The following is a 72,089-nucleotide window of genomic DNA, read 5'->3' on the forward strand; positions in this document are numbered from 1 at the left end:
AGATAATTTTCCTGACAAAAAGAGTTTTAAAAAATCCTTTTGTATAACTTTACTAGGCATCCACATTCCAGCAATTTCTGAATTGGTTTCCTCTGCTGTGAGTAACTGATGACGTGTGATTTATGGACTTGGAATAATTGCACTTTTTGGCTGTCATATACTTTGAGTAAGAAATATTACATATGTTTCCAGAAAAATGATTTAAGGGAGAAAAGAGTGAAGTGATGCCAAGTTCTGAAACTTTACTTGGAAACGGTGTTCTAACCAAATGGTACTTAAGATGCTCTCTCTGTGTTTCTGAAATGTATTTGCTAAATAATTTTTGAAAATGTAGTTCTAAACATGCCACTTTCAAGCTAAGTCAATGAAAAAAGTAGAGGGCAGCATACTGTTCTCACCTTCTCAAGCCCAAGAAATGCAGAATTTTCCATTGACACATGGTGATAAGCTGAATAAATTTCTTCGAAAATAGGAGTTATACATCTCACTTTATCTGTCAAACATAAAATATTTAATAATTTAGTGGAATCTTTGCATGAACAGATTTTGTTTTTAAACATGAAATCTCTAATGCAACTTAATTTTACTACGTGTCTGACCTACACTGTATTTTTGCTAGTTTCGTTCAGTCCTTGGATTTAACTGGTTCATCAACTTCAAATTCCATGGAGTGTTTACCAACTCTTTTCACACATTCTGTTCTAATGATAATTGGCTGACTGTGGAAGAAGTTTTATAAGTACTGAGGGTGACGAACCATTCCCTTCGATGTGCTTTTGACTAGCATTGTCCAATAGGACTTTCTGAGATGATGAAAAATATTCTATACCTGTTGCCCACATGTGGCTGTTCAGCACTTGGACCGTGACTAGCTCAACTGAGAAACTGAATATTTGATTTTGTTTTAATTAATTTCTGTTTAAATTTAAATAATCACATGTGGATAGGATTGTGACGACTGTATCAGATAATATAGTTAGACCTTAGAACAGTGAACTTATGACCCTGAGCAATTCACATTTACACTTGTGGGCAGCCCTAACATTGGTTGCTCTGGATCATGTTCAAGGGTTTTCCTCAGTGGTTCTAAATTCGGGGGCAAAACTTCCCTACCAAAGATCTAGGTGCAAATTTGTTGGATAGTTTTTTATTGTCACAACTGAAATGTCCTCCTGGCATTTAGTGGGTGGGGGCCAGAGATGCTTAATGGCCTGAAATGCATAGTACAGTCTGCACAATGAATTACTGTCCACCCTAAATGCCAGTAGCAACCAATCTGACAAATCCAAATAGGTCAGCAGAGTTCTCTAAATATTTCAAGTAAAGATTTCATTTGTGAGATCTCCTATCTCTAGTTAATTCTGTCTCCTATGATCTCTAACCTATTTCCTCCTGCCTCTTTAGGGATCTCACCTTCTTTTATCATGCTCATTTTATCCTGTATCTTCAACCACTTCCTGTCTACATTAGAGCGTACTTTAATTTTTCCCATTTGCTCAAACAGGAAAGAGTAAATGCCCTTTCTTAATCCCATGTCCTCTCCTCATTCACAGCATCCTGTCCCCTGCCAATCTCAGAACTGCACATCTATTCATCAAGTTATTGGGGAAATTATTTTTTGTATCGTGATGGAAAGAAAGCTCACACCATATGTAGTTTCAAAACACCATTTATTATATAGACATATCAATAGAGTCATCATACTATGTCCCACTTCTAAGCAGTTCATATTATATATATGTATGTGTAGAGACACACACACATATGAAAATTTTTCAGGCAGAGTCCACTTTTATTGTTTTATGCTTATAATTACTGCACCTTCCTGTAGCTAGTCTCTACAGCACACCACCACATTAGTTTCACATATTTTTTTCTAATTTAGTATCACATTACTTTCTCCCAAGTGTGGACTCATGCTAAAACTGTAATGTGGTCACTTAAAATATTCTAGTTCATAGTTCAATGTTTTATGAAAATTAAATTTTTAAGTACTTGAACAATGTCTTCCTAACTTCCCCTACGTATCTCAAAAAGAATCACTACATATCCCAAATAAATCACTCTAAATAACTGAGTCCTGAAACTACTGAGTTAAAATAATTACATTAAAGATACATCTATACTTGGTTAAATACACTGTAGACTACTGGAATAACTGTGATGATGGCATCTCTTCTTAACTCTATGTCTAAGCAGTGATATGCCTACTTTTGTCCTTTAATGGGTGATTTTATATATCGTTTCAAAAGAAATTAAAACATCTTACCGATGTATTATAACTCTGTATTGCACAAACATGTCTACAAAGAAATGCCACCTAAAATTAGAGTCAGTGGTTATTCTTTCAGTACAAAACTACATCCTTGCATAAAATCAGGAGAACCATATACACACAAAATACCTGCATTATATAGTATAGATTTTCAGTGACAAAGATCATGCCTATTTATGGCATCAAATAAACAGAAGTGAAGTTGATTTATTATTTGAGGCTGCATTTGTGGGCCACTTCTGTAAATCTGCTGGCTAGTGAAGTTATTCATACGAGTTGGGAGACTTAAAAAACACTACCAGACAACCACAGTCCCGTCATTTCTTTTGAACATATACAACCAGATTTTTTATAAGCTGATTTAAATAGGGTAGGTGATGATCAAGTTGTTATAAAAGACCTTCAGATTTCCATTAACTGGCATTATTTTTATTTTGTTAGCAAAACTAAAACCTATATTTTGCTTCTAAATTATAACATGTTCTCATACTGGATATTAAAGGTGCTAATTTACCTATCGTTCAGTAAGTAACTCATAAAAAATGACCTGAAAACTGATTAGCTTTGCGGAATAATAAAAGTTCACAATACAATGAGTTACATATTTTAAAATATATACTTTCTTTATCTGTTGCCACAAGTTATATTCTCACAAATATTTTCAAAGACCAAGCTATTTTCTCGCCTGTATGTAGTGTCATAGATTACTATTTTAACATTCTGTTATGGAAGAGAGGGTTGAATTTAGCTGTGTAAATATAAGCCTATCTTTTAATTTCCTTCTACAGAGAACTCTTTCAGGTTCTTTGGATATAGGCATTCTTAAAAAATGGTCTGTATTTTTCCATGTGAATTGTAAAACAAAACCAAAAAACCTAAATTAAATTCTAACAAAGCTAATTGTACCTGCATCTTTTGGGAATACATCATCTGTCCTTTTATATAATTTAATTGAGCTGTAAAGTGTTTGAAATATAAATAACATGAATAATTGCAAGTCATTCTGTCTATATTTATAAATGTGAAAGTATTTGAATTAAAGTTGTTATGCTTATAAATCAATATTAATAATTGTTCTTACATAAATATCATAATAATAGTAAAATGGCCAAATAATTAAGCAATCTATCTTGATACTCCACTATTCAGATCACTTAACTCCATAATATCAGCCACAATGATATTTACATACAGCAGACATAATAAAGAAATAAAATTGAAAAAATTTAGTAGAAATTAAATGTGACTTTGTGGGCATAGAAAAGCCTTGAACAATTGCTCTCCCATTTCTGTGGGAATAGAATCTTGACAATATCCCCACAACACCACAATTTCCTTTCTACTACTTATTTACATTCATGAATGCTATAAATATGTCCTATATATATTTTCTATATTTACAGTATATATACACACACATACACACACACATACTTTATTTTATTCTTAGGCTCATTCATGAACATGCCCATCAATTTACACAGTATAATCAAAACATATTCATTTATAACTTTTCACTCTGTGGAAAAATGCAAAAATATCATACAGATTAATATTGTCTCTCTTAAAAAACCTCTTTTTTATGTTTTAGGGTGTTTTTTTTTTGTAATTTACAAATAAATTATGAAATATAGTTCATTCACAAATTGAAAATAATTACAATGATTTTATAACAAGGCATTGCTGAGGTTTTAAATTGTGGCATTCTTTGAAGCCATCGTCTTTCAGAACAAAGACATCAATAAATTATTATTTCTTGATATTTGCACTTTTTAATTACTTATATGAAATATGTCATTACAAATCTAACACTCATGCTAGTCAAATAGTGTTTGTGTAGAATATGAATCTTTCTATTCTATCTATTCCTTCTTTTTTTCTTCCTGAAAAGTCTTTTTTAGAACAATCTGGAAAGTTGGTTGAAATTACTGTACTAGAACATTTCTGGAAAGTTTTTCACCAGTAAAAAAAAGCTGAAGAAGTAAAGTGAGGCAAAACTGAGGAAGAATAGTTTTAGTAAGTACTCAGGAGAGATAACAGCAAATGCAAGAACTGTTTTAACTTATCTCCTAGTCCTTTGGTATTTCTTTGCCTCGTGAAAATCTTAAAAAGTGTTCAGTTCTTTAAAATATTGATTATACTCTTCCATTAAATATCAGCTGTGGTCCTCCATTGCTCATGTTGTCTGTCATTTCCTGTTAGGAAAATAACATGAATTAATTAAAATTCACTTTCAGAGTAAGGCATTAATTTGATTAATGGGTTTACAAAACAGAAATTTCAAGTCATTGAAAAACTTGCTGACTTTTGGGGAAGGACAAGGATTAGTGCTGTTGCTGAATTTGAGGAAATGAAATTTCATGGAATCTTGGAACCCATGAAACACTGAAGTGACAGTCTGTTAGACCAAAGTCTTCTACCCACAGCAACAGTTCAATCTCTCCCCAGCCCCCTTAGTCTCCCCTCTCGGCCCTCAACTCTGTTTTGGAAAGACCTGACCTAGAAAGAAGATGGTTAAATACTTAACTTTTTCAATGTATAGGTTCCTCTGTTGAGCATGTCAACAAAATGCCAACAGATTCTAGGGGTTACCTTTGCTCTATAGAAAAATGTGTGGGCTTTTCGTGAAGAACTGAAAAATGTCCACCAGGGGATTGCCTATCTGTAACTGAAGATCACTAATAATTCATAGTAGGACAGATTGCTTTTCACGACACTTCACTCATACAGTAAAAAACAAACTGTAAAAGCTGAAACTAACACACCATTGTAAAGCAATTATACTCCAATAAAGATGTTAAAAAAAAACCACACACAAAATAAATTTAAAAAATAAAAATTAGAAAAAAAGCTCTTAACATGTTTTTTAAGAGATCAATTACTAAGTAGTTAATAAGGAAAACTACATGGGAAGGCAACAGAAATTTCGATATCAAGAATGAACTTACATAAAAAGTTTCACTTGCAATTTTAGAAAATATGTTAATTTAAGAAAAATTCAGATGCTTTGAATTCATATTATTTGTTAAACGTTAAACTCTTCCCTACACAATAAAAGGTAATGAGGACATGTGAGGCCCATTCACATTTATAATGGTTAGTGCACCATATTATAAATAATATTTAGGCAAAACTATCTAAAAATAGATGAAAACATCTTTCCCCACTTGAACAAGCCTATTTGCAAAAGAGCTATAAAGAGGACTCCAATTGAAATAAATTATTTTCTCAATGATCTTAAGCCTATCAGGTATATCTACTTTCTGTTTGGGTGAATTAAAAGTAATGTGTTTGCTTCTGTAAACTTTAGAAATTCTTCCAAATCTTTATTTCAGAAATGAAAAGATATCACATGCCTCATTTTTAGTATCTTCTCTTTGAAAACTCAATATAGGAGATGGAGTAAAATACAGATGCTTACTTCTTGGATTTGGTGGTTTTGAAAGTTGCTTAGGAGAATCAGTGAGGGACTGGAAGGTAGGAATTGGTCTGATTTTGGAACTTTGCTTTTGAAAAATTTGGTGTCTTTTAGAACACGGGGTAGAGCTACCGTCAAGAAAATGCTGAGGAAGAAGACAATATGCAAAGAAGACTCTTCCTCTTCTCACATCAAGACCCATCTCTCCATGCAAAGTGCCTTGCCCCTTCCACGCCGTAAGGGTAGTGTTGTATGTGGGTATCCACTATACCTACCCTAATAAGGTGCTGAGGAATCACCTAAGGCCTAAAATCTCATACCAGTTTAGGGTAAAAGCTCTGACAAAAAGTGGAGAAGTTCTTTGGGCGCCAATAGCCAGCCTCTACGGTCTGGCAATGGTTCACTATAACTGAGAGGCTGTCTCTGCTAGATATATACTGTGAAATTAGGTCCGATAATACATTGGGGTTATTCGGCTGAGGGTAAGTTTATTGATAAGATACCTGATTTGAGGTTCATTTAAAAACTCACTACTGGTGGCAAGAAAAATAGAAATGATCTCTCCAAAATGATCTTTAATAAAATTTACTCATCCATCTATTTCTATTCCTTCTAGTAGGACAAAAACAATTTTCTAAGGAATTTATAGAAGATTCATAGATGCCTTTACTTCTCCTAAAATAACTCTGCATTCAAAAAGTAGCTTAAAAATAATCATAAAAAATTAAGGTATAAACTTTTATTGTGGGATTAAGAAAAAAATCCAGTTTTTAAAAACCTTACCAAAAGAAAGAATTTTCTTAACTAAAGTCACCCTAATATGGACACAGAAAAATCACTGGTAGGAAAAAACAGTGAAAATTAGTTTTTAAGTGGTCAAGTATCTTCAGTTTATTTGCAGATAGGCATGTCCAATTTAGCCAAAGATTATACTTTAAATTTGGGCAGGACCAACTGTGACTGTTTGCAAGTGGATATACTTTCTGCAATTGGGCCATAATATCTGTGTGACTCCCTGTATTTCTTATTATATTTTTTAACCAAAGCAAGAATGGTGACTATTTATTTTCAGAAGTATAAAATATGGGAAATAAATTTGAAATGTATCATATCAGATAGGTTTATAAGAAGAAAGCTTTTATACAGAATTTTTACTGTATTAGTGTCAAACTTAAGTTATCTACTCATGCAGCTTTAGCATGAGAGCAATACAAAGTTTGCCTTTATCAGACACATGTATTATTAAAAACAAAACTCTGGTCTGTGAATGATGATATCGAGTCAGAATCATGATGTAGCAGAGAATAAAGGAGTCACAAATCATCCAAGCAGAAATGTGTTTGGATGCTCACAGGCAGGCTGAATATTTTAAATACTCAACCAACTTTCAAGCTGCAAGACTTCGCCATGTTGGTTTATATCAGGTCCTCAAAGTAGTTCTCACAAAAGCAATACTTTGAGGAACAATATCACAGCATCAGTCCAGACTGATCTGCTGACATCATGGCTTCCTAGAAGAGGCAGTGCTTCCTGCAGTGACATTACAACATGGTAACTCCCTAGAAATCAGCGTACCTTGTAGGTAACTCTGGTGTCGGGTGCACCACCGGGCAGCTGGGCAAGTCGGTTATTTCAATAGCCCTCAATCTCTAATATAAATATAACAATCATACAATAAATATTGCACAAGCATAGACACAGAAACCTAAATCACACTAATATAAAAATAGAGCACAAAAGAGCCATTATCCAAATATATAATGATAACCTATTTTTAACAATCCATTTCTTTAAATTACCAGTCCTGCTATTTGGACTATTAATTCTTTTTTGAAGGATACATGTAGATCTGTTTAAAATTGCTTTCTGGGAACAATTTAAGAGCATCTACTCTCCTTATTTGAGTGTATAAATTGTATATGAAAGGGAAACACATAAACTACAGAATATTTTTTCTCAAAATCACATTATAAAGAAGTATGCAATTGTAACTCGTGCTATTCTTTCTTCTATTCTGTTGTTATGCAATTTTATTTCCATGATATCAAGTAAAATGTGATGTGGCCATTATCTTAGTGAGTTTATTTTACAAATGTTTTATCTTTCCCTTAACGGATCCAGTAGCAGGAGCTGAATTAAGAAATATGGGCAAAATGTAGAAGAAACACAGACAGCTCACTATATCATTTGTCCTTTGATGCAATAAATGTAACTTCTTGTTTGAATGGGTATCATGAAACAATTATGCAAGGAACATTATTTAAAATACAGGCAAAGCTACCCAAATATGCATGAAGCTTAGATGAGAATTAAATGAAGCTTTATGTGTATTGTAATATCTGCACTGACAGGCAGGGCTTTTTGTTGCCTTATTAAAAGGCCCCTTTATGCGTGAAAATCTAATTTACATAATCAAATGCATCTACTTACAAGCACAAGGGGTGAGTTAGAAAGGAGAAGCCATCGGATTTCTAAAACTGATATTATTGAGTTGAGAGTGTTTTTAGTTTATGTTTTTCCTCAGTACAATACGTTAAAAATCCATATTTATAAGACATTCAATATTTTATTAGTTCTATTTTAGGAGCTGTGTTTTTATATAGATAGAGAAAATTATGTCAAAAATAGGTGTGCCCAGAATTACAGGGAAAAAATAATTTAAAATTCCTATTCTTAGTCCAATAGGGCCAAATTTTTATAAAATCCAATTCCTTAAATTCTCATCTAAAGCTGCAAGTTGATTCACCTAGATTTGACTGCAGTCTTCATGTGATAGCAATGAGAGGCAGAGGTACAAAACTCACTTTCTCAGCCATTTCATGAGAGTGATGCAGAGAATGCTCCCTCTCTGAGAACATCCTCCTCTGTTCATAGCTGGCTAGTCGACAAGTGAGCCACGAAGAGAGGGTGCAGCCCCCGATCCCAATGCACGCAAGAGACATGGACGCGAGATGCAGGGGATAGAGGGAAGAGGTCTTCTTTGTCACTGCCCGAAGGAACTGAAAATTCAAGATGCCCCCAATGAGTCCACAGATGCAGCAGGCAGAAAAGAGGATCATCTGATACGAAAAAGAGAGGGGGAGTTAAAGCTGACTGGAACACACTGCACCGACCTGCTGCACGTCAAGGATGGCTGAGTTACAATAAAGAGAAGGTGCTTTTGGTGCTTCTTAGAGGACAGGGGCTCTCTTTTCACCAAGATTCCCTGCACTCTGACTCAATGGAGAGGGAGTAGACCACAGTGTTTCAGGAATTAATAGTTGACTATATAAAGGCCAGGGATACATCTTATGAAAACTCTGAAGTAAGCAAAATTTATCTTCTAGGTAGATTCAGATTTAAATAATATTTAATATCTATTGCGTGCTACTATGCATTTCAATTAACCCACCAAGCTATCCTCTGAGAGGTGATATACATTTGGAAAATGAATGATGAGCAGTTAACACTCAAATTTAAGAATTGAATCCAGAATTTTTGACTCAAATTACGGTTTCTCTGTTAATTCCCACCCCCGCCCCCCAATATTTAAATGTCTTCTCCCTGAAATGTCATTAGTTCCAATGAGCTTCAAACCTCCCCGTACTTCTCTAGCTGTGTGAGCTTAGGGAATTTAGTTAACTCCTTTTTTTTTTTCATTTATAAGAATTTTATTGTTTTAGTATCTATTTTCCCAAGAGATAGTTTAGGGACCCTCTATGAACTGGTGCTTTATGTTACAAATCTTTTGTTACTCTGTGACACCACACAATAGATAGTCCAAAACCACTGTTTGGTTGACTGCTATGGAGAAACGCAGGATGTAGCTTTGCTTTTGATCCTACTCTTCCCTTGATCTGAGTCTCTGTTAATAGAGCTAGGGTTTTTTTTTTTTTTTTTTTTGAGCTAGGGGTTTTTATTCAACCTAAATATCTAGGATCTCTGGCAGAACCAAGCACAACACAATGCCTTTTGTGCAGTAAATGTTTAATACATTTAATTTAATATTCCAATAGCTTTAATAATTTTATTCTGTATTTGTATCTAGTCTAAATTCTCCCATGAGCTTTGATGATACTTTATAGTGTGATACTAATTTAATTATTCAACCCTATTTCCATTTTTCTCTGGAACACTGTCTCCACTCTATTCACCTCCCTTGTCCCTCAGTATAGCTTGTTCATTCCCATTTCAATAATATTTTCATTTCCTGGAAATTATTTTGCTTCTTTCTTGGTTCCCTAGATGGAAGACTGACACAAATCTAGTCCTAACTTCCTCAGAAAGCATTCCTGGACTTGACTGATCTCCTTTGGCATAAGTCCACAGGGCAAAACAGCTATATAACTTACTTTAGCATTTAATTTTACTTTATTAGGTATTATTTTCTGTTGACAGTTAGTTGACTTTAGCAAACACTTAATGAGCACCTAGCATCTGTTAGGCCATGAGTGAGGCAGCAGTTGTCATTACAAAAAAAAGAACAGCTCATAGTTATTCCCCTTGAGAACACTGCAGCCTTGTGTGAGAGAAGATCCAACGTTCCAACATATTATGGCAAATATTAAGAAAGAAGGATGAAAGGTAGCCCTTGGAGTACGGAGCAGGGGAATGTAGCCCAACCAGGGGTTTCAGATAAGGCCTCCTTGACAACAGTTCATCTAGGCTAAGTGCATGTAGTTCCCAGCAAAGGGTAAGGCCATGGATGTATGAAATAGAACAATGGGCAGAATGAACTACAGGTAGTTTGTTTTCTTTCTCTAACTTAATTCAGCATTCCTGATTGTGTCTGTCTTTCTGTACTTATCACCAAAACTGAAAACCCAGTGATGGATGAGTATAATCTTCTAATGGTTGATGAAATATAGCATTGAATGTCAATTACCAAATCAACGAATCACCCCAAGTGGGAAATTGTAGCTCCCAATGTCAAATAGAATCAATCAGTTATATTTCCTTCTAAAGTATATTCAAATGACATGCTGTTTCTTGGAAATATATTTTGGTGTTTACTCATTCCCAGAAAATATGGAAAGATATTACATTCTAGCCTTCAAATAATGAATTACTGTTAATTAATAAAATAAATAACAAATTTAATAGACTATTACAGGAAAACACTATCTCTCCTGATGTTATTGCCATTAATTCCTTAAAGGCATGACACTTCATTAACATGTGCAGACAGAACATTCTCACTCAGGAATTAAAACGTTAAAATCTGTACCAAGTTTATAACCATATACTATTGTTAAATCTTACCAGACTAGAGATTCTAGGCTTTAGAGTTATTTGGAGTGGAGAAATTTTCACATAATTTTATTAAAGGGTAGAGAATCTTAGACAGTTAATGTCATCTATGGGAACCTCAGATGGTACAGGAGGATAAAGTGGATGGTAGTTTCTAAAAAGCTTAGATCTTATATATTTTTTTTTTTATAACTTATAAGACAATTAGGAAAACAGAAAAGACGCTAGTGGCCTTTAAAAAAATCCCTTCCCTTCCCTTCTTCTATGAACTGAATGTTTGTGTCCCTCCAAAATTCATATTTGAAGCCTAATCCCCAACATTATAGTATCTGGAGGCAGAACCTTTGGGAGATAATTAGGTCATGAGAATGGAGCCCTCATGAACGGGGTCCCTGTTTTTATAAGGGATTCTAGAGAGCCCGCTTCCCTCTTTTGCCACGTGAGAACACAGCCAGAAATTTGCAACCCAGAAGAGAGTCTTATTAGAATCCAACTATGCTGGCACCCTGATCTGGGACTTCCAGCCTCCAGAACTGTGAGAAATAAATTTCTGTTGTTTGTAAGCCACCCAGTCTATGGTACCTTGTTACAGCAGCCCAGACTGACTTAGATGTCTCCCCTCCCCGGCCCACCCCTCGCCCTTCCTCCTTTCTCCCTCTCCTCTCCCTCCCTTTTCATTACTTCCCCTCCCTCCCTCCCCCTTTCTTTCCTTCTTTCCTTCTTTTGTTCCTTCTCTCCTTTATTCCTTTCCTTTTCTTTCATCCATGTTCCAAGAAATTGTTACTATATAGCCATGAAGAGTTTTGCTAGAGGAAAAGCGTAGAAAGAAAGCAAACCATAGTAAAGAGTGATGGGAGAATCACAAATGCAAATTACAAGCCTCCAAAAAAATTTTTATCCAAAGGTTTCCCTTAATGTAATTTTTTAAAATTACATCTCACATATCTAAAGCAATGGGGGCTTCACCCTTTTTGTCTCAATAGGTATTCTCACAAAGAAAACTGTGATTAGAAAAAGGAGTTGAACAAATGACTGCAATACTTCCCCTTCCCTGGTATCCTGGTCCCCTTCTCCTTTTTTCAGTCTCAAAGACCACTTTCTAGGGTCCATGTACAATATATTTTGCCAACTTATAAAGGTCTGTGATATTTCCTATTGTCCTCAAAAAAATAAACACGCTTTTTCCTACTTTCTAACTCTCAAAAAATGTCATGAAAGACAGTAGGGAATCCACACTGCAGCACACAGAAATCCTCCTCCAGCCAATATCAGAGTGAACTGGGAGTGTATTCCACAACCCCCAAAACCCACAGCAGTACCATAAAACTTCTGAGAACGCTTACATTTGCATTCACAGTCATAAAATAAAATAAAATAAAAAAAACTTTGGGAATTAACTACAACTATAACAACACAGCTGTTTTGCTGCTTTGCAAAATTAACTTCACAGTCAAGGCTAGTAATCTTTAGGCCCAGTTCCATATCTAAACAGTTAAATTTCCCATGAACTCAAGCTCTGTCTTTTTCAGCTCAATGAAGGATTCTTGTGAGTGTCTGGGAATCTATAAACGAAAAGTGGAGACTGCCATCACAGCGGTCATTAAGGGTTGCAGATTCATGTATTTAAAGAGTATATCAAAGCTTCTCCTTTCTTTTGTCATAGTCTATAATAATCTTGATGGTTTTCTTTGAAAAGAAAAAAGCCAGGATTTATTTGTCAGTCTTCTTTTTATCCTAAATGAGTAACATTCAGGATATGAAAGTTGGCTAGTCATCATTTCCCTTTTTGAATTCTTACATTTCAAACACTTCAATGCACAATACAAACAAGGCAAAAACTTACGACAAGTCCAGATTTTTTTTTGGCGCACAATATTCCACATATGCCACAAAGAAGAAACTGAAAAGGAAAAGAATAACAATTATTTCATATCCAAAGATAAGAGAACTCCTAGTTTTTAGTTTACAGTTCACTCATGACACTTTCTCCAGGGAAACTTGAAAATTTTACATTCCCATCAAAAGCTGAAAAGGAAAATACCTGATTTTAGAATAGTAAGGGATAAAAATGCAAACTCTAATGAAAGTTTTGTGCAAAGTTGATATAGGTGATTGTGGAACTTAAGCACAACTTGAACCTGTTTTACCGCCAGGCAAAAGGATGAAGTAGATGAATTTAGAGTTTTGTTCCTCCTGTCTACTTTCACTGTCTTCTTATCCCTTCCTATTTTCTCGGGAGAAAACCGGTATGATACATTCTTTAGTATGGCTGTATGGTACATTCCTTCATACTAAGTAATTAGAAATCAGTGGGCTCTGCTAGAGGAAGAGAAGGCATCAGACAGGGAGGTGTTTTTTGTGTAGAGATATTCTTTGTACCTCTCAAACTGTGTCAGGTAAAATAGCTGCCTCCTCATTCTACCAGAAATGTCAGAAGAACACAACAGGATGAAGCTATCAGTGGTATGTAATTGCTTGTAAATAAGTACATTGGTGACATAATTGCTTTGCAAAAGCAGCTGCATGAAATCGTCTACCAGTTCCACACTATTACACATTTTGGTTATCAGAAAGGGGTAAATTGTTTAATTTGGAGAGAAACGTTTAGGGCCATTTGTGCATATTTTTGCTGGAAGTAAACCATATAAGTAAAATAATAAACTCATTAATAAGGGCTTTCAGATTAGCAAAGAAAACTGAATATGGTTAAGCTTGTTTTCATTTGATTTTTCTTTTAAACGTTGCTATCTCAAGTCAGAACTAATAATATAAGTGGTTTTAACTGAGTATTTTACACATGAATAGATTTTAAAATATACACATCAAAATACTCTAAGGATTATCTGAAATAAGTAATATGCTTGTGGGAAGCACCAACAAAATTTGATTAAAAATAATAGGTAATAAAAATTTACCTTCACAGGGAACTTTCCATACAGGGGAACAAAATGATTATAAAGCAAGCAATGATGCAGCAAGACAGATAAGGGACCACAAAGATATATAAGAATTTGGTATATAATATAGATGACCTTTCAAATTTATGGGGAAAAGATCAGAACTATTTATTTAATAAACGTAATTGGGACAATTTGTTAATCTTCATCATCTAACATCATACACCAAATGCCTACAAAGCAGTTTGAACATTTAAATGTATAAAAAAAAATGTGGTAGGAGATGATAAAGTAAAAGATTTATATGATTTTAGAGAAGTGGGAAGGATTTTCTAAACATAGCAGCAAAGTCACAGACCAAAACGGAAAATACTTACAAATACTAACACATACAATTATAATTTTGTTAGTAAAAAATACCATAACTCTCAAAGGCAAAAAATAAAATTGGGATTATATTCAGAAAGTATATAACAGACAAAGTGTTGACATACTATATAAATAGATCTAACAGAATAATTTTCATACCATAAAACTATGAGCAGATAGAAACTCAGAACTTTATAAAATGTAAATACATGCAGAATTTTCAGAAGCCTTAAAAAGCAACTTCTGAGTGACTACTTCTCACCCCTCTCTGTGTTCTAAGTCTAGATGATCTTGTCCTCATATGGACTCTTTCTTACTGATCCCATCTCAGACCTTTCAAAGTTATGCTCAAGTCATTCCAGTTTGGACCAGTTCCGTGCCTCTCAGTGCTTCCAAGCTCCAAATCAAAGATTCAGCATGTCTTACTCCTGCTTCCCTGACTAACCCATTATTCACCCTGAAAGTCCATTCACCCAGAACTCATTCTTGAAATAATTTGAAAGCAGTGCAGTTTTGTGTTCCTTGGATCTTTTTGAAATCTATAAACATTGCCATTATTTATTCACAACAAAGCCCAAGGGGACCTCAGGACCATAAGCAGAGCTCTCCAAGCTAACTGTCCAGTCACTTGGTTGGAAAAACTAAGTGCAATAAAATTGCTTCTTCCTATTGTACCTCTAAGAAATTTGGGGAGGGGGAAGGTAGAGTAGGAAGGGAATCCAACAATGTTTTTCCACTCTCAAGCAGGCCTGCAGTGTAAATACTTCTGCTGGGTATCCAAAATCCACACTCCTTAGAGAAAACTAACATGAGAAAAAACAGACCCATGTAATGGGAAGTATACAAAATTATGCAATTCTGAGGAGGCCTTAAGGGATCCCGGCTTGAGTTTAGTCATCACAGTTTACAGAAAAGAGTAAAAGAAGCACAAAAAAGCAGTAAATAAGCTCTTATTTTATTGGCTAACTTTACCCCAAGTCATAGCACCACAAAGGATCTTAAAAGATGGGAAACAAGCGGTCCAGACAGGTTTAGTGACTTACTCAAGGTCACACATCAAGGTCACAGATCATACATAAAATCTCAGGCTTAAGTGTCTAAGTTAATTTATTTCTAATAATGTAATGGGAATGCTTTTCAAAAGGATTTTTCAGTGTTAGTGCAGACTGCATTATGCTAGCAGATCCGGCCATAAGCATTCAATGACACTTCATCATCTACAATTGCACTCTTTACCCTTGCCATTTGTTAATTTTTGTTGTAATAAAAGTAATTATAAGATTAGTTGATTGCATCACAGTCTAAAATTAAGTGTACCTTACTATATAAGGAGTCTGTTATAGTATTTCAAGATACTATTTTTGTTCAACATAACTTTATCCAGGATGCAGAACGATGACCCACATTACAGAAATTATGAAACAAGTGAAAAACAAATTAGTTAAAAAAAAAAAGTAAAACTGATAGCTGGATATCTATATCTCTGTCTCTATCCTGAATTAGGTATACAATTTTACATGAGAAAATATAATTTTATATTATACCTGAGAAGGTGGGGAGAATTATTTGCTTAATTTTAATTTTAATCCAGGGAGAATTATTTGCTTTGCTCTTACTAGGAAGTTATATAAATGAAGCAATCTAATGATAGGGCATCAAGGGCAACCATGCAATAAAACTAGTTAAGTCCTCCAAGTGGAATTTGTTTGAGTTCAATTTAGATTAAATTCAATAGATAACTAAGGCTGTGCCTCATTGTAGAATGAAACGGAGCTGTTATGGACATAGCATTCTAGGCTGTGCCTCATTGTAGAATGAAATGGAGCTGTTATGGACATAGCATTCTAAATTTTGAGTGGATTTTCTTAATGAAAGGTCTATGGAGCCTTCTGCTGTTGCTTAGGACGTAGAAAGGCTAAAGCAATACCACCTTAACAGTAAGAAAAAGTGAATAAACTACAGACTGATAACTTTTCTAGAAGTGAGCAGGGACAACGGAAAGCTGAGGGTGAGGCACTGACACTGAAAAAGTTCAGGTAACCACAGCCCTCCATTAATGGAATTTGAAGACTTGATGCACCAAAGATAATCACTGTTAACAGTAAAATCAATTCCTCAACAGGATGACTCCACCTTTCACACTAACAGCCTAAAAGAAGATATTAAGATAAAATACAAGATTTTGAAAGAAAAACTTGAATTTGTGCTGTACATACAGCCAATCTCTCATTTACACAAGAGATTACAAAGAGATGTGCTCATTTGGGCAAAAGAACTGTGGTAGGCTGAATAATGGCTCCCAATATACACACATCCTAATCCCCAGAATCCATGAATGTTACCTTATATGGCAAAAAAGCCTTGGGCAGTTGTGATTAAATTAAGAAGCTCAAGATGAGGAGATCATTGTGCTAAATGTAGGATCAGGTAGGTGCTGAATGTAATCATAGGTCCCTTAAGAGGAACACAAGAAGGTCAAAAGAAAGTTATATGAAGACACAGAGACAAAGATATTTGAAGAGGCTACACTGCTGGCTTTGAAGATGGGGGGAGAGAGCCATGAGGCAAACGATGTAGGTGGCCTCTGTAAACTGGAAAGGTAAGGAAATGGGATTCTCCCCTGGAGCCTCCAGAAAGAATGCAGCCCTGCAGACCCATTTTAGACTTCTGCCTCCCAGCACTGTGACAGAATAAATTTCTGTTATTTTAAGCCACTAAGTTTATGGTAATTTGTTCTAGCAGCAATAGGAAACTAATACAGGCTTCAAAACATTATTTCACATGACAGTGTCTAAAAGAATTAGAAGCTCTTAAAAGAACTAGAAGTTGTTCTTCAGGAAAACAAACAGGGGAAGACATGAGTTAAGAAAGAAATATAGTAAGTAGCAAGAGCACAAAATAAAGCAAAACAGGAAATATTTTAAATAGAAATGTATTGATTAGAAAAAATAGTATCAGTTTAGAATGAATATCCCAGGTGATGTTGGCATGAGAGATGGTGGGTTAGAGTTAAAGAGCATGTAAGTAAAATGTTCTAAGATTCTTGTATCATTTGGCAGAGTACTGGAGGCACTAATGTGCCAGATATCGATAGAGAAGTAGAAGTTTAAATTTGTGCATTAAAATATCAAAGACCAGAAAAATAAAAGGAGAAAAAAATACAACAACGACAATAAAGATTGAACCAACAGATGTCAGGAAAGCTTGAAAAATGAATGGAAATAAAGTGAAACTATAAAATAAGTAGGTGTAAATAATTTCAGTAATGTAAAGCAATCAGAACATAGGTGAATGTATTCAATTTCTCTAATAATAGGGAGAATAGAGAGAGGGAGAGACACTCTGCTAGGTAAAGAGGAAAAGATTTGTTAAAACTTTCCTAAAATGAATGAAAACCTCTTTCCTTACTGGTTTTCCCTTTCTCTCTCTCTCACTGGTTTTCCCTTTCTCTCAATGTCTCTCTCTCTCTCTCTCTTTCTCCTTCAGCCCTGACCTAGATGCTAGTTAATGACTTCCTTATTACTATTTCTTTCTGTCCAAGAAGCTTATTTTGCGAAAGGACTAAGAGAAAAAGGGCTATTGTAGAATTTCTATTTAAATTATGTAATGGAAAATTTGGGAATCATGGTTGTAATGGAAGCAGATAAAAGCAATGGTTCTATCAGCTGGCTAGGAGAACAAGAAAGTGCTGGGCAGATGGGATTATGAAAGACAGTGGGCCAATCTTATTTTGAGACAGCTTATTAAAATTTTTCTCACATAACATTTAACCACCTCAGGGGAATTAATTTTCACTGAAATTCACTAGCCAATTACAGAAGATATACACATTTGAAAATAGAAATGGTACTTTTTTCCCCTTCAAGATAATGAGATGAACCACAAATTCAACTTAATGCTTTGGTAACATTTACTGATTTATACAGTTTCATCAAAATTAATCAGTTTCTTTAAAACATATAGAAAAACTATTAGGAAAACACACAAAAAATAATAAGTGTTGAGAAATTGATTCAAAAGAAATCTCTCTGATTAAAATGGTATATTTCTCCTTGTACCTGGATTAAAAGTTTGATTATTTGTTTTGTTACCACCAGTTCTTGAATATTTTTACTCTACTTCAATCACCTATTAAAGAATAATAACTGAAGTCTAACAGGATTATTTTGTAGTTTAGCTCACAAAATGCTAGTATGCCAAAGTAGTTCATAGTCTTCCTGATACTGTGCTGATATGATTTTGACTTTCTTACATGACACCTGGCTAGACTCCTAAGGATGTCCTCTCTGTCATGGGCTTCTTTTCTTTTGGGATCCCATTTCTCTAGTGACTCCAGTATCAGTATCAATTATATGTGTAAAATGAGGAAAGTTTATCAAGTTTATCAAGTTTATCAATTTTATATGTGTAAAATGAGGAAAGTTTATCAAGTTTATCAAGATGGACGAGGGCAGTGATTCTCAAACCTGGCTGCTTATTAGCTTTTAAAATTCCTGATTCCGTGGCCAATTAAGAATCAGGATCTCCAGGCTGGGACTCAGGCATCAATATTTTAATCTTCGCAGGTGACTCCAATGTGCTCTCATGGTCTGGAATTGCACTCAATATGTTCACCTGTGCTTTGCCAGCAGGCCTACTCATTTTAGAGCTCTTCATTGAAGCAGTGATATTCCCCTTAATTACTCTCAGTGAGATACCAACAAATATGAAGCCAAATAAAGTGCTCTTCAAGGGAGAAACACGAAGTCCTTGTTTGTAACATAAGTTCAAAGTGTCAGGGCTGTTTGGTCTCTAATGGTTCACAGAAACAGAGAGCACTCTTTCATAATTTTTAAGCTTATTCTACCCAGTGTCTTTCGTCATTGCTGATAGATTTTTCTCTTAATAGAAATCCTAATCTTCCCTAAATTTTCTGTGTTTTGTTTTAGTTAACTAGATCTAGAATTGAGCATGATACACTATTATCCGGAAGAATCTGACTAATTTTGTGTTGGGAATTAAGAAAATAGGCATAATAAAGAAACTGATGCAAATAATCATCATTGGAAAAATACTGCAAGGGAATAGGTTGAAATAAAACCATGATCAACAATAAAAACCAAAAAACTGAATTAACACTTGGGGAAAAGATCTTAACAGACATCTGTCCAAAGAAGATCTAAGGATGGTACATATGGAAAGATATTCGCCATCATTTATTGTTAAAAACTCATGAATTTAAACAACAATGAAATACCACTACACAGCTATTAGAATAACTAAAATTTAAAATAAACTGGAAATATCAGTTGCTGGTAGTGTGGAACAATGGAAATTTTCATTCATTCCTTATAGGAGTGGAAAATGGTACAGCTACTTTGGAAGACCGCATGGCAGTCCTTACAAAGCTAAACATAGTCTTTCCATATGATCTAACAATTGTGCCTTCAGGTATTTACCCATCTAATTTGCCACGTTATAGCAGTTTTGTTCATCACTGACAAAAACTGGAAGCAACCAAGGTGTCCTTCAATAGGTGAACGGATAAACCAGGTATATCCATACAATGAAATACTATTCAGTGATAAAAAATAAATGAGGTATCAAGATACTCAAAGACATGTATGAAATTTAAATGTATACTGCTACATGAAAAAAGCCAGTCTAAAAAGTCTGCATACCATATGATTCCAATTATATGACATCCTGAAAAAAGTAAACAAAAGAGACAGTGAAAAGCTCAGTAGTTTCCAGCGTTTGGGGCAAGGTAGAGGAAATTGAATAGGTGACTAAGGGATATTTTTAAGGCAGTGAAACTCTTCTGTATTACATTGTAATTACGGTTACATGACACTACACATTTGTCAAAACTCACAGAACTTCACGGCACAAAGAATAAACCTTAATGCACGCAAATTTAAAAAATCATTTTGAGGGTCATGGAATCACAGGATGGAATGCAGAATGTGACAAAGCAATCTACGGTATAACAATGAATGTATGAAATGGTTTCCCTGAAGAAGGTGAGGGGAAAGATACTGACCTGAGTAAGTAAAGGCAAAAGAAACTGTACATAAGCACCATACTCTGTCGGACAAAGTTGTTTCCTACAGGGTTACTGATTAACAATTCTGATCCTACTATATATGTATACTAAAATTGAACAATTACATTAAATGGATGATGGACGGTGGGAGACAGGTTTCTTAGTATTGGAGTGTGAGTTTATAGATAAGCATGGGGAACAGCCTAGAATGATCTATATGGTAACAGATTAGCATTGTAGATAGCAGTGTGAAGTAATTTTTAACTTAATATTTATAAATATAGCTACATACAGAACTATTTATAGGTCTGTGAATATACACATTAGTATACACACATTTTCTTGCTGTCAGCTGAGAGGGCCTAGATGTAATGATACTAGTAGCAAAGAACACACCTATCACTTGGCTCTTGGTTTCTAAAACTGTCCTCCAGTAAAACGAATCACAAATCCTTAAAGAAATGTGTGTTCCTTGGAATGCAGCAGAAAATATATGATATGGGCTAGGAGCATACTATAGTGTCAGAAAGTATGGAGATGCTCAAAAAACAAACAAAAAACCCACACTGATTGAGGTTTGTCAGAGGGATACAGAGGCCAATTGAAAGAGCTCCCAATGATTAAAGCTGGAACAATTTGAGCAACAAAATAAATAAAATAGTATTAGATTGTGACCAATGAGTACAATAAATATTCATGGAGCCATACTGACATAAATAAATGATTGGATAAATAAATACATAAATAACTATGGAGAAGAGACAAATCTATGCAGAAAAATTCCAAATATTTTATGTAGATACCTCACTCTCAGAGAGGTGTGGTCCACTCCCTAAGTGTGGTCCACACATAAAGACTTCCTTCCAAAGAGTATCATATGAAAAGGGGGGAAAAAAGAGTAAGTTAGAGGAGAGATCTAACAAACACTACCTCAGCCAGGTGACCATGGTCAACACCAGCAGCAATAAGTCATGTACATAATCAGTATGCCCAGTATCACTACTTTTGTTGAATACTGGAATGGAGCTACTACACAACTAGACAATGCAATCGGATAGTAGAACGAAATTAAAGGTATTAAAATTGGAAAAGAGGAGTTAAAACTATCATTGTTTGCAGACAGTATGATTAACTCATGAAATTTCCAAGAGAATCAACTCTAACATTCACTACAAAAAATAAGATGATTTAGTAAGGTAGCAAGGCACAAATTAATATACGGAAACTAATAAATTAAGGTAGACAAACATCCTACTGGAGGCTGTAAGGGAAGAAATCCCATTTTCAATAAGAAATAATAAAATTCTTAAAAATACATTTATAATACAAGTTTTAATGAATAAAATAATCCCTAAAAGCATTAATAAATAAGGTAATAGAATATTTTTACAAATGGAAAAATACATGATCTTGGATAAAAAGCTTTAACGTAAAAAATATGCTACTTTCTAATCTAATTTGTTAATTTAACATAATTCAATAAAAACAACAAAAGGATCAATTTTTTAACTGGAAACATGATCCAAAAGTTAATATAAAAGAATACCTAAACTTTGTCAGTAAAACTCTGGCAAAGATGACCAATGAGGGTGAATGTTAGCATCAGATATCAAAACATATTACAAACCCTCAATAATTAAAACAGAATGACATTGACACATGAACAGAAAAACTGAACAGAAGAATAGAATTATAAAACCTAGAAATAGATAGAATGTATATGAAATTTAGTATATAATAAAATGTCATCTCTAAACATTTATGAAAAAACAGACTATTTTGTTAGTGGTGTTTGGACATCTGTGTAACCATCTGGAAAAAGAAATGAAACTAGATATATACACTTTATACTATATGACAGGGTAATAGCCTAATGTACTAATGATTTAAATTTAAAACTAAATCATAAAAATACTAGAAGAGGAATTATTTTATTACTTTGAAGTTACAAAATCCATGAAATAAAAGACTGATTTGTTCAAAAATTAAAACAAAAAAATAAGCAAAAAATTGCTACATGGCAGAAAATTATGAACAAGTTTAAAGTGACAAACTGGGAAAAATAACCAGATTGTCATACATTGCTTGTGGAAAGATAAATTGAAACAGACTCTACTGAGAAGAACTTGTCAACAATTATCAAAATTTTATATATATATATGCATATATATTATACACACACATATACATATACAAGCATATCTGTATATCTCATTTGCCTCAGTAATCCTGCATTTGAGAATTTATCAGATATAGCTGCAAGTGTGCAAAACAATCTATGTGTCAAATTATTTATTTTAGCATTGTTAGCAACAATACAAGAGGAGCAATCTCAATTGTCAGTAGAGAGTTGATTAAATTCAATGGACTTCTCTGCATCTATTAAAAACATGTGAGAATGTTCTCTATACACTGATATGGAAAGTTCTCTACCATATATAGTTAAACGAAAAAAGCAAGATGCAATATGGTGTATGTAATAAACTTTTTGTATAAAAAGACAAGAAATATTAATAATCTATCTACATATTTGCCCTTACACACATAAGGTAATTCTGGAAAAACATGTAAGAAACATAGAGTAGCTGTGATTAGGTGGGTTGGAGAACTGATGCCAGCTGGATAAAGGAGACCAGACTTTTCCTTGAATACTTTTGGTTATTTATTTTTAAGCCATGTACAGGTGTTACCTATTCAAAAAGTTAAATGAGTAGCCCCCTATTTGCTCAAGGCCAAATTATTAGTGAGGTATTAGGAAAGAATAGCCCATGAAGATTCATCCTTACTAGAGAATGACTTCCGTCTTGTGACTAAGCATCCAAGATAAATAGATATATAGATTGGTGAATGACTCAAAGTTCCATGCCTCTTGTGAGTATTAAAAAAAAAAAAAAAAACTAGCAAAAACTCCCCAATCTATATGTTTTCAGAATGCATATTTGGAAAGGAGGATGGCAGCCCATATTCTGGAGCCAAGGAGCTGTGCTAGTCTCTCTTCAATCACAGCACTAAGGCCATCATTTGCTTGCTTTTACGCAAGGCTGGTTTTGCCTGGTGAACTGAGTTTGGAACCTGCTATGGTCAGAGCTTTCAGGCACAAATCCAAAAGTGCCACAGAATAATTTACAAGAATTGGGTTCAGTCCTTTAGAAATTAATGGAGCCAATCATGGATAATTGTGATTGAAGGCTGAATGTGGTTTTATTCTCAGTTAAGTATAACGAATCATAAACCACTACATATTAAAGTAGATGCAGCTTCACCTTCAACGACCATCATATTTCATCTTTATTTAGAAAAGGTTTTGCAGTTCTACACATTCATAATAGTAGCGGAAATAAACCTTTTATTTTGCAAAGCATTTTGATATTCTCTCAACCCTCCAGAAGAAAAATGGATTGAAAAAAGGGAATTTTGGGCTTCCCTGGTGGCGCAGTGGTTGAGAATTCGCCTGCCGATGCAGGGGACGCGGGTTCGTGCCCCAGTCTGGGAAGATCCCACATGCCGCGGAGCGGCTGGGCCCGTGAGCCATGGCCGCTGAGCCTGCGCGTTTGGAGCCTGTGCTCTGCAACGGGAGAGGTCACAACAGGGAGAGGCCCGCGTACCGCAAAAAAAAAAAAAAAAATACAAAAGGGAATTTTGCTCCATGTTGGACAAGTAAATGAAGAAAAGAGATAATGGAGCAAAAGAACAGTTTTGAACCTCATATTACTACAAAAATGGAATGTGTTATTTCATTTGCCATTACTGGTACTCTTAGGGTGAGAGATCATCTATTTTTATATCCAACTTTGCCATATCTCCTCAGACAAAGCTGTGCTGTTGAAATAAAGTTTCTAGATGACATAATGGAATTTCGAACTGAATAAATGAATTAGTAGATGGATGCATTAATGTATTTACAGTATGCATGGGGAAGGGCAGAAATTAATGAAATTTAGCCAATTCCAAGACATAACTGGGTGCAATTGGATAAAATCGAATTAATTTTTGTTTTTATGAAACACTCATGATTGATCAGATTAGGTTAATTCTCTTATCAATGGCAGCATTTGAAAATAATTTGGATGTGTTCACCTTTTAAGTGTCACAACTGTAGCTTTGTGGGTTTCAAAAATTTCCTTCTCAAACCTCAGATGCTCTTGAGATGTCAGCATAAGTAGACATTTCAACAACAAAACAAAACAAACAAACAAAAACACTGAAAAAGATAGTACCTTGGCACTGAGTGATAACTGCCAGAAGTTTCTTTTTAAAGATGAGAAGTAAAAAAAAAAAAAAAAAAGAAAGAAAGATGAGAAGTAGCTTCCCAAACTAGAAAACGTTGTGTTCTTTTTTAAAAAATGTTTAACTTTTTTTACTGTTGTATAATTGACATATAACGTTACATGAGTTTGTGTTCTTAGTTCTGTGAGAGAGAAAATGATCTGGGAAAGTAACCAATGAGTATATACCCCAGGTGTTGATTCATTTTCTCTCAGAACCCCAAGCTTGGCTTCAGAATAGACCCAGAATAGTTTTTTCCCCTTTGGTGAAATTAGAAGTTGGGCAGTGTCTTAGTACTCTCATCTGAATGCTATTACCTACTATCCGCTGGTCTGATCTATAGTAAACTGTTCTGAGTGATAATAATGTAATTTCCCCTTTAATCACCCTTCAACCTTGATGCACACTATTCCAATCCCATTCAGAAATTTGCTCCTGGAAGAAATCCAGATGCTTTTCATTCAGTCAAGATCAAATAATGTAAACACAATCAAAGGACATCACAAAAAGCTTCAGGACATCAAATTATGAGAATACAATTTTTTTTAAAAAACAGAGGTCAATTGTTTTGTTAACTCTGTGGTTCTTTTAAGTCTTCTTGTACTACACCTGGCAAGCCGAGCACGTCTGAAAGCAGACATTCTAAAGCAAGGAGAGTACCTCATTTTCTGATTATAAGCAGTGAGATGTGCTGAAATGGCTATGACTAAATGGAGGTAATTACTATCTTCATGTGTTCCTTCTGGGGAAAAAGAGAATACTATGGCAGGCAGAGTAGCATCCATAAAAACAGCTCCATCAAACCTTAGGGCTTATGCCACAATTAAAATAATCCTGACTTTATGTCCTCTACTTAAAATTCTTTGTTAAGATCTCTCTCAAAATAAAGGGAGCTCTCCCCATCTGAGGACATATGTTTCACATAATAGTCCCGTCTGAATATGTATCCAGCCAGTTTCAAGTAACAAGATTTCCCCCAACACTCTTCCGATTTAGGCAGTGTGTAAAAGCTGCTCACGCTACCTCCCTTTTTCTTCTCCAAGAACAGTCTCTGAGAATACGCTTTTGGTGGTCTTAACAACTGGACCCCCTTTAGCCGAAATGACTGAGTTACAAAGCACTGACTAGAATTTTTCCAAGAATAACAACCACAAGCCGTTTTTATCATAATGACATGGAGATAATTGTTATAAGTGCAGTCATGAGCCCCTCTTGAATCAAATGTTGGTGGTGTAGGGTTCAAGAATCTGCATCTTGGATAAATTCCAAGGTAACTGTTAATGCTTCCTATAATTTGAGATCCTTAGCTGTAGAATCAAAGGAATGATTTAACTCTCTAGTTTGGCTTAGATGAGCTGGCCCTACCAGGAACTGGCCACCTATGGAGCCTAGCATAGGAGTAGTAGTCCCGAAGGGAGCAGGAATGGATGTCTAATATAAGACTCTGAAGACTCCCTAGGCTTATATGGTCAACCAATCTTCTCTTTCCTGAAGGGTTTAAACTCTCATAGAAAACATGTCTGTTTCCATTCCCAGGTGTTAAGTCAGCTATCAGAAGAACTCTAGCAGAAGTAAGAGTGTTTTATTCATACGTATCAGCAGCCACAGAGGAAAAGAAGCTGATGTTCCTTTCTCTGGATCCTATTGGAGATACTTTATGCCTTTGCTTATCTTTGGCAGACTCACTTCTCGCATCAAGAAATGGTGGTGGGCTTCCCTGGTGGCGCAGTGGTAGAGAGTCCGCCTGCCGATGCAGGGGACGTGGGTTCGTGCTCCGGTCCGGGAAGATCCCACATGCCGCGGAGCAGCTGGGCCTGTGAGCCATGGCCGCTAGGCCTGTGCTCCGCAACAGGAGAGGCCACAGCAGTGAGAAGCCCGCGTACCACAAAAAAAAAAAAGAAAGAAAGAAATGGTGGTATATTGGGGCTTTTAAGGTCTTTTAAGCTTTTTTTTTTTTCTCTGTTTCCCATGATGATTCATTTCTGGTGATCAGAACACCTAGACTGAAGCAAAGGTGGGGCTATCAGTATTCCACATAGAGCCGCGAGAACTGCTTTTTTACAGGGCATTAACAAAAGGGAAGTTTTCTTGCCCAACTTTCTCTGTCTCCCTGTCTCTTTTAATAGAGTCTGGAGCAGTTGATTAGTCTTGTGAAATAAACACAGAAAATTTTATTTTCACTCTGTGGTTCAGTATTATAATTTATATTACTTAGCCAGGCTTTCTCTGTTTGCTCCAGTTCTTATAATGAATATTTTGGATCAGGAAGGAAATTACAGTTTTCTTCCTGAATATATTTATGCCAGAGCTTGTCAGTATACATAATAGGACTGTGAAAATCAAAAGATTGGAAAGGGTGAACTAGAATAAGGTGTTTCTATAAACCATGGGTAACCAATGAGTTGCAGAGCACTATTTATAACTCGCCTGACATTTATAAGGGTGAAGTGTCCCTTCTCTCCACATACCTATGTAATTAACTTTAAACTCGTTTTAAATGCCGGCAACCATCTTTCCTGTACCTGGTTCAATCTGATTCGCAGAGAGCCCTAAAACGTTGACAAGGTAAATAGGGAGATTTGTACATCAATTCTCAAAAGAGGTCATTAGAAAACATAAAATTGAAAATCAATTATAAATTTCTCATTGCTTAAAAAATCTTAAGTACGATCTTACAAGAACATGAATCAGGCTATTAAAACTAGTAGATTCTAGGAAATGAATCTGGAGAGTGAGGTTTTTAAAGACCAAATTTTGGAAGGAATCATTGTAATTGAAGTGCAATAGTGGTGAAGAAGATTTATAAACTTAAGCTAATAAAAAGCCCAGGGAAGATGCTGCATTTCTGAATTGTTTCAGAAGAGCTCTGAATGATGGTTTCTGAGCTTCATTGATTTATGCTATAAATGGGATGGCTTTCGGCTTTCTCTGGATAAGGAAGACCATCATAAAATAATTTTGAACCCTTATTCCAGCCTTCCATTGATTCATTTCTTTATTACTCAGAAACTTTATTATGCCAGTAGTGGCACAGACACTTACACGTCTTTGTAGTATTATAAGATGATACGACTGTGAATAAAAAATAACTTAAACTCTCAACACAGCCAGACAATAAGTGTTGGCTCTTAAAGAAGCAGAAAAATTAAGCCTGACAGATTTTCTATTTCCTGGAGTTAAGGTGTGCTTTTACTGAAAACCCCACAAAGATTACAGGAAGAAATAATAATGTGGCAAAAAGAAATAATTGTGGAACATAAAAAAAAACACTTGGGTTATAGGCTTTGGAGAAAATATTAAATGCTGCACTCTCCATCAATATTCTTCAGCTCAAAAACTATTTGCCTTACTGGAAGGAAGTTTATAAGATGTCTTAGCAGATGAACCTTTATCCTCATCATCCAGTCTCTTTATTTTGATTCCTGTTAAAGAACCCCGAATGGAAACAGTTTCTCAAGTATTCTGTTGGTATAAATTCTCAAATTTCCATAGTTTACTTTTTCAGAAGTTCGCAACACTTACTATTTGGGCTCTCTCTCCCAGTATTTCTGGGAAGGCTGAAAAAACTCCTTAATATTTCCATTTTGTGGATGGAGGAATTAAGATGTCAAAAAAAAATCACATAGCAAGTCAGTGGCAGAAGCTCAATGAAAACTGAAAACTGGGGTTCCCATATCATTGGTTTTTGTGCACTCCACCCTACTTCATATTAGCTCTAAGTATATTAGAAGCACCTTGTCAAAAAGATTCTAATAGACAAGGCATAAAATGTCCCCAGTGGAAAGCTTTTTTAGGAAAATCTCCCTGGTAGGAAGGACAGCTATATAAGTATGACTATCACCCTAGCTTTAACCTTCCCCTGGAAGTTTTTTATCTTTTTCCTCAATGCCACTATCATACTTAGCTTGAGGTTCCCAGCTACATCTGCAGCTCAGTTGTAAATAAAACCTAGCATAAAATAAATTCCTTTCTATTATCCCCTCAACACAACTAAAATAAGCTGATGTTTTCAAAAGAACTTGATAAAAAAACAAAGGGATACAAAAGCAAAATTAACAAAGCAATGTAAGATGCATGGAAATGGTCCCCTTCCTGGTGCATTAGTCATTTAATATGCAGGCTGTGTTCCATCCCACATCCTGTTTGAAGGACCCCATACTGATGATTCCAAAAGGATATCAAGTCTTAGGAGACAAGGGGCCAGAGGCCACTTCTGTGGTCATCTGCTCCCAATTGAAATCATTCTTTGGAGAATTATGTGAATTGATTTAATAAAAATGGTGACTCTTTTGCATTTCATTCCGATTTCTATTCAGATTTTTAAAAATCAAATAACTCAGAGGATCTTTATTTTTATTTCTTTTAAAGTGCTGAGACCACTAAAATATCTGTCCATGACATTGCATGATTGCTGAAAAATAAACTATTTTTTTAGCTTATTTGAACTTAAATGAACAGGTACATTTTGTGCTGCAGTATACACATATTCATAGGGTGAAGCTAGTATTGTCCAAAATTCTGGTCTTTAGCCTATCTGGGAAATGGGCATAGCATAAAATGTTGCCTATTATTTTTAGATTTAAATTCTAGAACCAAGAATAATGGATAGGAGTTACATGAATGAAGATTTCCACTCATTACCAGAGAAATTTTTCCAATGAACAGACCTGTCCACAAAGTAGCTTAGGCTTCCTCATAAAATTAATGTGGTCCCTTTGGAAATGTTTGGGAGTGACTGAATGACCACCTCTTGGGATGCAGAGGACCGGTTGGCACAGTTTTGACAAGGGGTTGAAGTAGGATCCTATGAAATATACTGACATTTTAGTTGAGAGTAATATACCACATGGCTAGATGATCAATTTTCAAAGAATTGGAGTTCAGTGACAAACATGTGGCACCATGCTATCTCTCTCTGATGAAAGAGAAGACATTTTAGGGTCCTCAGGGTCCTGAGCTATTTATTGTCATGACCATTGATTACCTCAGCAGGAAAGAAGGACTGCCAGATCTAGATTTAGAATTTAGAGGGTTTCTTCATTCCTGTGTTCCCAGCCTAGTTCTCTTTGGAGCTAGACAAATCATAGAACGTCCCTATCATGCATGGTTGGCAAAGTTTGTTGTTGTAGAGATTTTACCTTCTTAGCTTGAACCTCTTTAGGGTTGGGTTGAATGATATTAGTAAATTGCTAGGACAATAAATATTTATTTAGGATTAGGGAAGGGAAATGTAGTATAATAGTCATAGTAATAAAAGAACATGCTAACATTTATGGAGCACTTGCTGGATACCAGCCTCTGGTCTAACATTTTACATATATCATCTAATTGAGTCTTCACGGTCACCTAAGAAAACTGATCCTATGACCAACATTTTTTCTCCCACATCACACAGCTGGTATGTGGCAGAACTCAAACACCTATCTTTCTAACTCTAGAGACTGAACTACATTAGGATTTTCCAATCATGATTTTACCCCAACGCTGTCAGCATTCATTGCAGTTATATTTCTTTTTTCTTTCTGTATTGGAGAAAGCCCTTGGGACAGCCATCAAAATAAGCCTTAAGTTTTCTCTTTGGACAGGAAGATATTTTGGAAGTGTGGTAATAGAAATCAAAGACAGCTGGGCATTTAATGAAGATCAGATTTTGGGTGGTTATGATGCAATAGGAAGGGATGAAATAAATTCAGGTCCACGGGGAATTACTAAATTGTGATAACGGAGCTTTCCCCCCTAAAGGCTATTGGATTCTTGTCTCTGAAGAAATATTTTTCTACCACTTGATGGCAGTAGCTACCAATTAATTTACAGGGTTGTTTTTCAATTTACAACAGAAATACTAGTCTTTAGCTGGGAGTGATTTCTTAAAAATTTTTCCCTTCAAGTAATTAACCTTTTTATGTAATGCATTTACTTCTACCAGTTCTTCTCCCATGTAGCTTTATGATAGAGATGATGATGTCTTGGATGTTATTTGGATGCCATCCTGCCTAAGTTAAAGCCCTTTGATTCCCTTTAGAATAAAGACTATACGTAAATACTATAGAGAAGTTTCGTCCATTCAGCCTTATGGTTTTCAAGGTATTTATCGTGTAGCTGGCCAAAACAGGGTGATGACAGAGCTGGGTAAGAATGCATAGGAGGGCTTATCAAAACATAAGTGGAAGGAGACTTATAATCATTGACTTATTGAGTATTAACTTATCCACATTTAAAATAATCAAGAAACTTCAAGCATGTTGTTTCGATCCACCAAACCAGTCCATTTTACAGAAGAAGAAACTGAGGTTGAGAAAAATATAAGTGATCTTGTTCAAGATATGCTTGGATGGTATATAAAGTTAATGAATGGCAGCATCAGGATTCAGATTCAGAACTGGCTGCCTCTGCAGGATGCATACTCTCCACTGTCTCATGCTGACTCTGATAATGGTATTATCATGTCTAAGGAAAGAAGCAGTTATGAAAGACTTCTAATTTTCAAGCTCAAAAGGGAATATCAAAATTCTAAGGACGCTCAACTCTCTGATGTAGAGATAAGAAGAAATCAGTTTATAGGATAAAGAAGACAATTTGAAGTCAGGTAGAAAGTTGGAGCGGTCTACTAAAGGCAAATCTATTTTATGAGGTGTAGATAATATTAATCTTTAGTAACTGTATGGAACTATCTAAAAGCAGAGGACTGGACCAAAGAGCTAAAATTTAGTCTTTAAAATTGTGTTTACTTTGAATATGTTAGGTCATGATGAAATGCTTATAACACTGTTTTAACAAAACAGTGGAATGCAAAACTTTATGCACACTGTTTATATTGCAAAAATTATGATTTTCATACAAAATTAAGGCAATATACCACAATATAGACACTGACTATCTCTGAGTGGTGGAATCATTGGTGATTTCAACGGCATTTTTGTTCTTTTGTATTTTCCCAATTCTCTACAGTAAACTTATGCAAAATGATAGGATATTTCACTTAGTATTTCCAGAACTTTGTTCTGATCACACCACATAAGGCTTAGCCTATGGTTCAGCATTTAGAGGAGTTAATGAATATGAAAAAGATGGAAAGTAAGACAGCAGAGGCAACCCTTCTTTAAAACAGAGAAGGATCTACTTATAAAGTAAAATATGGAAAGAGCTAATCAAAATACTTCCCTCCTTGGCTTTAAGTTCCTACCATGTGAATGACATATTTGAATTGTTACAAAATCCCAAAGGGCATCCATTTAAATTCTAACTTACAACTTGAGTGGGTTTTACATGCAAAAATTAGTATCCATATGGGGAAAACACCATTTTCGTGTTTTATGTATATGTCAGAACCCTTGATAATAATCCAGAGCAGTGTCATTCACATGGTGGGAACTTGAAGCCAAGGAGAGAAATATTTTGATTAGCTCTTTCCATATTATACTTTACAAGTAGAAACTTCTCTGTTTTTAAGAGAAGGACTTAACCCCATTTTCTTGTTTTATGTGTATGTCAGACCCTTGGTAATAAAACAGAGAGTTCTGCTTTTGGTGAAAGGGAAGGTCACGGCTTTTTGTGAGTTAGCCTTGTGTTCCTTAACAACTCCTCCAAATTCTTCTTTCATTTATCCTCCTGCTTCCAAGTAAACAACACTTACAAACAATTCCTCCAACTTACTGGGGCTAAGCTCAGTTTGTTGCACTGAAAATTAGGATGTTAGTGAATCATATAGTCATAATGTGCCCAACCAATATCACTCTATTACTTGCTTTCCTTGCTTGACAAGAGTGTTTACAGTTTTGGATCAATCTCCTCCATCAAAAGAGTCAGCCTTCTTCATCTTTAAGTAACTCTGACTGTCGGAGAGTTCTTTCTTTCATTAAGCCTGAAGCCTTAATCCTGCGGTATCTGCCCATCATCCACAATTTAGGACAAGGACACTGTTAACCCTGTGTTTTCCCTAGGGCAAACACGCCCTGGTTTCTCAGCCATCTTCATGATCACTCTCTCCTGAACGCTGTGGTGTCCTCTGTCAGCAATGGAACTGCCTGAAAAGCAAATCAATAAATTGGCAGACCTTCTTTTATCCAGGAGAAGATTTCTTTCTAGCAGGTTTCCAGATCATTGATGTCTCTAATCATCATTATGTCTGGTCCACCCTCCCTACAGATATTTCTGTCTCAGAAGAATGAACACATATCAGTCTTAAACTGGTGGAAATTTGCTGTTGGGTGATAGATACTTTCAAACAGTGCCCCTCTGGTGTTCTTTGTCTATTCCAGGCCATTCTCTACTTTCAAACAGGACAAGAGAGATTAAAATATATGGGGTCTACAATGTTTAGAAGTCTATAAACAAACACGATCCATTATCCAGTTCTTTTCCTTTACGGATAGTTCTATACTTTACAGAACTCAATACAAGTAACATCATTCCCTCAGACATAAAGTGAGGCCTGCACAATTTATAACCAAAATACAGTTTCAGAATCTCTGAAGGAGAAGAAATTGTGCATTATGCTTTTTAAATATTTGTTATAGAGGTTATAATTTCCCAATGCTCATTTCCTTGAACAGTGTTTTGTTTCCAAAGGTGTCTGTGAGAAGTAACTGTAATACTTGGGACAAATTGAGGGGGATGGCGAAAAATGGAATGCAATTTTAAGTGTGACCCTGATTTCTGGAGGAAAAAATAACAAGAGCATCTAATTACAGGAAAAGGATATCGTGGTTATTTTGTTTAAGTACAGAACTAGGAAGAAGCAGGTTGGCGTCGTTTTTCTGTTAATCGACATGAAGAAGAAACACAAATATTGGAAGAGAAAATAACCTCTTTCCCCTGACAAGAGAGACCGCGTGATGGCTGTGCATCAGCTAGAAGAATGGAATTACAAGTGGGAGAAAGGTATCTGCAATTTCTTGTCACACTGGGCTGCTGGGTACTCTGAAGAATCAGAGAAGCCGTATTTATACTCTAGAACATTTCTCACTCTGGGAAAAGATGAATCAATGGGCACTGCTGACTAAGGTCTGGGTTATAGACCCAGTGCTACTCTTTACAGCCAGGGCTTGAAAAAATGGATGGAGTACAGCGTAATGGTTAAGAGTACAGACTTTGGAGTCAGGAAAACCTGGGCTTTAAATGTGGCTATGCCACATAGTAGCAGGACTTACAGCAGCTGCTTAAACTCTCTGAATCTCAATTTCCTTATCTGTGAAATGGATACACTACTACAGGTATCCTAACACTTATCTTACAGTGCTATTAAAATGATTAATGAGCTAATGCTTATGATGTGCTCGGTATAATTTCTAATACCCAATGAACCATAAGCAAATGGAGCTATTCATAATAATTTTTAAAACTATATAATATTTTTGAGTATCTGATGAGTATAGACCAGTGTCTGAATTCATGACAGGAATTATAAAAATATTTTGTGCATGCATTCTTTGTTGTTTTGTTCTCATTCACAAAATCTTGTCTTATACCAAAACTGTATACATATTTGCTCCTTCATGGATGTGGGTTGTCCCACATCAAAACAATATGTACTCAGGGATTTGGGCACTATTATTCTCTCAAACTTCTAGCCCTGATATGCTGAGCTGCAATGAACAACACTTCAAGGTTTATAAGTGGACTACCTTCTAGAAAGTAATTATCAAATGTATTAATTTCTATTTGATGCAAGGGAAGTCTTCTAAATGTTGCCAATAATATTTGCTTCTGAACGTGATGCTTCGAAGCAAAATGTTATGTCTAAAGTGGGCCCGTGTTCCAAGGGACCAGAGAATAACAAAGGATGTTGGTCATCACGAAAGCTTCATCTATTTTTAACTGAGCCTACAATCATTCTGCAATTCAGTGTGCTCACAGCCAGATGCATGGAAGTCAAAGAAAGAGGCCCACTAGGGACACTCACAAAATGAGGCTCGGATCTACTTTCACTCATAACTTTACTATTTCTATCACTTTTTACTACTGTTCTTTCAAAACTCAGAGGCAGTTTAGATTTTTCCCCCTTCCCATATCATTTTCATCAAATCAATGACTACGTGCTATTAATTCTACATCCACAGTGAACCTCTTATTTCGTTCAGGCTCTCACCAGTCCTCCCCTGGATTATCTAAGAGCTTTCTAGAGCATCTCTCTGCCTTCCGTTTCTCCAGTGTCATCCTAAGTTCTTTCTAAGCATGATTTTTTGTGCCTCATACAATTTTTTTCCCAATGGCTCAGCAAACTTCTTGGCTTGTCATCAGCGCCCAGACGGGTCGTTCCAACCTAATTTGTGAACTGGTCTCTTGCTGATTTCCTACAGCCAAAGTGGACTTAATAATCCCTGTACACACTCAGTTTATCATCTTTGCCTATATTCACTTCTCTGCTTACAAAATATTATTCTTTTTCTTACCTATTCTCCAGGCTCCATCTCAAATCACACCAGGTGTGATCCCATCTTTTTTTCTGAATTCTCGTAGTATCTTAGGTGCCTGTTTTTATGGTCCTTATTATATTTCCCTTGTATTACAGTTATTCATGTGTTTATTATCTATATCATTAGACAGTAAGCTCTTTAGAAAGAGATGCTTTTTTACTCTAGTTTTTATCCCCACCCAGAAAACTCAGCATGATGCCTGGTTTACAGGGCACACTTACTAAATTTTTGGAATGGAAGAGTAAGGTTCTTGGTCACAGGACTTCACAGTCAGTAAGTTCTCAGTCATTATTTGTTGAGTAAATACAGTGATACATACAGTTTTTACTCCCACACTTCACTAAAATTGCCCGTTCAAAGATTATCAGTGACACTGTACTGGCCATTCCTTTATTTCTGAAATAGTCTCCTCACTGGATTCCACGGCACTGAACTCCCCCAGCTGCCCTCCTACTTTTCTGCCCAGGCCTCCTCGGTCTCCGTTGCTGGATTCTTTTTCCGTCTTATGCTATGGTTTCAGTTCTCCTCTCACTCTGTGTTCTTGGTAGAAAAACTATTATTCTCTGCCAACAACTTCCACATCTTGTACAGCAAGTACTGACCGTTATCTAAACTCTGAAACGGAATGCCAACTGTCTTTTTCACAACGATGTCCTCCCCTAATTTCAAACTATACATTTTTCTCTTTCTTTTATTCACGTCTATGGCATCACTGATTACGTGTGGTGGTAGAAAGCTGTTTTTTGCTCTTCCGAATGTATTTATCTGGCAATTTGCACCTCATTTTTCTGCTAGAAAACCACCCATCCCTCACTCTCAGGCATGTGCTTCTCATCCCCTACAGACCTGTGAGCCAGGTATAATAAATTAGGATGTTCTGTCCCCTGTCACAGTGATGGCTTCAGATGTGACCACAAGATACAGTTAAGCTCAAGCTAGGGAAAGAGAATATATTTTAGAAATTTTGTTTCATCAGCCAGGAAGCAGACTATCTTTTCTACTGGCCTTGGTCCAGTGACGATATGATCTGAGAACTGCTGGGGACCACAGTGTGAAAACTAAGAATGAAGCCAGCTAGAGGAACCAGGCACTGAGGTGCCTCACAAAAATACTTCACACTCAGAATGTCCTCATCTTCTACCCCTGAAAATATTGTGAGCATATTCGCCCGAAAATACTGTCATCCTCCCCCTGAAAATATTTTGCTCCTCCAGTATTTCTCACTTCCAGAAATAGCACAGTCATGGACCCAGTTCTCATTCTTGACATCCGGAACGGCTTACTGACACCTCCTTCCTACCCTCATCTACCACAGTCAGTGAACCACACAGCGTTCTTCTTTTTGTCTCCAGAACATAGCTGAAATTTACCTGCTTCTGTTCACTTCCATTGTTTCCACTCTCTTCCAAACCGCTAACATCTCTCATCAGCATTACAGCAAAAGCTTTCAAATTGTTCTTACCACCCTTGCCTTCATCAAATCCACTCTTGTCTGAACTTGTTACTTCCACATTTTACAACTTTTAATATTATCCCATTGTCTTTAAGAAAAAAAATCCAAAATCTTTGCATGGTTTATAAACTGTTTCATGATCTGCCTTCTTCTACAACCTCAACATTCACTCACCTCTCTCTTAACTTCTTGGAATTCATCCCACTCAAGGAAAAGACTTGGAATATGCTGTTTCCTTAGCCTGAAATAGTCCTATTCTTCTTTGACTGGCTAAGTACTATCCCTGATCTAAATAGGACCTAAAAATGACTGCCTAAATATTACTTCTTCATGGAAGAATTCCTTAACTTTCTGGATTGAGCTCCCATTTTAAGCTCTGATGGCATCCTGACTTTTTCCTTTGTAGCACTGTAATTAAATACTTATCTCTACACTTATCTGTTTAATGTTTGCCTCCCTACCATAGACTGTAGCTGTCTTGAGGTCGGGACCTCATCGTCTTGTTCTTTATTGCATTCCCAGTATACAACACAAAGCCTGTTATAAATTGACATGTGAATATTTTGTGAATAAATGACTTAACGAAGCACAACTTGTCTAAACTTAATTTGTTTTCTTGCCGTCCACACATGCCTCCATTTTTGTTTTCCTGATCTCAGTGAAACTCTCTCATTCTCTTTAACCCAGGCAGAAAGGCAGCCTTAATTTCCAATCTCTTCCACCCTCATTTTTCATAACCTGCTTCCCACCAAGTCTTGTTGAATCTATCTCCATAAAGTTGCTCACATATGCCTTTTTTTTTTTTTTTTTTTTTTTGCGGTACGTGGGCCTCTCACTGTTGTGGCCTCTCCCGTTGCAGAGCACAGGCTCCGGACGCACAGGCTCAGTGGCCATGGCTCATGGGCCCAGCCACTCCGAGACACATATGCCCTTTTAATGTCCATTCCTACGGGAGTTACCTTCATTCTGATTCTAAATTTTAATATGAAAGGTATTCACAGTGCCCCTAGCTCTAATTCTTCACACTGCTTCCTAGGTGATTATTCCTAAAATACACTGACTCTTGTTACTTATATCCTCAAAACCTTTAAAACGTTTTTAGTACCTGTCCATTTCTTAAAAAGTGTAAGTTCAAATCCCATAGTATAGTACTCAAGTTTCTAACAGTTAGCTCAACCCTACCTCTTCAGATTCTCTTCTTTCTTCATATTCCGTGCTCTGAAACCAATATCCTCTACCATTCTCAAGCTCTCCACGGAGCATGTCTCCACCAACCTGAAAGGTCTTTCTTTCCTCACCTCCCATCAAGCCCTCCCTACTTCAATTTTTCCAGACTTGCCACTAAAACACATCCTCCATGAAGTCATCTGTCTCCCTCTTCACTTTCCTTTGCGCCATCTGTCTCCCTCTTCACTTTCCTTTCGCAGGATTTTCATACACTGCATTCTGTATTTAACTCTACTTATTTGGATTAGTAGGAGTCAATATATCAATAGTTTAGTGATTAAGAATGACTGCTCTAGAATCGAATTGGCTGAGTTTGAATCATGGCTCCATCATTTTCCAGCTGTGTGACTTTGAGAAAGTTACTTAAATAATTTGCTACAGTTTTCCCTTTAATTAAATACATAAGAGAACATACTTCATAGAATTGCTATAAATATTAGACAAAATAATAGGTGTAAAGCACTTAGAGGAATTCATGTTCAATATCTGTTATTGTTTACATGTATTTCCCCCACCAACTATAAAACCCTTAAATCCAGAGTCCAGATAATTATCTATCTTCAAATTCTCAGCAAAGCAACTTCATTTAAAAACCAGTAATTATCTGTCAAATTGATTTATTGGGAAGCTCTAGGGTCCTGTGTATATCCTGAAGCTTTAGATCACCATAGCTATCTCAACAAGATGGGTCTTGTTAAAGGAACACATATTTAGGAAAGCAAGGAAAGAGGAGGGAAAATCATCAGAATTTCAAAACAGGAGAAATTATGTGAAAAATTAGCAATAATATTGTAATTCCAACTCTAAATAGTAGAATACAGAAAGGAATCTTGTACAAATAAGCTGAAAGCTTGCAGTAAATGATGAGCAGTAAATAATGTGTTGTTATCAAAGTGCAGCTTGTGATAGAATTACTTTCTGTAGTCATGGGCTTAACAAGTTTTGGCCATGCACTACTGAGAAAAAAGCAAAAAGGCTCTCATTCAGTCTTCCTTTGTCATTTAATTATATTAGGTGAGTCAATTGAATTCTCTGGGCTTCATCTTTAAAAGGAGGGATTTGAACTGGATGGGATTTGTGACGTTCTCCCTGCTCTGACATTCTCTGATCTGTAAGCCAAGCAACCCTATTTTTTCTCCACTCAATTTCAGCAGACACTTCTCCAGTACTGACCATATGTACCCAATATTTCTCCAGTATCTACCATGACATATATCATAGCTCTCTGACACATTCTATCATTTATAATAAAATGATATTCTCCATTCCTTTTATAAGAATGAGGAGACTAATACTAATATCACCTGATTATGGAATTAAAAGAAACAACCCATGTGATAGTGCTTAGCCTTGACTGTGGGACATCGCAGGTGCCAATAAATGTTTATTTTCTCCCTCTATTTGGAAAATTATTTTTTAAATATCAAGATCCATTATTTGTGAAGCCTTTTCAACCTCTCTATGTACTCCTAGTCAGAACCTAACAAAATATATTCATGTCTATTATAACACTGATACACTGACCATTTTTTATGGTAATTATTCACTATATAGCTGTCATTCTAAAAGTTCTTGAACTCCTTGTCAGGTGTTATGTATTTTAATCTTTAAAACTTTAGCACTAACAGAGGACCTCACACATACAAAAAGTTCAATGAATATATGTTGATGAATGGATAAATGAATGAATTAATTTCAGGTTAGTAAAAGAAGTGGGAAAAAGCTTCTCCTCTCCCAAAACACTCTTTTTTTTTTTTTGCAGTATGCGGGTCTCTCACTGTTGTGGCATCTCCCGTTGCGGAGCACAGGTTCCGGACGCGCAGGCTCAGCGGCCATGGCTCACGGGCCCAGCCGCTCCGCGGCATGTGGGATGCTCCCGGACCGGGGCACGAACCCGTGGTCCCCTGCATCGGCAGTCGGACTCTCAACCACTGCGCCACCAGGGAAGCCCCCAAAACACTTTTGATACTTGCCAAATAATATTTGAAATCCCTTTAACAAAAAGTCATACAGAGTCTTTGATTTCACCATTTAAAAAACAGAGGTTGAAAGACTTGTGTCATGGGAGCAGACTCCTGAGGTATCCATTCTGGAAAATGCTGTACTGTAACACTTAGCTGCTTCTAGTGTCTCTACCAGCTGACTAAGCCAACACAGCCTTCCCAGTTCACAAAAAACTCAAATTGTCTAAGAGGCATTCCTCATCTATAGTTCACGTCTTAGGTAAACAAAGCTTGACAATTTTCTTGACCAGCTGACTACTTGTTTTTGATGAGAAAAAAGTATCTAGATGAGAGCTGTCTAACAGAAATTTAACCTAAGCCACAGATGTGAGCCACATGTATAACTTTGCATTTTCTGGTAGTCACATTAAAAAGAAAAAGGTGAAGATTTTAACAATATATTTTATTTAACTCAATATATTCACACTATCATCATTTTTCCATGAAATCAACATTAAAAAACTTGAGGTACTATATGTCGTTTTTTCCTACTCAGTCCTTGAAATCTAGTGTGCATTTTATCCTTATATCTTAACTCAGACTAGCCACGTTTAAAGTGCTCGGGAGCCACATGTGGCTAGTGGCTAATCTATTTGTATAAATCTAGAGAATACCTAATCCTAGTTACGGTCACAAGTCAAAGAAAAACAAGTGCCCCCCTCAACCACCAAATATCACCCAAGAGATACAATGATTTCCTAAATTAGTTAGTTTCAGTTGTGTGCGAGCTCTAGAGACAACTTGTTCTCTATACGCCTAAGTTTCCTGATAACCCATTGCATGATGTCTGCCAAACTTGCATCTTTTAACGCAGTAAATACTTTCAACTCGATATTTTATTAACTCCCCAAGTATCCCTCTAAGAGACTATTCTGAACGTCTGAGAGCCAAAGATGTTTGACGATACCCCTTGGCTAGAGCTGAAAAGACATTAGCAAAAATTACAAGTTAAAGTTACACCTCTTTCGCCAAATGAACAGTTCCTTTGAGAAAATCCTTTCCTTCAACTACAAGTAATTGGGGTACAAAGGTGGTGAGAATTGCTAACCTTTCATAATGGTATTTTAATTTCATAATGTCACACTACAAAACTCAGCTCATCCCATCACTAGTAAGTACACTCTGCTATATTCATGGCCAAAGATACATTTATGGAAAAGAGCACCTTTTGTTTAGTGTGGCCCTTTAAAGAAATTTATCATTATAAAATATTTTGACAATTTTTACAACAGTGTTGGATAAAGGCATTTTACATACATACATATATATCATATATATGTAAACACACGCATATTTGTTTCTAGCCACTTTAGGCAAACTGTACTAAATCTGACTTAATTTTGATTTCTAGATGTTTGACTTAAAAAGAATAGCCTCAGAGAGAAAATATTCATAACTACAGGACTTTGACATTCCCTGTTCAAGCTCTACAAATGCATAAAGCTTGATAAATGAGCTTTGGAATTTGTTTTTAAAGCCTTCTTGAAGGCAATCTGCTTACTTACCTAAATTGATCACTAGCTTTTGTGGGTTTGGAAACATTAGTAACTTTTAAAAATTAGCTTGGGGACTTCCCTGGTGGCGCAGTGGTTAAGAATCTGCTGGCCAATGCAGGGGACGCAGGTTCAATCCCTGGTCCAGGAATATCTCACATGCCGTGGAGCAACTAAGCCCGTGAGCCACAACTACTGAGCCTGCCCTCTAGAGCCTGCCAGCCACAACTACTGAGCCCGTGCACTGCAACTACTGAAGCCCACGTGCCTAGAGCCAGTGCTCCTCAACAAGAGAAGCCACCGCAATGAGAAGCCCACGCACCGCAACAAAGATTAGCCCCCGCTCGCCGCAACTAGAGAAAGCCCACATGCAGCAACGAAGACCCAATGTGGGAAAAAAAAAAAAAAATTAGCTTCTCTCAGTCAGTTTGGAAAAGCACCATGGAGAACACGTCACAATTTCTTTGGAAAGCTGTTTCCTTGAAACTCCCAACTGGGAGGAAACCCCTGAAATTTGTTAAAATAATTACTACATATCCATGATAGTTAGCAGTGCCAATAATTTGAGATCATTCCTGTTCAGTTTGGGGCATAGCCACATAATTTCATTATCCTTTTGGTTGAACACTTATTTTAAGGATATTTAATGTTTTGAGGCATCTGTGCAAATAGTGTTAGACCAAGAATTAGATGACTTGGACTCTTGTCCTGGTTCTGTAGTTAGCCACCAGTGCTAATTCTCTGGGTTTCAGTTTAGTTATCTGTCAAATGATGAATTTGGAATAAATTATTTTTATGTCTCTATCCTGTTCATATTGTGTGACTTAATTATAATTCTCAATCAAGAGGGAGAGAAGACATTTTAATCATGTTCTCAGAGTCAAACCAGACATGTTTCTTCTCTACCCTTAGCTATTGACAGATATCAAATTAGACAGAAAACACAAAAGCCATCAGAGAATCCTCTCTCTATTCGCCATTAGGTGTGACAAGCTCTGCATCTTAACTCATATTATCTTGCTTTATTACATGAAACAAAGATAAAACTTATCAACACAAAACCTCCATTTTAGCTCTAAATTCAATCACCCTTCACTTACTCAAAGACTTTCTTTCTCCCCCTTTATAACTCTCCCATTCTACTCCATTATTCACATCAGCATGCCGAAGTGTTCCAAAATCTCCCTTAAAAGTGAAAGCCTTCCTTGACTCCAAATCTTTTTCTACTGATGGTTCTTTCTCTCTACTCCATCTTCCCTTTACTGCCAAGCTTCTACACTTACTATTTCTGCATTTTTACTTCCCGTTCTCTCTCAGACTTCAGACTGCCTTCTACACCCTGTTTTATTTCATCTTCTCTTGCTAAAGTAAGTAATGACTTCCACATTTCACTCCACATCTTACAAGGAACCTCTCTCCTTTGGGCTTCTGGGATACCACACTCTCCTGGTCTTTAGCATATTTTTCTGGTCACAACTTCTCAGTCTCTTTTTTCTACTTCTGAGTATTATAGTAAATTCTGAATGTCCAGCTTCTGAATATAACAGTAACTGAAGGCATTGTTTTGGGTGGTTTCTACAAGTCACGTGGCTTTAAATACCTTTAAATGTATTTAATGTATTTACAGTTTTTAGATTTCCAGCCCTGAAATCTAGACCCATCTAATAGCCCACAGCATCTCTCCATCTGGATGTCTCACAGGCACCTCCAACTTAGCAGATCACAAATAAATCCTTGATCTCTTCCCACCATACACAATTATCCCCTACACACACACACACACACACACACACACACACACAGTTTTTCCTTCTCTAATCCCCTAATCTCAAGAGTAAATAGGACCCTATCAGTTGCTCAGTCCTGAAATCTGAGGCTCATTCTTAATACTTTACAATGGCATCTAATGAAACACAAAGTCTTGTCAACTGTGTATCTCAAATATCTGTTCTTCTTCTATTTTTATTTTATTCTTTAACTCTCATCCATGTAACTATTGCTTCATACACCCTAGCAGCCTCCTAACTAGACTTGTGACTTAATTTGTGACAAGTTAAGAACTTGTCTGACTCCAAAAAAATTTTTTTTAAATACAGCCCCAAATGAGCTTCTTTAAATGCAGGTATAATCCTGTTACTTTCCTGCTTAAAATCTTTTGGTGGCTCCTAATTAGGAGAAAATAAAAACATTGTACCGTATGTATAAAGCCTGAAGTGATTTTCATCCCCATGTGTGTCTCTTCCCCTCACCCAGTGCCTTATATCTCCTCCTACTCACTAGTCATGCTCCAGTTACCCTGGCCTTCTTTCAGTTTCTCAAACACATGGATCTTTTTCTATCTCAGAGTCTTTACACACGGTATTCCCTCTGGTTGGAACAATGCTTTTTCCCTCTTTATCTGGGTAATGCCTCATCATCCTTCAGAAAATATTGCTTCCTTAGAGATGCATTTTCTTATTCTCCGATTATTGACAACTGTTATAGGCTTCATAAGCCTGTACTTCTCCTATTTAACAGGTACAACCTTTAGTTGTTAATTTGTGCATTATTTGTTCATCGTCTATATTCCTTTTTATTTTTATTTATTTATTTATTTATTTATTTTGTGGTACGCGGGCCTCTCACTGCTGTGGCCTCTCCCATTGCGGAGCCCAGGCTCCGGACGCGCAGGCTCAGCGGCCATGGCTCACGGGCCCAGCCGCTCCGCGGCACGTGTGATCTTCCTGGACCGGGGCACGAACCCGGGTCCCCTGCATCGGCAGGCGGACTCTCAACCACTGCACCACCAGGGAATTCCTTTTAAATTAAGCTTCAGCAGACCAGGGATCATGATAATTTTATTCACTGCTAAATCCTCAGAACCTAACTCGGAGCATAGAACGTCATAGCTGTGGAATCAATACTTGTTAACGAAATCTTATAAGAAAGTGAATTGAGAAGAATAGCATATGGCTGATGAGAATGGGAACAGGAACTTGACTCTCTTCATTTTCCATAGCTCTTCCTCCATACCATGCTGTCATTCCTCTTCTTGACTCATCCCAACCCAGTGTAGACCATGTAGCTCAGGCTGATCAAGTGTCTTTGTCACTGACTTCAACGTTGATTTGGCCCCATTTTCATAAGCCTAATCCCTGGGGGGTTCCCAGGCCCTGACCATGCTATCTAACAACTCAGTTTCCTGGGCTTTTTCCGCCTTTATTACATTTATAGATATCCTCAATGGCCTCTGCTTTCCCCTCTCCCAATTATTCTGCATTTTTAGCAAAGCGTTCATTTTTAAAATAAGTCACTTTTCTACTTTCCTATTTATAGTCCTTTCTTTTCTTAGTCTATGGAAGATCCTGCTAATACGCAGTGTTCTTTTTTTCCCTTAAGCTAGATCTAATTTCTTGTTTTCCATCACAAAACAGAACACTGAAATAAAGTAAGGCATTTATATACATTGATCCATATACTATGTTTCTTCCACTCCAGGAAATTTTGAAACTTAAAAAAATTTAAAAGTTCAACTGCGAAAGGGTAAATGTACACTTTTTATCAATAGAGCCATTACCTCTCACAAATATAATCACCTTCACAGGAAAATAAAATACCAAGAGGATAAAGTGTACAAGAGCTATGCTGATGTGATAAGCAAGCAGTCCTCCATTAGCACCAGGCCATTTTGGTAGCCTAGCAGACAGCATGGGGTAAGAGGCAACCAGAGCAAATAAAGAAATTAAACCAAGTACTCAAGGGAGAAATGGAAAGAAAAACCCCGCAGAAGTAAATGGGGATGCACAGCAAGTAGTGAAAGAAACCTTTGCAGAGACTGTAAAGTAACTGAATGAAACTATCAACACGCAAGAATGAATTTCAGAAGAAAGCACCAAACATAGATAGTATGAGGCTGATCGGCAGGCCAAGCTCTTCTAAACGAACCCAAGTCCAAAAATCTCAGAAACTTCTTACTGGGACCCAAATCCTCAGTGTGGAATTCTTTCTTTCTTCAAAAGAATCAGCCTTGATGCTCAGAATGCCATTCATTCCTTCACACCCCCACTCAGGGTTCAGGTAATGCAATCTTTCTTGTATTTAATGAATTATGCATTGTATTTTGTTACAACTACTCTTTGTGATAGTTTTTCTTTTTAAAAACTAATCTGCTCAATATTTTGAGTATGCTAAGTGAATAAGGCTTTTTGATGTTCGAGCTATTTCTGCTCCAGAAGTAGCAAGGAAAATTTTAACTAAACTTGTAAATTTTCAGCAAGAGGGACTTTGAATTTGCAGTATATTTAAGTGGCAATTGTCCAAGTAAATCTTAGGTATAGTCATTATTCATGTTAGTTATTAAAACAAAACAAAATAAAACTATTTCATAGATAGCAGGAAAAAATCAGAAGAGTTTATCTCCTGAGTCCAAAGTTTTGTTATTTTAGCCAAATATAACATATAAATGAATTTTAAAATTCAAACTTACTTAAAATTTTAAAAAATGATTAGTTCCGGAGGGAAGTAAAGGAAGATGCAATCAATATTCAACATCCAGATATAGATAATGCTGTCCATGACATTCTATTTATTAAAGTAGCATAAACTTCTTATATACATTTTACAGGAGCTCTATATATATCATAATAACAACTTAATAAGTATTTTTATGTAAATTAAGGTAGTTTTACATTAATGTGGGCTATCCCAATTTGCAATGATTTCACTTGTATTTTTATGTTTAGGATTCCTTCGTGTCATATAAATAATATTAACTTAAATACTGTATTTGGGCAACATTCAAATATCAAGCTCACAACTTGATACATGTGGAAGACCTAATAAAGTTAAAAATGTAGAAGATGGCTTTGGTGAAGAGGAAAGGTAAAAAGATACTTCCTTGGGTACATGCCAGCTTTGAGTCTATGATTTGTGGCCTGTCCTCTCAGAGTTGAAAATATCCAGGGGCTACAGGGGACTGGAGGGTAGAAGTTATACTCTTCCTAAGAATTGTCAACACCACGAATGAATGTCCATCCAACATGCCTGGCAGTTTCTGAAAGCCTGCCAGTTATGGAGATAAGAGGCAGCTGACGTTGTGAACTTGCCCCCAAATCAGGGCACTAGCAGCCTAAATGCAGCTTATACTGCGTATCAGTGATAATTATCGACTTCCTCCTAGGAATTACTTGTCTCTCGATCTCCACTGTACCTGTATGAGCACCTGCATGGGCACATGCATACACACACTGACACACACATACATATACATTCTTTCTTCAGGTGATTTAGGTTTCTACCCTACACCTGTTGCTTTTCGATCTTAAATCACTGAATCCTAAATCCTTTAGGTTCTCATCCCCTAAGTGAAGAAACTCACCTGCTAAGTGGTATAACAAAAGTAGGTGGAATTCTTAGGCAATGTAGTATATTATAAACATAAGCTGCCATTGCTGTTATTATTTATGTCATTATTATTATCATTAATTATTATTTAAATTCTTCAGAGTAATCCAGGTAGGAGATTAATTGGCAGAAAACAAGTACAGAAAGAACTAAAAATTCCAACAGCCCAGCAAAATTAATGAGAAAATCAAGAACACATCTGTATTTGATAGAACAAACAAAAATTATAATTCTTTACCTCAATACTGACCTAGAAAATATTCCTGGGACCCTGGGACAAGCACACTAAATCACTACTACTACTAATGCCAAAAATCAGTTATGACTAGTACATATTTTCTAAGAGAGGATATATGACCTAAATGTTACTAAGTCTTGAGTCCAAGGTCAATTTCATCAACGGTCTTACAATAAGCTCCCCTTCAGAAATGTATAGAAATAAAATGTCTATAATGCACAATAGAAACCACACACAGAAAATGGATTTTTCCAGAGATATGGCAAAAGCGTGCAGTCATTGTTGTGGGCCAGTCACAGTTACTGAATACCTAAAATTTATCAAGCCCTTTATGGAAGTCCTACTTTTAATTTTTAGAAAACTCCATGAGATAAGTAGTAGGATTGCTATTTTACCAATGAGTTAGCTGACTGCTCAGTGAGATAATTCAAATCATTCAAACTTAAACAACTAGAAAATACTAGAGCTAGAATGTGAACCCAAGTCTTAATACCTCCAAAACCTGTTTCCATCTCTGTGTGTCATGCCAATACTTCCAGTTACACAAATGAACTCTTACTTTTGTATGACAGGCAGCCGTAAGAATAACTGAACAAAAGGAACTGATGAACTTACAAATCCACCGTCAATAATAGGAAAGCCATTTGAAGCTGGAGTTAGGTTTGTGATGAAAGATTTTCACTTCCCTCAAGTCTCAAGATTTCCTTCAAGTCTTTCTCTTGATCCTGCATACACATCTTGGAACCAAGGGCTGGTGTTTTGCCTTGAAATTGAGCAGCAATGCCTGGCCCCACGGCCTTGGCCTCATGACCGCCAAGTTCTACCGAGTAGAACTCACCAAGCTTAGTTGGGAATCAAGAGCAGACTAGTCTTACCATTCTTTCAGGACCCTTTTGAAGCTGGACCCATCCTATTCAGATGAGGTAGATCTTCACTTACCAGTTTTTCTGTGAACATGTCTTTGCTCTAACAAGTTCAGTCTCCTCAATCCTCCATAAACTCTCCAATTTATTATCCCTTCCATGATTTTACACATACTAATAACTGCTTAGCACATCATCTTCTTTCCTCTGCCCACTGGAAATCTGACCGATCTCCAAGGCCTGGGTACAGTTCTCCCACCATGAGGAAGAATACCCTTGGTCCTTCATTGATACCTCTCATTCTGAACATATTTAAACAAATATGTTATTTTGTGTCTTCCTGATTTGGCCTCATAATATTTAATGATTATTTGAGATGCATAATTTAGCTTTATTTTTCAAGGCTAAAGCTTAAGCTTTATGGATAGGAACAATTTAATGTATTATCTCACACTCTTTTGAGAACATCGGGGTTGTGTTGTTCATCAGTTGACTATATCAGTCTCTTCCAGAAAATAGATACAAACAGTGATCGGGACCTGGCTTTTATGCCATCCTGCCTGCCTCGTAGATTCAGGGATGGGAGCAAATAATGAGGTCAGGCCTCAGTGAATGACTTTCTCATGAAAATATCCCATGTTCCACACAATGCAGTCAAAGAAGTACAGATTTTGAAATAAGACTGCTCTGGCTTTAAATACTAACTCAGCTGATTAAATAATGGTGGACCCTAGGTAAGTTCTTTTTCCTACATAAATTTTATAAAACACTACATTGTTCACAAAGATGTTAAAATTAGAAATAAAATGTATAAGAAAGCATATGGACCATAGTTAACCATGAATAAATCATGTCTAGTATTATTTCTATAGGATAAATAGCTCAAGGCACCCTGTCCGCCAAGGTGATATACTTAACCACTAATATTTTATTTTTGCCTTAATTTTTTCCAATATTTAATAGCAGATCATGAACTAATGGAACTTTCAATTGCTTCTTGAGTTGCAATATTGGCACTAAAAATCATGATCACTAATTAACATTATAAGAGTCATTGTTGAAATTTAGATATTTCATTGATGAATCTGTTAATAGTACAACATGAAATCAACATTGCTTCAAAAGCTATTTGGGTTGTTAGGGCAAAACCATACGAATTTCCAAGATATTGAGTATCTTTGTCAGAAGTATTAATTTGTACTTTTATTTTGACTTTATGACAGTAACATATGGTTTTATATGTGTTTCGAGGACTTTGTTTTATGGTATAAAAAGTAGTTACCATACCTCCCCTGTTTGACTTGCCTAACTTAGATAATTGTCTAACTTATCTGATTTTCAAATATTTTTATCACAGGGTTTCTACCCTTTCCACCTCCAACAGAAAAACAAAGAGAGAGGTGTCTTACAGCAGCAGCTGTTTCCCCATTCGGTTTTAAGCTGAATATTTACATGACTTCTCTAATGTAGATATTTCGGTACATTTTTTTAGCTGTTAATGTATATACCTGGATTAAAACAAAAGCTAACTAGATACTATACATGAAAAGAAAAAACAAAAACAAAAATGATGAGTCAAACTAGAGTTGATTAAGGGTGTTGGAGAAATGTTGAGAACCAGTGCACCCCTAGTGGGTTAATGGTCTCAGGCAGTCATGGAGCCAAACAGGGCTAATGCTCACTGAGCGCTTACTTTGTGCCAGGCTCGTTACTGACAGCTTTATAAGCATTGTCTTAGCTTCACAGTAACTTCACAGCAACCTGTAAAATAGATATTCCTTGACTCAGTGAAGACACATAGTTATCCAGAGCTACAGTAATATTGAGTGAGATGTATGAATCCCATCTGTCATTCAATATGAGTAAAGTATATATAGATTAGATCTGCATTCATGACAAGGATTGCATGGCTTTATACATCACAGAGGAAAGTAGTCACATAGTGTTTTTTCTTTCTCTCTTTTTCTCCTAGAATGATACTCAGTGAGAGTCTTTATATACTATCATCTAATTAATCTGCCATTGTCCATGTATTTGAACATGGACACCTATATGCAGAGTAACCACCTTGTAATTTGACTAAATTATTAGGACAATAAAGTTAAACATTTTGAACAACTCTGGGCTTAGTTATTTAGGTATAGAAATGCCATTTGAATGAATAGAATTATGTATCAATATATATATAATGCAGTAGTAGGATGAAGTTTTGTTCAGTTCGTAAGTGAATGAGCCAACATCATTTGAACAGAAAACAGAAAATTGTTGGGGTTTTTCCCCTTTGGTGAGTGTGTAAACACACACACCCCAAAATCTATTCTAATTTTTACTGAATTTTCAAGATAGGTTTGGATGAATTTTGGATGGCTGGGTTATGCCTCCCATCTACTAATAAAATTAAGTATCTGAGGGCTAAGTGAATATACAGGAAAGTTAAATTGCTTAGCCATATTCAAAGCACATATTGGATGATCTGGCTAATAATTAAGTCAATATGGAGAGCCAGCTTGAACATTTTAAGCAAAAACATCCAAATGAAAAGATGTGACTTTGTCTAGATCATGTTGTATGGAGCAAACTGTCAACAAATAGGTGAGTGATGCTATCATTATCACTTATCCCCTCACGTTTCTATGGCAAATTCTTCAAGACCAGTTATACCCTTGAATGAGGGCCAAAATCCTGAAGCAGAATTTTCCATGGCCTCTGCACAGAAATTTCAACACATGTCACTTACATGTGGGTGAAATACAGACTAAAACAAAAAAAATATCATCGGATAATGGCAAAACTCACCATTTTTCTTCCATCTTACCATTATCAATCAACACCAGAAATTGGCATTTTATTTTTTTTGACACAGTATGATTCCTTGAATAATAACTACATTTTCCAACTGTTTAGCTTGTCTAACTTATCTAACTGCCAGTTATCTAATTGCCCTGACTTGAGTAGATAACAAGTAGCACTTGAGTATAAGAGTGTGACTCAGATAAGGAAGATATTCTTTACCTGGCTCTAGAGAGTCCATGAAGGGGCTTTATTATATCCAGAAACTTGATATTAAAATTAGTCTATATGTTCAAACAATACTATTTATGCATAAAGAAATATCTTGAGATTACACACTAAATTTATAATGGTGGCTAATCTTGATGAGGTGGTAGGGAAGAGAACTTCAGTTTTGATCTTTTTTTAACCCTTTGAAACAATATTTGTGAATTACTTATATAATTCAAATTAATTTAAAAATTGGATATAAATGTTCATTTGTAATTTTTTCTGAGGATAGGGGCAGTGTTTTCATCTCATGACAAATTATATGCATCCTTTATATTATATATTTTAACTTTGGAGAAAAATGATGTATTATCTGGCCAGAGACACACTAGCTTCAAATTTTGTACAATTGAAGTAACTGTTTGAGGGGTTTCTTTCACTTTATTTTGTTTTTCCTTAAATTAACTGAACAGACTTAAATATTAGAAATAACATTTTTGAGCAACTATCATTTATACATAGCATCTCATTTGTGGTGCTATGGTATGGGTCAGATTGTACAGTAGGTGAATTTCAATACAACCTTACCACTGGCTGAGTTGTTGCCATGGTGAATCAGGAGTCTACGTACTAAGTATGTGACTTGATTATGCTATAAATTTCACTCACCTAAAGTAGAGGATTTTTTAAGCAGATGAACTTATGATGTACAAATCAAGTATGCTTCAGAAAAATAAGCAATAAAAAGCGCTCAAACTTTATATGATTTTGACCAGAAAAACTCTGAATATTTTAAAAAACTATTTTACATGTGGGGTAAGGAGCCTAAGAAAAGTTATTTTAATATATTTAATTTATAGAATGAATATCAGATATAGATGGATGGAATTCAGCATGGTATGTATCAAATAAAACTCAGTATCAGATGCTTCTCTGGACACCACCATTTGAATCTTTAGATTTTTCAAGTACCAACTTAGAGCAACAAAATAAAATTCTCCTGGATCTGTGTACCACTAAATATAATCCACTTCCATTATACATGATTCACTGGAGACTGAGAAAAATGACTATCCCACAGCAGCTTGGAAACATAGCCCTGTCTATTTAACTCCCTGTCAATATACCTTACACATCAATTATATTTCACCATGCCTATGTCTTTTCCAAAGCAGTTTACTCAATGGTTCATTTATTGTTATCTAGTAATAATGTATTCTTTCATGCTCTCAAGGAGGTGTCTATATAAACTGTAACAAAGAATCAGGAGGCGGCCAAAATCCTATAAGGCATTTATAGCTTTCTTTCACTATGAAATTACAGTTAAGTAACTGTTCCTTCTAATTGCCCACATCTTTTAGACTGGTCGCAGGACGTACCCTTTGCCTGATTGTGAAATAGTGACTGGAGATAGTCTGTATAAGCATCCACCTTGTGGATTTTAAGCCCTTTTTCTTTTTCTAAGCCACTTAAAAAGTGTTGGCAAGAATGTGGATGAATTGGAACGTTAGCACACTGTTGGTGAGAATGATAAATGGTGTAGCCACTATGACAACGGTATGGAGGTTCCTCAAAAAACTTAAAATGGAACTACCATTTGATCCAACAATCCTTTTTCTGGGTATTTAGCCAAAAGAATGAAATCAGGATCTCAAAGATATATTAGCATTTCATGTTCATTGCAGCACTATTCACAATAGCCAAGATGTGGAAACAACCTAAATGTCCATCAACAGATGAATATGTAAGGAAAATATGGTATATACATTCAATGGAATACGATTCAGCCTTAATTCTAAAGGAACGTCAGAAGGAAATTATGTCATGTGTGAAAACATGGATGAACCTGAGCACACTATACTAAATGAAATAAGCCAATCTCATACAAACAAATACTGCATGATTCATCTTATATAAGGAATGTAAAATAGTGAAGTTTACATAATCAAAGAGTGGAATGGTGACTTCCAGGGGGTAGTGGGGAGAAGGAAATGGGAGTTATGGATCAAGGAGCATAAAATTTCATTTAATCAGATGAATAAGCTCTAGAGATCTGATGCACAGCATTGTACCTATAGTCCACAATAACATATTGTACATTTAAAAGTTTGCTAAGATCTCTTAAGTGTTCTTATCACAATAAAATACAATAAAAAAATTTTGGTCCAATAATTTTTCCAATAATCCAAAAATATCCAATAATAATTTAAGTCCAAATAATCAAATAGTTGCCTGAACTCTTAGTGCATTTGACCTAGAAAAAAGCTTATGATGTTGAGGTCCATTATAATAAGTAATCCCTTCGTAGTGCAGTTTTTATTTCCATTGGCTTCTAAAATTTAATTCAAAATCTGGCAATAATGATATTTGTGTTGAAAAAACTTCATGGCACCAATCAAAACACACTCTGATTATACACTATGACCTGAAAGGTTAATTAACATAAAATCCCATCCAGTGTTTATAAATAACACAGATTTTAAATTCACCAAATACCAAAGAGATTAGTAGTTTTCAATCTAGTTTTCTGCTGCATATTCCTGCAGTCTCTTTGGGAACTAAAATTTGGTGTTATTATTATTATTATATTAAAACTGTGAGGAAATAAATCTATTGCCTTAGACTGGCACGCAGCCTCCCATGGTCTGGTCCCTTCCACTCTTTCCATCCTTCTCTCTCCCTCACGCACGTAAGCCCCAGAAAAATAGAAGAGCCTATTCTACCTGAAACACAACCCATCCTGTCCCAGATTTTTGTCTTCATCCTTGCTGCCTAAAAGTTTCTCTTTCTCATGCCCTTTACTGTTAGTCTATGCACCCAGTACTAGCTGTTTGCATTTATTCAGTGCTTACTACATACCATGCATTTTACTAAGAGCATTATTTCATTTGCGACTTCTAGCAACCCTATTTTACAGAGTATGAGGAAACTTTGGCTAGTCATCCAGACAGTAAATGGCTAATGGCTGAGCTGCGATTTGTACCCAGGCAAACTCCAGATTTCATACTGTGATACATTACTTAACACTGTGATACATTAATTCCAAGTTTCAATAAACTTTAAAGATCAAGAGAAAAATAATAGTTCTCCCATGGGTATTTCCTCTCTCCCCTTTATCTACTCCTGTAACTCCCTGAAGTCAAACTAATTTCTCACTACTGATAAAAGTTTGTGACATACCCATCTTGTTTCCTCTGCTAGGCATTCTGATTCACCTTAATAGGCTTTGTGTTAAATAGTAAAACACCTTGCATATGGTAAGCCCTCTATAAATACTGGTTATATGAATTCATCATCGCCAGAATTAAGAGAGAATTCAGTCTGTATCACAAATGACCTCTGAAAAATTACTTTAAAAATCAATTTAGCATGCCTATAATGTGATAAACAAAGATCAAATTTGGATATTTATATCTTCACAAATTTGATTTTTTATGTAGAGTTAATAAAAGTGACCAAATCTATGGGCACTCCAGTTTTAAATCCATTCATTCAATCATATGGATTTTTTTTTTTTAACTGAATCAGACAATAGAATTTGAAACTATTATTTGAGAATCCTAGGTGAATTTTGGTTACTCTAAGGAAACAAAGTGTTAAAACTGGAAATAATTCTTTATGATAATGACTGTATTATTATTTTATTTGCTTTTCACTGAGCTGCTTCAGAATTTTCATTTTCTGTACATACACATATGTCGACTCACCTAGATAATGGTAAATAGTTGGGAAAGAAAGGAAAAAATCATTTAATTATTTTTCTTACTTGACACTAAGCAAATGTAACCACTTTTTTTTATTTTTGAAGGTAAACTGGATACTTTAATGCTATTTAGATACAACCTACATTTATTTACTCAGTTTCTTGAATTTCAGAGGGGAATTGATTTGAAGAGTATTTGAGGCTTCTTCCTCATAAGCCACCAGAAGATCACATTTTCTTCCCGTGATTTAAATGTTGACATTACAGTTAATTTTGACAATTGTCTGATAGAAGTTTTAAAGTCTAACAATTTCTATTTAAATAATAATAATAATAAAGTAATAATACTACAAATCTCAAAATAATCACTACTACATATAAGATGGAAAATTACTAGGTTGAAGATTTGCCTTTTAGTCTTTCATACTTAAATTTAAAATATACATTGATAAAATTACATAATAAAGAAAAAGGTAATTATTTGAGGTTGGTGGTAACTTATTGAATTCAGAACAAGGATTCCTAGAAAAATTCCATGTTAGAGATGAACACCATTTTTCTTTCTTCTTATAACTTCTGCAATTTAAAAACACTTCACTCTGAAAAGTTAAAATATAAAAACTAATTTTCTAAAGCACAAGTATGCCAGTTTTAAGAATGCTAGAACTTCTCTCAAAAGTAAATTGCTTCAGAATTATTCTTTAACTCATAAATAATTTTTTCCTCGGTGACCTAGAGCATGACTAAGCCATGACTGTTAATTATACTCACTGATTATCTGTGACAGAATAACATCCTATTAAACTATCTGAGAAAACAGAATCAAGCCAGAGACCCAGAAGGATGTGGATATAGCAGATATATAACTTAAAGCAGAAGAAAAGCTAATTTTCACAATTAGGCTCACACTAGGAATAGTGCTGAGTTATTTTATTGATCCTTGGTGGAAGGAATGGGTCTCCAAAGCTTTCCTGGAGATTCACCCAAAGTAAATAAACAAGAGCTCACTGGGTCTGCCCTCTGACCTAGAGAAAATTATGACATTTTCTCTGAGCATTAGGTACTCTTTAAGCTGAGTTATTCTTCAATTAGAATGTTACATATCATAATCTGTTGTTTACCTTATTGCCTAGAACTTACAAAAGAGTTCTATAGACGCTAACAAGGGAAAATTAAGAGCAGTGTTTTCTGGGATAAAATGCTCCTTTCACACTCACACCCCATTTCTCCTTTTGTGATATCGGTGTTGCCTTTAGTGTACTTTGGGCACTGTTATCCAGAAATAAACGCACAATTCTACCCTTGCTTGTTCCTGGTATAAGAAAATGATATGACACTTTCATTTTGATTTTCCTTGTAAAAGAAATTAAGTGAGTCTGCCCTTGACAGGTGTGATGCCCCAATCAGCACCATTCCGCAGGCTTTTGCAGACTCAGCCAGTGGAAACTGCCCTCCCCCCAACTTTAAACAAAGCCATTTAATGTGGTATCAAGTCAAGGTAAGAAAAAAGGAAACACACTAATAAATAAAGGACAACATAAAGTATAGCCTGCCAACATGAACCTACATGCAAGCCGGAGGAGATTTATAATTTTCTTCCCCAGGGAGGGAGTGACTAACGCACACACACTGACCATCACCGTAAAGAGGTAAAGAGAGAGTGAAATGGCTCAACGTACACACACCCCGCTCCATACCGGGGACGAGTCTCCAAGCTGCGGCTTGTGCTCTCGGAGGGCCAGGCTGAAGCTGACCGCTCCTACGGCCACGCTGGACACCCCCAGCCCTATCTCCAGCACAGAGAGAACCAAGAGGCTCCCAATAATCTGGCCGCTGGTGCACATCCTTCCTCGGTCATCATTCCTTCCAGATCAGAGAGAGAAGCCAACCATCCACCTTCTTTCTTCCACTATCCTCCTTACCCCTTCTGCCCCCTACCAGACCCCAAAACTTTTCTTTCTTCACCGGCGAAGCATTATCCACAAGGACTGGATTTCCAGAACTGGAGACCCTCTTCCCTGACCGGGTCAGAGGCAGAGTTGCTCCATCCCCTGGCACGTTCGGACAGTGATCGTAGAAGGATTTTCCCGGTTCGGTTCGGTGGTCGGAGTCCAGGAGAGGAGAGCACACCGGTAGAAAGGGCTTTCAGCAAGGAGCTGGAACCCTGGAGGAGCCACGGAGCTCCGGAGCCCCGAGCCTGGAATCCGGCTCGGGAGGCGCTGTCCAGAGTTCTGCCGCGTCCCAACTCTCCGCAGGGAAATCCCGCTCCCTCCTCAGCCTCCCAAAACCTTTCAGGCTCCCCTTTCTTTCCTTGCCAAGTAGATGAGCTTTGCTTCCCCAGATCCAAGGCGGAACTGCTCAGAGCTTCTCTCTCCCTCTCGTCTCCTTTCCTTTGTTTTCGTGGTAACACAAAGTGCTTCTACGAGTCCCTTGGTCCCCAGGCTGAGCGGGCAGATGAGATTCAGCACCACACTCCGCACAGTTTCTGTGTCGCCAGAAAAAGCGACCTTGTCTGATGGCCTTTTTCCGTCTGGGTTTCTTCTCCCTCGTCGTCGTCCTCTTCCTCCCCTTGTCTCTTGATCTGATTCTCTCTCATTGCAATGACCTCATTGGGATTTAAGAGGGTGACGGAAGAGGGAAAAGCTTGATCTGTTTGTGGGTCCAGAACCAATACTCTAGTCTGGCCCTTGATCGGCTCCGCCTCGGGACGCTTACCACAGGGATCCAAGCGATCCCTACCTTCGCATTCCCCCAACCCCCCTCTCGCTGCCTTCTGGGCTTCTGTCCAGATGGGAGGGGAGGGGATGCCTACGTCAACACGGGCTCATTCTGTATAAAACTTTCTTCTGCGTGTACACAGGGTGACGTGGGAGCACAGTGTGTAAAGAAAGGCAGAGAGAACACAGGGGAGGGAGAAAATACAGACTCCTAAATTCACTAGGACTCCAAAGAACACTCACCAAGGAACTCCTCTCTCAAGAAGAGTTACACTCAGGCCTGCTTTAAGGAGTTGGCCACTCCCTGCTGTCACAACCTGTCACCTTCCATGTCTGAAGGTTGGGAAGATGCAGTTGGCTGGGGCCTCACCCCTGCGGGGGAGGTGCCCGCGGTTCCTCCCCAGCTCTCCCCTAGCAGCGCAGCTATGCGCGTTCTAGGTAGCATCACCAGACCACATGCCTGGGACTGCGTGTTCTCACTCATATTCAAGAGATGTGTATATTTCAGTACTACATTGGAAAGGGCATTATTAAAAACAAAAATCTGGCTCACTGCACAACTGTTTATGACAGTTTGACCTCATCAGAATCCTTAAAACAAGGGCCAACTATGGCTCAGGTATTTTTGTGTTGTAGTCTGATGCACGTGGGACTCTAGAAGTCTGGGTATCACTGAGTCTGGGGCCAGTTTCATGTCCCTGATTTTACTTCATGAAAAATCCCAAGGTATTCCATCAGGAAGATCTCGGGAGTGGGGAGGATGAGAAGATGTTTATGGGTCATCTTTCTCAAAAACTGGTTTCTGGGGAACTTGGAGATGGATTGAAGGAAAACAGAAGAAAGGAGGATTGAGTTAGAACACATTGCACAAGACCAGGGCATCTTGACCTCTCAATGCATGCTGACTAGAGCAGGGCAGTTTCCTCTGATTAGAAGCTTCTTTTTTTTTTCTTAAGGCCCCAGTGCTGAGAACACTAAAGTGGAATGATATACAATCTATATCATGTGCCCGTTTTAGTTTTCTTAAGTTTCAGAGCTTCTTTCAGAGTTTAAATTCAAATGTACAGTATAATTTATTTTCCTTTTGATGTATTTATATTCCACATTTTAGAAAATTGAGTCTTCTTCCCTTAAAAAAAAGCAAGGAAGAATTATGAATTATTAGAGTCTTAATAAGTCTTAAAGAGTCTTCAGCTACTGTGATGTTTGAAGAAAACCTCAAACGTTTATTTTCAATAATTAGAGAATTCACCTTCCACTTCTTGAAAACTCAGTCTACCAAAGAGCCAATCACTAGAATCCTTCATATAGTTTTTGGCTTTACTGAAGGATAGTTTATTTTATTTAAATCTTGTAAAAGTCATTTAAATGATCCAATTTATATGTAGAAATAATGGAGTAACTATGTGGCCTAACTTTTTGTTTGCCTTTAGTCACTGCTTTCCTTTTTTTTTTTTTTATATTCTTCCCCATTGGAAGAGAAAGTTATAGTAAGTGTTAAAATAGATTGGTTAATGCAGCCATATAAAAAGGAGTGTAACTTACAGGATGGAAAATTAATTTTTAGAGGTAGTGTTAACAATGGATGAATTTCCCAGAGAGAAAGAAATGAGTAAATTATTATGATTGAATTTTCATCTCTGAATGCAATGGCTAGAAATGTGTTTTCTTATAAACCCAAAGCCTAATCATATGCTTGACTATAACCAATCTTCATTTTTTGAAAAACAAATATACATGTATGATATCACATATGTGGAATCTAAAAAAAGGGTACAAATGAACTTATCTCCAAAACAGAATAGATTTACAGATGTAGAAAACAAACTTATGGTTACCAGGGGTGGGGAGAGGGAGGGATAAATTGGAAGATTGGGATTGACATATACACACTAGTATATATAAAACAGATAACTAATAAGGACCTAATGTATAGCACAGGGAACTCTACTCAATACTAAAAGAATCTAAAAAAGAGTGAATATAAATATATGTATAACTGATTCACTTTGCTGTACACCTGAAACTGACAAAATTTTGTAAATCAACTATATTCCACTAAAAATTTAAAATAATAAGAAATTAAATCCATCATCACTTATAAATGACTACCAATGAGTCACACCAAAACAGAAATATTTATAGGAATAAAATAAAAACAATCGTTACCATGAACAAGTTACTGTTTGTATTTAACAACATGAAGATCAATGTTGTTAGGACTTTCAAAAATATCTTACATTACTTGTTCTGGGAGAAAAAGTATATTTTCCATGCCCTTTTAAATGATGGAAAGATCCCCACTCCCAATTAAATACAGCAACACTAAATTTCACTCTTAATCGTGGAAATCATGGCAAAAAAAAAGGGGGGGCTCAATTGGTATCCTCTACCTCTCAAAATTATTTGTTAGAGAAAGAATTACAGGATAAAACAATAAATCAAGAGAAACACAAATAAAGTATTGATACATTGGTATCTAAACACCAGTGGCTCTACAATTAGAGGGTTTAATTTTTCTTATGTTATAGTACAATAAAAAAGCTATTCATGAGATCCGTTGATAGATATATGGTTCAATACTTGTACTTCCTCAATAGGAGCAATAGTATAAAAAATCTCAAGTTTGCCACCTGCTGGCTTATGTAGGATACAGTGAATATGAATGTATAGGTAATCTCAAAATAATTTTTATTAAACTTACCAGCTAATCAGAAGAAAACCCTCTGTAATTGCTTTCTTTACGGACCTAAGTTCTGCCAATAAGTATCTAAGAGTTCTGAGATCTTCATATATCCATTTACCCAAATAAGATTTATAGAATTTTTTTATTAAAGTATAGTCAACATACAATATTATATTTGTTTCAGGTATACAACATAGTGATTTGACATTTATCTACATTATGAATTGATCACCACAATAAGTCTAGTAATCACCTTTCACCATACAAAGTTATTAAAATATTATTGACTATATTCCCTATGCCATACATAGAAATTTCAATACATGGAAAAAGGAAAATCCAGGAACTGGTAAACAAATACCACCTGTCTTAATATAGTCAATTAAGTTAGTGAAATAATCAATTCAGTCACTAATATAAGGTTAGTAAATGAAAAGGTCAAAATTTTAAACTGATTAATTTTGAGAATTGATTTAAACTGTTCAAGCTATTATAAACTAAATTTGTATGGTGATTTTAGGAACTGCACTGAATGACCAGTGTAGTACAGAAGATGAAGAAAAATAAAAATCACAAAATTATTACAAATCATATAGCTGTTTTTAAGTGCTACAAGTCTATTTAGTATTTCAATACTCTTGTCAGTGTGGCTAGAAATGATGATACCTAAGACTTAGCTAGGACTTTATAAAGTAATTCTGCTAAAAAAAGAAAAAAGGAAATAACATTGTGAGGACCTTTTTTTCCTTATTTAAAGCTTAAGAAGAAGAGATAATTAATCCTGAATTTATCTTTTGCCTTTTTTGTCTTCTAGTGATAATATAGCTTAGAAGTCATTATCTAATAGTAACATCAGTGCTTATGAAAATTAATTAGAATAAGTATAGTACTCAGTATTGTATTTATCACAATTTTCCATTTATGTCTGAAATATCTTTTGATTATTAATGACTAAAGCATGTAAAAAACCCAAATTATGTATTTTATTCTGATATCTACTTTTTTAATAAAGAGTGTGATTATTTACACTCCTAGCCTTTATGGAGTAATTGGGACTGGATTTCCTCTCCTACTATATACAATATATTCAAATAAACAGTGTTAGGACACCATACGACAGGCAGAGCAGAATTTTGATCCCTGCAAGGAAACTTGGATCTCCACAAAGAAATTCTGAGCATCATAATGGTACATAGATGGGTAACTGTGAACAATAGATTTTTTTGGTTTTCATCTCAAACAGACTAAAAATATGCATAGAAACCAGAGCTGCTGTGCAAGAAACAGAGTTTACAGTTCCAGCACAGCCAAAAAAATTAACAGCTGAAACAAAGTATATTTTCCATGCCCTTTTAAACGATGGAAAGATCCCCACTCCCAATTAAATACAGCAACACTAAATTTTACTCTTAATCGTGGAAATCATGGCAAAAAAAAAAGGGGGGGCTCAATTGGCATCCTCTACCTCTCAAAATTATTTGTTAGAGAAAGAATTACAGGATAAAACAATAAATCAAGAGAAACACAAATAAAGTATTGATACATTGGTATCTAAACCCCAGTGGCTCTAAAATTATAGGGTTATGAATTGATCACCACAATAAGTCTAGTAATCATCTTTCACCATACAAAGTTATTAAAATATTATTGACTATATTCCCTATGCCATATATAGAAATTTTAATACATGGAAAAAGGAAAATCCAGGAGCTGGTAAACAAATACCACCTGTCTTAATATAGTCAAGTAAGTTGGTGAAATAATCAATTCAGTCACTAATATAAGGTTAGTAAATTAAAAGGTCAAAAGGTCAAGCAATGTTTTCTCTCCTGGTCTTTTGACTATAGGCATCTAACAAGCTGTGTTACAAGAAGAGGGGTACCAAGCAGAGCACAGTAGTCTTACAGAATTCAGGGACAAACTGAAGAATTCTTGGAGGCTGAGGTACCCAGTATTTTCAGGACAGAGTACTAGAGAGGAGGGTGTTTAATAGAGAAAGAGATCCATAAATCTCCATAGGGCTCCCTTGAGTCTCTTGTTAAATCTAAGCCGCAACATCAGGGGGTGCAACTACACAAGGCTAGAAATGGAATGACCAGAGAACTAAAATCTGAAGCTTACAAGATGTCTGGGAAATTTTTCAGGTTCACAATAGCCAGTGAGAGTTCTTGTTGAATACTCAGCCTTTGGTGGAGAAAACAGGTAGAGCACATATAAGCAGTGGGGCTAAACTATGCATAAAGGCAACCCTATATCTGACATAAAAATGTTTTAAAACAGGCTTCTAAAGTATCAATCTGTTTGGTAAGTAACTTAACAAAGTCTAGCACATCTTAAATAAAATGACAAAAACTATCATTCAACAATGTAACACTCACAATCTGTACTAATCAGTACCTGAAATATGAAGAACCAGGAAAATGTGATCCATAACCAGGATTTCAGAGATGATGGAATTTGTTAACACTTGAAGACTTATTAGAAATACATTCAAAGATGAAGAGAAAAAACATTAATGTAATAAAGACATAAACTGAATTTGTAGCAAAAAACAAAATATAATTCCTATAGATGAAAAATTATATATCTGAAATGAAAAATAGTACACTGATTTATTAGATTAGACACTGAAGAAAAAATTAGTGAACATTGACACAACAGAAATTAAGTTACACAGAGAAAAATCTCAATACAAATTAAATCACAGAGAAAAAAAAAGACTGAAAAAAAAAATGAACAGAGACTCAATTACCTGTAGAACAATTAAGAAATGATATATGGACATAATATAAATTCTAGAAGAATAGGTATGTGAAAATACTTTAAGTAAAAATGACCAATTATTTCCCAGGTTTGGTGAAAATTACAAACCCACACATCCAAGAGGTTCAGTAAAATACAAATAGAATAAACACAACAAGGCATACCGCAATCAAATTGCTGGAAAACAGTGATAAGGATTAAAAATTAAAAGCAGCCAGAGGAAAAAGGATGCATTATGTATAGAGGAAAAGAGGAAAGAATTACAGATTCTCGTCTAAAGTTATTCAATCCAGAGGACAAGTGAATGACAATTTAAATTACTGAAACTTAAAAAGAATCAGAAAAATCTATTAATCTAGAATTATATTCCCAGCAAAAATACCTTGAAAAATGTAAAGGAAACAGATCTGTCAGACCAACAAAAGCTGAGACAATTTACTTAGTAAATTTACTCAGTGAAGACATGAGATCTTAACTTTAAGAAATATTAAAAGAAATATTCTTCAAACAGAATTAAAATATATCAGAAGGAAATGGATCTAGACAAAGAAATTCTGAGCATCATAATGGTACATAGATGGGTAACTGTGAACAATAGTTTTTTTTGGTTTTCGCCTCAAACAGACTAAAAATATGCACAGAAACCAGAGCTGCTGTGCAAGAAACAGAGTTTACAGTTCCAGCACAGCCAAAAAAATTAACAGCTGAAACAAAGGATACAATGCTAGTAAAGAAAAATAGCAGAATCCAGAATCTTTACAACTTAATATTTCTAATATCCTAGATGTAATAAAAAATTATCCAACATATGAAGAACCAAAAAATAAAATACATTTTCTCTCACAAAAGAGAAAAAATCAAGCGTGACCAGAAAATACATCAGATGTTGGAACTAACAGATTAGGATTTTAAGACAGTACTTACAATTATCCCCAATGATCTAAAAGAGAACATTTTTTTCAACCAATGAATATTTTAGTAGAGAAATGGGAAATTATAACAAAGATAAAATCAGTTTAAAATCGAAATTCTAGAAGTAAAAAATACAATTTTAAAATAAATAAAATTGGAAGGACTTAGCTCAATGAACACGACAGCATAGGTTAATTTAAATATAGATAAATAATAATTATAGTAAACAATATAAATGTTTTTAAAATGAGTTGCAGGAACATCTTAAATGATATGAAATGGTCAAAGATAGGTACAACTGGAATAGAAGAAGAAGGGGAAAGAGGACTGGACAGAAAAATATTTCAGAATATAATGGCTAAAATTTCACAAATCTATGAAAGGGAGAAATTCACATATTTGAGTTTCTAAATCAACACCAAGCAGAGAAAATATAAAGAAGCTAACAACAAAGCACAAGGCCAAGTCAAATTGTTGAAATCTAAAGATAAAGAGCATCTCTTAAAAGCAAAAAGAGAAAAGTGGCATATGTGTCATATCAATAACTTCTCATCAGAAACCATGGAAACCAGAAGACAGTGGAATAACTTATTTTATATGATTAAATAAGAAAAAAAGCACAAAATTCTATATACAGCTAAAATGTCCTTTAAAAATAAAGGCAAAATAAAAATATTTTCAGATAAAAGAAGACTAAAAATCCATGTCCTTCAGCCCTGAAATGTAAGAAATCACAAGTTCTTCAAAGTGAGGAAAATGATACTCAGATCCTAAGAAAGGAATAAAGAACATCAGAAATAGTTAATATCTGGTTTAATAAAAAGGTTACTTTTTTCTTTTTGACTTTTTCCTCTTTATATCTTTACAAACCATTTAACTGTTTAAAGTAAAATTATAACATTGTCTTGTGGGGTTTAAAATGTATGTAGATTGTTATATATAATAAATTATAATGAAAAGGGTGGGAACTATGATTCTTTATGTTTACAAGATTTTCATATTTAAATGAAGTAGTACATAATTGACTCTGAGTGTATTATGACAAGTTAAGAATGTATTGTAATTCCTGATGTAACCAAAAGGAAATGCAAAATATATAACTAAGCACAGAAATATAGCCAAGAAGTAAAATAGGAAACTTAAATTCAATTCTAAAAAATATTTTAGAATCCAAATAAAAGGCAGGAAAGGAGAAACACAGGAACAAACACAGAGGAGACAAGTAGCAATCAAAAAATAAAATGGCACAACAGTATTCAATGATATTAAAAAAACTGTATTAAACATTAATGAAATAAAAATTAAAACTAAAAGGCAGAGATTATCAGAAACAATAGAAGGAAAACAAAACAATCATATGTTGTACACAAGATATACACTTTAAAGAAAAAAAAAGATAGAAAGTGAATGGAAGGAAAAAGATATTCCATGCAAACAGTGGCTATATTAATAAAAGATAAAATATACTTCAAAACAAAATTATTACCAGAGATTGGAATGGACATAATAAAAGGATAAAAATTTAAGTTAAAGAATTGATTGTGGTAGTTATCTTCTGACAACATCTCACAATGATTTCTGCCTACTGGTACTCAAATATCCCTCCCCTTGAATGTGGACTAGACCTAGTGACTTACTTCTAATTAAGAGAATTTGATAAAAGTGATGGATGTCGCCTCTGTAGCTAGGTTACAAAAGACCCTGACTACCACTACCATCTTATGGTCATCTCTATTGCCTTCTCTGATGGTAATATGCTAATATGTTAGGAGTCCCACAGACAAGGAATTGAGGGCAGCCTCAGAGCAATGGTCAATAAGGAATTAACACTCTTGGTCCAACAACAGGAGGAGGGACTGAATCCTGCCAATAACATGAGTGAGTTTGGAAGCAGATACTTGACCATGGAAGCCTTGAGATGACTGCATACCTAGCCAACACCATGACTGCAAGACAGGACCCACCTAAGATGCACTCAGATTTCCAATTTCCAGAACTGTGAGATAATAAATGTTGTTTCAAGCCACTAAATTCTGACATAATTTTTTTAAAGAGCAATAAACTAACTAATACAAAGTCATAACAATCATAAATGTAAAAAATCCCAAAAAGAAAATGTCAAAACATATGAGGCAAATTGATAGAATTTAAAAGAGAAATGGAAAATTCCACTGTATTTGGAGATTTTAAATACCCATCTGCTAGAACAACTAGAGAAAAAAATCAGCAAGTATGTAGAAGAAATAAACAAAACTATCCATCAACTGTCCTAATCAATAAACCACAGATAATAATTTATGCTGAGACTTGCTTTTTACCATAAAAAGAACCAGCTGCTTGACTATTGAGGTTCAGTGAAATGCAGTGTTCTGCTCAAATTTTTGCTGCCAGAAAGAGACAGTTTTCACACCTATTTCTGATACTCTCTTAAACACTTTAAAAAATGAGTGCTAAGATATTTAATAATCATTTTGTTATGCATTTATTAACTGAGCAACTATTTATATAATTATTTCAGAAACAGATTAACTGATGAGAAAAAGCTATTAGGTTACATTAACAAATATGAAAAGTAGGTTAGCATAGAATGGTAGAGTTGATAGGGTCATGAAAATCCCTCTTGTTAGATTTCATCCTATATTTAAATCCTTTCTACCATATTCCTGACCTCTTCTTCAACTCTTGCAGTGACTAGGAACATAATGCCTTAAAAAAAGTCTGAATATTAGACCAACATCTAGATTTTTTGTGAATTCCATCCACTGCACTCAGTTCTATCTTCTGGAGCAACAGAGAACAAGTAAAACCTATTTTTGTTATCACAGTTGTTCAAATAGTTTACAATTTTCGTGCCTTGTGTCATGTTCAACATATACAGGAGAAATTTCTGAGTCTCTTAAAGATCATTCAAAATGGTCCAGGTCATTGATAGTAGTGAGTCTTAACTTGCTCCTGTTTCTCTAAAGTAAAAACATTTATAGCTGTGTAAAGTGTAACAGGTGTGTTCTGATATGGGCCAAGTACTGCAGCATAATTATCTCTGTAATTCTGTGTTTTTTGTAAATGTGCTCTATAATGATTGTGGCCATTTTTGGCTGCACGCTGAAAGACAAATTCATATTGAGTTTTCAATCAATGAAAAACCCAGAGTATTTTTCCTGTAGACCGTCCTGTTTCCCCAATCTTGCACTTGTTCAGTTGATTTTTTTTTTTTAACATAAGGACAGGTTGATTTATTTATCACTTATCTAATTTCATCTTGTTAAGCTTTGGCCCTTCATGCTTTCCTGTAGAGATCTTTTTGAATCTTCTTTTTGTCATCCCATGCTTTAGCTGTTCCTTCCAGAATTATTATGTCATATTCCCCCCAAGCAGTGGGCCTATTTTGGCCTCATTCTTCTTGTTCTGAACATTCCTAAAAATGTCATTTTTACTGTCTTTGGCATTTTTAACAAGCCTCTGCTCATTTATGCCTCTTGCTTTTCTGCCTCTATATTTCCAGATTCCTGTCACTCAAAGGTTTATCATCATGTATGTGCTCCCCCTGTTAGCTTTCCATATTTCTCTCAAAATACATGGCTGAGTAGTTCCTGGGCAGGCACAAGACTTAATAGTTTTTATCTTTTTATTTTCCCCCAAATGAGGAATTTGTAGTTATAATCACAATTTTGGTTTTAAGAGAATCCTGTCAAGTTCAGCTATCTTACAACTAGCGTGTCTGGTCAGTGCCTCATCTTATGTATTCTAGAGATTTGGGTGTATATTTTACTATGTCAGCGCGTGTTTCCTGCTTTTTGAGTTGACACTAACTTGTAAACTTACTGAACAAATACTTAATAAATACCTGTTTAACAAATATGTGAAAAATTAAAGAATTGATGAAAAACTGAGAGATAACGATGTTATTTTTCCAAGACTATCCACTTCAACTTCTTCAGCTAGTTATATTTAATTACAAAAAATCAGATCAGCATGGTGACTGCCTCTCCTTGCTTCCTTCACTGATTCATTTTGATAAAATTAAAACAAATACTTGGAAAAAATGTGAAACATTTATGATAAAGTTTTAGTCTTCACATATAAATAACTATTTCAAACAAAAAGAAAACAACCTGATTTAAAAGGTCACAGTGTTTGAATAGGCAATTTTCACACCCAAACAAAATATTACAAATAGCTAGTTAACACGTTAAAAAATGTTCAGACTCAGGAGCAAACAAAATGTGCAGCTGGTCGTTAATTCTCCTATTGGACTGGCAAAAAAATATTTTAAAATAATAATTATTGTTACTGGGGTAAAGTTAAATGGTCATTCTCATAAATACTGTGGAAATATTAATGGGTACGATATTTTAAAAAGATATTTAGCAATACATATTGAGTATTGAAAATGCTTATATACTTTCACTCAGTAATAACCTTTGCATTTTACTCTAATAAAATACTCATTGATGATCAAAAGGATTTACATATAAGAATGTTAACAACAGTATTATTGTAGGAAAAAAGTTAAAATCAGCCCAATTTTCCACATAAAGTCTAACAGTGAAATAAAGAATTGTAAAGTTATAAGATAGAATAATTCATAGTATTAAAATTATATTAAAATCATATGTTTTCTAGCTATAAATACGATTTGAAACTATACTTTAAAAATCATATAAGTAAACAAAACAATCCTAGTTTTCTTTAAAAGTATGAATATAAAGAACACTGTAAGGAATTACACAATCATTTTATTAGTACTCTAATGTTTATTAGATGTTTATTATTTTCTCCTTTATTCTTTTTGTACTTTTCAATTTGGGAACAAAAACTTGTATTAATTTTTAATCAGAAAAAGTCATACAATAAGAAACAGGAACTAAAAAGCACAGCAGTCTGGGTGCTTTTCCATGGGTGGAAAAATGCATATAAATCTCAAAACCTCCAGAGAACATCATTTTATGATACTTTAATTTAGAAATTAAAGTTAATAATGATAATGTTTGGAAACTGAAGTTAAGTTAAATATTGCCAGCTTAAGAAGCCAGGGGAATAAATTACAAGTTTTATACAGGTCTTTTTTTAAAAATCAGAAATCTTTAAGCTGTAAAAAAGCATATTCCGGGCTTCCCTGGTGGCGCAGTGGTTGAGAGTCCGCCTGCCGATGCAGGGGACACGGGTTCGTGCCTCGGTCCGGGAAGATCCCACGTGCCGCGGAGCGGCTGGGCCCGTGAGCCATGACCGCTGAGCCTGAGCGTCCGGAGGCTGTGCTCCGCAACGGGAGAGGCCACAACAGTGAGAGGCCCGCGTACCGAAAAAAAAAAAAAAAAGCATATTCCTCTGCCCTTAAGGAATGATAAGGGAATATGAAAAATCCAATAATATGATAGGGTTGATAGGCCATAACTGTAGTAGATCATTATGCCACAGGTGCTGAATAAGCATAACGTTTCTGCGATTTCAAAGGAAACCCTTTCTTCTCAGTCAACACTATATTCTCTTAGCAAATATGCCAATTATTGGGAATAAACAAGAAAGATTAAAAGTTCTGTTCAATTTTCAGGCCACTTAGACACCAATAAAATTACTATTTAATTTCACTTCCTGTTATCTTCAATAAGAAAAATCTTGAGTAATAAAAGTAGCTTTTACATTTCCTTGATAACTTATGAATGGTTCTTAGTTCAGAACTCTGTACATACCCAACAGTAACTAAAAATTATAGGTTTACTGATTAGCTGGACAGTCACAATGGCATTGTCTATAACAGAAGAAGATTTAAAGTAGATCAAACTTTATTATGAGGGCCTTGAGTTAGGAAGAGAGATATTACATAATATTTTTTAAAGTTTGATTAAATTAATTTTCATTCTGAATTATTCTAATTAGTTTAATCTCACCCTCACACCAGATCTTGACTTGGGGCTCTAGGTATGGACTCAGACTCTGGAAACATTTTCTGGGCAAAAGGACAAAGTAATATTGATTCATGAGATAATATTGACGATGAATAATGGCTAATATTTATGGAGTGCTTACTATATACCAGACACTAGTTTAGCTACTGAAGATATCCCATAAATAAGACAGAATATCTGCCCTAAAACAGCTTACATTCTGTGGAGGATTCAAACAACAAACAAGTCAACAAATAATTATATGACATAATTTCAAATAGTGAAGTCAATTAAGTCAAGTTACGGGAATGATGTGATAAAAGGGTAGTTTAGATAGTGTCCAGTACGTGACACACGATCAGAGATACCTGAATAAAGCGAGCATGTAAACTCAAAGAAGAACTGGAGAAAAAGCATAGCAGACAAAGGGAAGAAGTGAGTATTAAGTGTTTTTAGAATGGCTAACACCTAGTGAGTTAGGGGGAAAGTGGTTGGAAATGAAGTTGAAGAGGTAGCCAGGGACTAGATTATTTAAGCCTGCTTGACCGTGGTAATATTTTGTATTTAATTCTAAGTGGATAAACTGAGGGTTTTTGAGAAAAGAAGTGACATGATTTACATTTTCATAAAATCAATTTCCTAATCTGCTGACTCCAGATACAATCCACTGAGGGATGGGTAGGGATGGAAGCAGTTGGAGTCTGTCTATTGCAATTGTAAATAAAAGCTTGAACTAGAAAGGTAGTGTTAGAGGTGGTGAGATGTACATTTTGACAATATCATACAAGGGAGAAATCTGAATTTCTTTAAGAAGTAGAACATTCAACCGCAATCTTATTTTATAGTGCTGGACTGAGAAATTGAAACCAGGCCAAGGAATCAAAGAGGAGACAATCAGGAAGAGTGAATCCTGTAAAATTGCTGGTCAGAGGTTGGTACTGGTATTTCACCACTTGGCAGCATGGTAAAATGTATTACATATGGCCAAGAAATATCTGTCTTCTCAGGCTTCAGAGTGCTTGCTAGGGTGGGGAGTGGGGTGGATGGAACCGTTCCTTCTTACCCTTATCACTCCCCATACCCAATGCTGGATACTTCTCAGTGCTGGGTGAATCTGCAATCGTTGCAGGCAGTAGACTATTCCGTACCATCTAGTACTTGCTGGTATGGTATGTGATAGTGAACATTGCCAAGGAGGTGCTCTATCTTTGGGACATCTACTTAATTAGCCAGGTGCAAACATACTCCCTGGATAAAGTGGCTCATGGAGGAACCCTACTCCAGGTACCTAAGGATCAGTGGAGTAGTACAAGGTGATAGAGTCAGTGAAAAGGAATGGTGGCCAAGTGGAAGCTTCTGAAGGGTGCAGCTTTAGGTAGTAGTGTCTTCATGTTTATTGGAAAATTCCTTTTGTGGCTCTTGTGTCCTTTTAGTTCTATGTAAGCCAGGTGCAAACAGTTTTACAATTACAGATGTTTATTAGGAAACACTTGATATAAAAATATCTACTCGAATTTGAAGAGCATTCACGTTACCATAAAAAAATTCAAAAGTACATTTGTAAATTACAGAAAAAAATTGCTGCTAGAATTTTTACATTTCAAATGTTATCATTTATGATGATTTATAGTAATGATTTAAAATTATTATCTGCTTTATTTTATATCTAGTAGCTTGTACCTCTTAATTCCCTTCCCCTACTTTTTCTCTCCTGCCACCCTCTCCCCTCCGGTAACTGCTAGTATGTTCTCTGTATCTGTGAGTGTTTCTGTTTTGTTATATTCATTTGTTTTATTTTTTGGATTTCACACATAAGTGAAAACAAACAGTATTTGTCTTTGACTATCTGACGTATTTCAATAAGCATAATACCCTCTAGTTCCATCCATGCCTTTGCAAATGGCAAAATTTCATTCTTTTTTTTAAGGCTAATATTGCATTGTATATATATACCACATCTTCTTTAACCATTCACCTACTGATGAACACTTAGGTTGCTTCCATATCTTGGCTACTGTAAATAATGCTGCTATAAACATTGGGGTGCATATATCTTTTCAATATATAAGATACAGGGATGTAATGTATAGCACAGGGAATATAGCCAATATTTTATGATAACTTTATATGGAGTATAATCTGTAAAACTAGCAAATCACCAGGTTGTACACCTGAAACTAATATAATATTGTAAGTCAACTATACTTCAATAAAAAATGTATTAGAAGTACATAAAAAATAAAAACAAAATAAAAAAATTATTACCAACTACTGATCCAAATAAAGTTTCTTGTCAAGAATTTGAATTTTAGCAAAATTTTGATCAGGGATTATGTATCCATTTCATGGAAAAAAACCTTGATATAATATTATTTTCCATAAAATTTTTGTTAGAGTATATCTAGAAATTTCACACAAATTCAAAATGTAATATTTTCCCTAATACTTTAAATGGTTTTTAATCAAAATTATGCTGTATAAAGGAAATGAAATGATTTTTAAAAAATAAAATCCCATAGAGATGTCCCCAAATTCTCTCCACCTTTCTCCAATGGGCCATACATCTCCCATGATTTCCTCTACGTGCATGACCTGAAGAAGGTTGTGAAGCTTAAGAAATACTGCACCTCAGGAAGGAACAGTTAAGAGCATGAAGCCAGTTCAGATATTCATGTCTAAACAGACTAACTGAGAAATTATCTTGCTCTATTGCTCCTTAGGCTCTTCATGAAAGAATAAGAGGTAATTTCTATTTCCTCTTTCAAAAGAGCAAGTTGATCTTAGGACTTCCTTTGATCCAATAGAGAGCCAGGAGGCTTTGTTTTGATAGGGGGAAGAATTGGAGAACTCTTGGAAGGGTTGAAGAGAGGCTG

The 72,089-nt window shown here is 35.6% G+C and overlaps 1 protein-coding gene across 8 annotated transcripts; it reads right to left on the reverse strand.

Moving 5' to 3' along the window:
• Positions 1-1,544: 1,544 nt before the first annotated feature.
• Positions 1,545-57,256, reverse strand: TMEM196 (transmembrane protein 196). 8 transcript variants are annotated; one of them, XM_060304698.1, is made up of 5 exons: positions 55,942-57,111; positions 12,766-12,822; positions 8,498-8,692; positions 7,269-7,342; positions 1,545-4,470 (listed from the first exon to the last, which is right to left on the reverse strand). In XM_060304698.1, exons 1-5 carry the CDS (start codon positions 56,098-56,100, stop codon positions 4,464-4,466), a joined length of 492 nt encoding a protein of 163 aa, XP_060160681.1. In that variant the 5' UTR covers positions 56,101-57,111; the 3' UTR covers positions 1,545-4,463. The 8 variants fall into 8 exon arrangements, with proteins under 8 accessions (XP_060160681.1, XP_060160682.1, XP_060160680.1 ...); XM_060304699.1 differs by lacking the exon at positions 55,942-57,111 and adding an exon at positions 57,217-57,256 and having other exon boundaries at positions 1,635-4,470; positions 8,498-8,752; XM_060304697.1 differs by having other exon boundaries at positions 1,635-4,470; positions 55,936-57,111.
• Positions 57,257-72,089: the final 14,833 nt, after the last annotated feature.

The sequence above is a fragment of the Globicephala melas genome, chromosome 9 (genome assembly GCF_963455315.2).
Source record: "Globicephala melas chromosome 9, mGloMel1.2, whole genome shotgun sequence".
NCBI classification, from domain to species: Eukaryota; Metazoa; Chordata; class Mammalia; order Artiodactyla; family Delphinidae; genus Globicephala; species Globicephala melas.

Bases quoted from the DNA above. Each gene is read 5' to 3' on its own strand.
- TMEM196 (XM_060304694.1), bottom strand. From the start codon at position 56,100: ATGTGCACCAGCGGCCAGATTATTGGGAGCCTCTTGGTTCTCTCTGTG. The intron at 12,823-55,935 runs GTACGTTGAGCC...TTTCCTTTTCAG, and splicing joins CGGTATGGAGCGGGGTGTGT to TTTCTTCTTTGTGGCATATG. The intron at 7,343-8,497 runs GTGAGTTTTGTA...TATTTATATTAG, and splicing joins CTCATGAAATGGCTGAGAAA to AGATTGAGGGCTATTGAAAT.